The sequence below is a fragment of the Passer domesticus genome, chromosome 14 (genome assembly GCF_036417665.1).
Source record: "Passer domesticus isolate bPasDom1 chromosome 14, bPasDom1.hap1, whole genome shotgun sequence".
Taxonomy (NCBI): domain Eukaryota; kingdom Metazoa; phylum Chordata; class Aves; order Passeriformes; family Passeridae; genus Passer; species Passer domesticus.
Genome location: NC_087487.1, coordinates 12,622,278 through 12,683,225, shown reverse-complemented (window position 1 = coordinate 12,683,225; position 60,948 = coordinate 12,622,278). Strand labels below are relative to the sequence as shown.

General features: G+C 51.3%; 5 protein-coding genes across 12 annotated transcripts; 2 read left to right on the top strand and 3 right to left on the bottom strand.

Annotated features, from left to right (window-relative positions):
- Positions 1 to 347: 347 nt before the first annotated feature.
- Positions 348 to 11,315, bottom strand: KIF7 (kinesin family member 7). 4 transcript variants are annotated; one of them, XM_064389733.1, is made up of 18 exons: positions 11,007 to 11,315; positions 9,260 to 9,460; positions 8,238 to 8,649; positions 7,190 to 7,721; positions 6,774 to 6,914; positions 6,404 to 6,628; positions 5,788 to 5,990; positions 5,401 to 5,507; positions 4,942 to 5,097; positions 4,436 to 4,638; positions 4,129 to 4,326; positions 3,824 to 3,949; positions 3,173 to 3,349; positions 2,693 to 2,908; positions 2,283 to 2,489; positions 1,621 to 1,819; positions 1,380 to 1,529; positions 348 to 1,189 (listed from the first exon to the last, which is right to left on the bottom strand). In XM_064389733.1, exons 1-18 carry the CDS (start codon positions 11,305 to 11,307, stop codon positions 816 to 818), a joined length of 4,128 nt encoding a protein of 1,375 aa, XP_064245803.1. In that variant the 5' UTR covers positions 11,308 to 11,315; the 3' UTR covers positions 348 to 815. The 4 variants fall into 4 exon arrangements, with proteins under 4 accessions (XP_064245803.1, XP_064245804.1, XP_064245805.1 ...); XM_064389734.1 differs by having other exon boundaries at positions 348 to 1,186; XM_064389735.1 differs by having other exon boundaries at positions 6,774 to 6,911.
- Positions 11,316 to 12,026: 711 nt separating this feature from the next.
- On the top strand, positions 12,027 to 15,197 carry LOC135281123 (ras-related and estrogen-regulated growth inhibitor-like protein). Its single transcript, XM_064389745.1, has 4 exons — positions 12,027 to 12,445; positions 12,856 to 12,909; positions 13,174 to 13,250; positions 13,795 to 15,197. Exons 1-4 carry the CDS (start codon positions 12,304 to 12,306, stop codon positions 14,218 to 14,220), a joined length of 699 nt encoding a protein of 232 aa, XP_064245815.1. The 5' UTR covers positions 12,027 to 12,303; the 3' UTR covers positions 14,221 to 15,197.
- Positions 15,198 to 15,312: 115 nt separating this feature from the next.
- PLIN1 (perilipin 1) lies at positions 15,313 to 24,551 on the bottom strand. 3 transcript variants are annotated; one of them, XM_064389739.1, is made up of 8 exons: positions 20,711 to 24,551; positions 19,897 to 20,095; positions 19,682 to 19,764; positions 19,064 to 19,316; positions 18,510 to 18,880; positions 17,870 to 18,016; positions 16,979 to 17,212; positions 15,313 to 16,488 (listed from the first exon to the last, which is right to left on the bottom strand). In XM_064389739.1, exons 1-8 carry the CDS (start codon positions 20,753 to 20,755, stop codon positions 16,096 to 16,098), a joined length of 1,725 nt encoding a protein of 574 aa, XP_064245809.1. In that variant the 5' UTR covers positions 20,756 to 24,551; the 3' UTR covers positions 15,313 to 16,095. The 3 variants fall into 3 exon arrangements, with proteins under 3 accessions (XP_064245809.1, XP_064245810.1, XP_064245811.1); XM_064389740.1 differs by lacking the exon at positions 19,897 to 20,095; XM_064389741.1 differs by lacking the exons at positions 19,682 to 19,764; positions 19,897 to 20,095.
- Positions 24,552 to 24,694: 143 nt separating this feature from the next.
- PEX11A (peroxisomal biogenesis factor 11 alpha) lies at positions 24,695 to 29,945 on the bottom strand. 2 transcript variants are annotated; one of them, XM_064389744.1, is made up of 3 exons: positions 29,835 to 29,945; positions 29,278 to 29,393; positions 24,695 to 27,773 (listed from the first exon to the last, which is right to left on the bottom strand). In XM_064389744.1, the coding sequence occupies exons 1-3, from the start codon at positions 29,888 to 29,890 to the stop codon at positions 27,208 to 27,210; spliced, it is 738 nt and encodes a 245-aa protein (XP_064245814.1). In that variant the 5' UTR covers positions 29,891 to 29,945; the 3' UTR covers positions 24,695 to 27,207. The 2 variants fall into 2 exon arrangements, with proteins under 2 accessions (XP_064245814.1, XP_064245812.1); XM_064389742.1 differs by lacking the exon at positions 29,835 to 29,945 and having other exon boundaries at positions 29,278 to 29,828.
- Positions 29,874 to 41,297, top strand: WDR93 (WD repeat domain 93). 2 transcript variants are annotated; one of them, XM_064389737.1, is made up of 16 exons: positions 29,874 to 30,212; positions 30,669 to 30,980; positions 31,669 to 31,864; positions 32,489 to 32,553; positions 32,793 to 32,871; positions 33,715 to 33,842; positions 35,314 to 35,401; positions 35,935 to 36,112; positions 36,314 to 36,381; positions 36,873 to 36,959; positions 37,265 to 37,396; positions 37,908 to 38,118; positions 38,760 to 38,820; positions 39,476 to 39,632; positions 39,757 to 39,958; positions 41,007 to 41,297. In XM_064389737.1, exons 1-16 carry the CDS (start codon positions 29,889 to 29,891, stop codon positions 41,116 to 41,118), a joined length of 2,400 nt encoding a protein of 799 aa, XP_064245807.1. In that variant the 5' UTR covers positions 29,874 to 29,888; the 3' UTR covers positions 41,119 to 41,297. The 2 variants fall into 2 exon arrangements, with proteins under 2 accessions (XP_064245807.1, XP_064245808.1); XM_064389738.1 differs by lacking the exon at positions 29,874 to 30,212 and adding an exon at positions 30,219 to 30,353.
- The last annotated feature ends 19,651 nt before the right edge of the window (positions 41,298 to 60,948 follow it).

The following is a 60,948-nucleotide window of genomic DNA, read 5'->3' as shown; positions in this document are numbered from 1 at the left end:
CTGTCAGTGTAAAGCTGCAGGATTGTATTCAGCCTCTCTTAAATCCAGACTGGAAGTTCTCTCAAGAATATGAAAACCCTGCTTAAAGCAGCTTAGAGGCTGCAAGAAAAAAACAACCAGAGGTGCTTTTATCATGGACACTTCAGACAATTCTGCTGCGGGCTGGAGATGTTCTTCCTGTGGCAATTTAATGTAGGAAGCTTACTAGATGTGGCTGGGACTACTTAAAACAGGTATTTAAACATCAGGCCAACAGTGTGACATCAGCTGTCTTCCCATGCAGTGAGATTTAAATACAACTCCTTTCCTACACACCCAGAGTAAGTGGCCCTTCTGACAAGTCACCATTTCATAAAACTCACTCTGCTTTATTAGAAAAGTTATAGTAGAAATGTAAAAAACCCGAAGTTACTACAAAAATCTATGTACAAATTCTGCAGGACTGCAGAGCATTTCCCTCTGAAGCTGCCAGGGCTAAGCAAGCTCTTCAGCTGAGAATTCCACATTGTAAACAAGTCTTTAGTGTTAAGAGGCCTGGAAGCAAAGTGTCTCCTGCTTCACAGTGTTCAAGCTGCTGAGGGAGCAGAGGAAAAGCTTCCTGTCAGTGCTGCCTCGACTGGCAGCAACGTGGAGAACGTAGGCTGGTGCTCCCACACCTTGCACACTCTACTCCCTCACCACGACAAGTCACATCTTTCTCTTGCTCAGGCCTCTGAAATGTAACAGGGCTGCAGCCAGGCTGCCTTGTGAGGCAGCAGGGCTCTCAAGCTCAGCTCAGCAACACTTGCTGCTCCCCGCCCAGCGCTGAGCCTGGCTTAGAGCGGGTTTTTCCTCACGTCTATCATGGCTGGGTGGTGCGGCACCGGGCTGACGGTGAGGCTGGCTCTGCGCAGCTCCCGCCGGGCTTTGGGAGCCGCAGCCAGGCTCCGCGGGGCCAGCAGCTCGTGGGGCTGCCCCGCTCTGTGCTCGCTGTCCCTCGGCCGGGGCTCGCCGGGGCTGTCGCTGGGCAGCGAGGAACGCCTCCACGTCGAGGGCAAAGGGGCGTGCACCAGGTCCCTGCTCTCATCCCTGGCCCGAGGGCTCTCTTCAGCTGGAGGCACGGGCTGCTCCCTGGCGCTGAATTCCTCACAGGTGCCAAGCTCAGGGGCAGCTCTGTCCCCAGCCCCATGAATGCTTCTCTCCATCCCTGCTGGGAAAAATTGAGGGTATGGTGATTTGGGTATCAGGATCTCTACTTTCCTCATCAAAATTGGCATAGCAGTTGCTGAAGGAGCTATACATGCACTGCTCTGGATGCTCCAAGCTCTCACTGCCAAGGAACTGAACCTCCCTTTTAACTTGGCAGGAACAGCAAAGCCCTGGCCTGGGTTTCCTCTCACCTTTGTTCTGTCCAGGATGGAGGTTCATGTTACTCAGTCTCTGGTTCAGCTCCTGGTTTGCCCACATGTAGCGGCTCAGCTCCTTTTCCAGCACTTGAATCCTCGCCTCATACTGCAGCTTGCTGCTGGCCAGCCCCTCGTCCATGTGCTCTACAAGCAAACACAAGGCTATTTCAGCCTGGGAGCCCTGTGACAGACAAAAGCAGTAGCACTGCTGCCCCTCTGGAGGGCGGGGGGTTACCGCGGCTCTGCTGCAGCAGTAACTGCATGTTCTGCTCGTGCTCCTTCTGCTGCAGGGTGAGCTGCCGGTCCATCTCCAGGCGCTGCCGCTCCACGGCCGCCTCCAGCCAGTACACCAGCTGCTGCTGCTCCTCCAGCTGCATCTCCAGCTCTGAGAAGGCAATGTGCTGCCTGTGCTGATCCTCCCGCAGTGTCACCACCTGGCCAGGGCACAAGAGCAAGGAACACTTCAGCTCCTTCATGCCTGGGAAGATTTCCTGCCCCAACGAGCCCCAGTCATGTTAGTTTTTTGGTACAGCTTACAAAGGTTAGTAGTGCTGGGATGTCAGAGCTGCCTTGTGGAGGGAAGGTGTGGCTGCACAGATGTGGCAGAGCCACTGCAGGGATCCATGCATCCCATGACTAGGTGAGCCCTTCTCCCAGCTAGAGGTCATGGAGCTGTGGCTTTGTGGCCTTGCTTGACAGGACAAAACTACAACATGATGCAAGGAGAAAGCTTGAAACTGAGGAAAAAAGGAGTGTGGTCAGGTCATCATTTCTGTTAACAAGTGTGTTCAAGCTGTGTTATATTTATTATGTGCTCTGGCTGGCTATTAATGCAATCACTAACAGCCAGTAAATGAAATACAGCTCCCACCAGCACAGAGGGCAGTTGTCTCCCACCTTGTCAAAGTACTTGCAGAGCAGAGCTCGTGTCTCAGAGGAGGAGAGGTAGCTGAGCTTGGCCATGAGGTTCATCTCACACTGTGACAGCAGGCTGGCCGAGGCCCGCAGGACTCGCTGCCTGCACGTGATGGACTCGTTCTTGTACTCAATGGCTGCATCCAGAGCCTCAATTGCCTCATCCAGCTGGAACAAGATCCGTTCTTCCTGCCAGGCAGAGCTGTAGTTACTGGGGTGCAAAGGGTTTGCTCTGTCTCACCCTGCCCTAGCCTTGCTTGTCATGTCAGCAGTGCTGGTGAGATGCTGGGACATGCAGAGTTGGGGATGTGGGGGAGAATCTGCCAACAACCTCATGCTCAGTCTTTACTTGTCTCCTACAAGCTCCTGCTCCCCAGCCCCAGCAGAAGTACCTCTGGGGACAGCAGCGTGCCCTGACGCAGCTTGTTGTCGAGCTCCAGCCTCTGCTTGAGCAGCTGGTCCTTCTCCTGGCGCAGGCTGTTGATCTCCTGGCGGATCTGCTGCTGGTCGTGGGCGCTGCCGTGGCGCAGCTGCCCGTTCTTCTCGCTCAGCTCCTTCTCCAGGTGCTCCAGGCGGCTGGACACGCGCACTATGTCATCTGTCAGGGCCTGCAGCAGAGCATGCTCAAGGGGATCTGCTCCTCAGCCCCGTTCTACTCCCTCTCTAGGTCAAGTGATCCCCCCAGGCAGACATAAGCCAAGGGCTACCAAACCAACAAGCTCAGACTCTTTCAAAGAGACAAGATTTCCTACCCACCTCCCAGCACCACCTCATCCTGGCCTGCAGCCAGACCCAGGATGGCACCCAGATCTTCCAGGTCCACCTCTACTGGAAATCAAACAAAGGGCTGAGGTGTCACACCCTTGTCTTACCTGGCTCGAGCGCAGCCTTTTGCTCTCCAGGCCATTCTTCTCCTGCAGCAGGGCTTCCTTTTTGGCCACAATAGCTTCCCGCTTCCTCAGCTCATCTTCCAGCTCATCCAGGGCCTGGCGCTGCTCGAGAACTTTATCCATCTCCATGTCCAGCCACTTCTTCTGCTCCTCAATTTTCTGATGGAGGGAGAAGCAAAAGGCATCTGTGTGTGCAGACAGCAGCAGCAGTGCCCAGGACTGCTGGACTAAAGAGCAGCAGGGTTGAGATCAGAACAAGGGTCATTATTCCATCTCTGCTAACCCACATAGCCCAGACCTCACTGTTTTATCCTTCCAGCTCCTCCAAGAGGCAGAGCTAAACTAAATTCCCAGCTGTCAAGGAGTTCTTGGAGGGCACATCTCTCACCACCCTTCTGCTAACAGACAAAACTTCAAAATTTCTTTACCAATGCTAGAATTTAGATGAGATCCTGCTTCTGGGGTAAGAAAATGTCTGAAGTCCTCTGCTACTAGATGCCAAAGACATTACAGACTGTCCTTCTCAAGGGTGGGATGGGCTCAAGTCCCTGTTTTCAGATGTCTCCCATCAGCCTGCAGTCTGCCAAGCATCCCCTCTGAACAGGGAAGCAGAGGCAGGCTTGCTGTCTGTACCTGCTGCTGCTCCAGGCTGATCACAGAACCATTGCTGCCACTCCGCCGCTTCCTCTGGAAAGCCGCAATTTCCTCTGTTTTGATGCGCAGGATTTTCTGGTGCTGCTCATGCTTCAGCTCCAGCTCCTGCATGTGAAAGAGCAGGATGAGAGTGGGATGTGTTTGCCCTGTGGCCAGGGGCTGAGGGACAGGTTATGTTCTCCTCTAGCTCTCTGGATAGAGCTGTCTCCATGCTCACATCAGAGCCCACCCACCATCATCCTCACTAACCCCACAGCAGCACAGCTGCTCCTGCCCTCTCCTACCTTGACTCGGTGCTGTCCCTTGTTCACCTCTGTCTCCAGCCGCCGTTTCTGCTCGCTCTCCTCGCGCAGCCGCCGCTGCAGCTGCCCCTGCTGCCGCCGCATCAGCTGGATGTTCCTCTCCAGCTCCTGCACGCGCTTCTCGCTCTGCGCCGACAGCGACACCAGCCTCTCCGTCGCCTGCTTCTTCCTGCACAGAACCTGCCAGGGGGTGAAACCACCCTTGGCCTCGGCATCTCCCCTCTCCGCAGAGATGCCCCCAGCTCTGCCCCTGCTCAGCAGCGGGGCGGGCAGAGCCCTTTCCCCTCACCTGTGCCTTGCTCCGCACGGCCGCCAGGCGTGTGCGGTACTCCTGCAGCTTGCGCTTCTCCCCAGGGTCCCACGGCTCTTTGCCCTCCAGCTCCTGGAGCTGCTTCTGGCTGTCGCTCAGCTCTGCCCGCACCTGCTCTGCTTCCTGCTCCAGCTCGCTGATCTTCTGGCTGTACTGCTTGTTCAGAGCCTGGGCATCCTTGCCTGCAACACAGCCCCCTCTCTCACAGCCAGGATCCTGACCCTTCCTCCCTCTCCCCAAGTATTTTTGGCTGCAGAGACTGAATGTTCCCTTTCCCTCAGCTACTCCAGGGAAGGAACAAACCAGTGGGATGGGTTTCTGTCAGCTGGAGGGATAGAGAAACAAGGCCCTGCTGCTTATAGGGGAAGAGACTGAGCACAAGCAACACAGGGCGAGAAGATGAGGATGGAAGAAGAGACTAAGCACCACACCTAGGAGGAGGTTTCATGGGAAATGGGTGCATATTCCTGCCAGTAGCTCTGCACCTGTCTTAATGAGCTCCGTGATCAGCTCCTCCTTCATGCGGATGTTGATCGCCAGCTCTCGGATCTTCTGCTGTGCTTGCACCAGCCTCCACTCAGAGTCCTTCCCTGGCAAGCGCTTCCAGGAACCAAGCAGTGACTCCCGCTTCCCACAGACCTCTGGAACACAGATCCCCAGGTCAGGAAAGTCCATCCATCAGCACATGGGTGACAGAAGGACAATCTGATCTTGGATCTGTAGCCTGAGTCGGCACAGCATTGCCCAGAGTCACCTCAAGCTTCTACCATAACATACACCCTTGCCAGACCCTAAGAGTTCAAGTTTCTCCCTAAAAAAGCAGCTGTGTTCCATTTTTGCTCCATTTTTTTCCTCTGGGCACATCCAGGTGGGACATCAAGATCCCCCAGGGAAGCACCACCAGCCCATGGAAGATTGTCTAACAACCTACGGATGCTACTTGCCTTTTGACAGCTCCAGCTGCTCCTCCTGAATTGAGTGGGCATTGCCTCCATTTGGCTCCTCACCCAACTTGAAAATCTCTTTCTTGCTCAAATTTTGGATCCCATTTCTAGAAGGAGAAGCAAATGAATCAATTTGGTCTGGACACTACTAAAGCTGTTCCCAGTAAGGACCCTCATGATTCACAGGCTTCAGAAGGAGATGGAAACAATAGTTATGGTCAGGAATGATGGTAATGAGCTCCCCAGGGAGCAGTAAGGTGTATCAGCAGCATCACTGACCCCACAGGCAGCTTTTGCCCTGCATCAGACATGAGAGCTGAGCTGCAGTGGGGCAGCCAGGGTCACAGCCAGGGACAGGGACATGGCACAGGGACAGCCCCAACTCACCGGCACTGGGACAGAGACTGCTTCTGTTCCCATTCCTCCATCTCCTCTCCTGAGGACAGTTCTGATGGCTTCTCTGAGTCCTGGCTGAGCTCCCTCCTCAGCACCACCTCTCTGACCTCGGGATCACCAGTGGGGTGCTGTGCATGGTTCAGGTGCCAGCCTGCCAGATCCTCCTTCTGCAAGGAGGAGTTGCTGCTGAGCTTCTGGGCACAGAAAGAGAGGAATGGGAAAGTGAGGAAACAAGCTGTGTGAGAGCCAGTGTTAGAAAAAGCAGCTCCCAGCTGAGCATCAGTGCTACACATAAAAGCGACAAAATTGACTGAGTGTATTTTCAGGAGAACCGGTGTGTTGCCAGACCCAGCTGACTGTGCTTCTGCTGCTCAAATACTGAACAATTCTGGGACTCACCCACACCATGAAAGAAAAAGCCTCAGTTTTGAAGCTGAGCTGTTTTTGCCAGAGTTGTAAAACTCTGGATTTGAACACTGAGCACAATCCTCTGGACTACACTTCTGACAAGGATCACATTAAACAGCAGGGCAAAGGCTCTCCTACAGTGGAGAGCAGCCAAGAGAAGAGGCAGCAGTTCTTCAATGGCACGGCCTTATGCTCTCACCTTCTTGCAAAGAGCTCTTCCACCCTGCTCAGGAAGCAGCCCCGAGGGAGCCCCACCAAAGCCACGGGACGGGGCAGCATCCAGCGGGGCTGTGTGAGGTCTCTGGCTGGCTGTCACCAGGTGAAGATTCTCCAGCAGTCCTGGCACACACAGGTTTGGCATTGCCATCTCCAAGCGCACGTGCAGCTCTGAGATCTTATCCTGCTGCTCCTGCAGTTTGTCACTCTAGGAAACAATGAGAAAAAAGTAGTTATATACATGTTGATCTGAGACCCACTGCAGAGGAACCTGAAAGCTGGGCTGAGCACCCCTGGGCAGGAAGGAGAGGAGAGGGGCAGGTCCCTAGAAAGAGAGCAGAGCCCAGAAATACCTGCAGCTTATACTGTTCCATAGCATCCTCCAGGGCAGCCAGGAAATCACGGTTCTCCTCCTCCAGACGTTCCACTTGCCTCTGTAGCTTGGCCACCTGCTCATCTTTGATGGACTCACACTTCTTCTCAGTGCTCACCTGCTCCCCAAAGTAAAAGAGAGGCAGCATCAGCATTTGTCCTTCCCTTCCCATCTCTGCAAGGACACAGATTCTTCCTATGCAATAAATCTCTCAGTTGCAGCTGAATCCAATTTCTCCCTGCCTCCTGTGAAAACCATGTACTTCTGCCTTCCTAGGGCCTCCTGGACAGGTTACTTCTCCTCCCCACCCTTTCCTGACCCTTCCATCGTGCTGTGCTGGGGCTGCTGTGGCCATGAGACAAACCCAACCTCAGAGCTGTAACACCCCACCATTACCTGGCCTTTCGCCCCTTTTGAACCTTGCGCCTCCAGTCCCTGCTCCTCCATGGAGGTGCTCTCAATGCCGCTATCCAGCCCGGCCGAGGTCAGCTCGCTCCTCTCGCTCTCCACGGCGCACAGCCACTCCTTGACGCGCAGGATCTGCTCCACGGTCAGGTTGCTGTCCTCCTGGAGCTCGGAGAGCAGCCGGTGCGCGGCGTCGGTGCAGGTGCGGTAATGGGCGCACTCGGCCAGCAGCCGGGCCGTGGCGTCCGGCGCGCCGCGCTTGGCGCTGCCCGAGCGGCGGATGGTGCGCGTCTCGGAGCGCTGCCGCTGCTCCAGCGCCTTCTGCAGGCTCTTGATCTGCAGCTGCAGCTCCTCGATGTGCTCCGTCTCCTTGCGGCAGTTCACCACCGCCCTGTTCTGGATGTTCTGAGCCCGGTTGGCGTAGTTCAGCGTGTTGAGGCTCTCGTCGAAGTCCGAGGAAGAGGGGCTGACGCAGGCTATCATCACGGTCTGGGCATTCCCCCCCAGGGAGTCTTTCAGGATCCTAAGGAAGAGCACAGGGATTCAAATAGTGGAAACACAAAATAAGACAGGAAACAGAACGTTTTCAGAGGTTAAGCCCAAGGAATATGATGTCCTTGCTCTGTGGTTGGTCTGGCATCAGTGAGGTGAATGGAATCATTAAGCAGAGGATTAACAGTTTGCACCAAGTCTCTATCCAAATAACTCCTGAGGCTGGGAGCTCCCTGACTCTGATCACTGCTAGGTATGGTCCTGCTGGAGATTGCAAAGGCTGCCTGTTCAAGCTAATGTCTATGGACCATTAAACAAGTCTACCGGGAGTATTTTTTATTCCCTGATGGGCAGGAAGGGCAGGATAACCCACAGCAACACCTCGTCTCAGCTTTAGCAACAGGAGTTATGCAAGCCTCACTGTTTCCAGCACTGCATTCCTATCCTGGCCTCATTGCTCCTCGAGATGCCCTACATGAGAACCTGCAGAGAGGGCAGACCTGTAAGCTGAGCCCGTGAGACTTGGGGGGTCCTGCTCCCAGTGTACCTGGTGATTTTGGAGTCCCTGTACGGGATGTGGGTGGTCTTTCTCCGAGGATCTCCCAAGGCACTGATGACGTTGCCCAAGGCCAGGAGGCCGCAGTTGATCTGGATACTCTCCTTCAGCCTCTCCCCCGTGTTTCCCGTCTTCACAATTCGCTCTGAGCCCGCCAGGTCCACGAAATGGAACTTGGACACCAGGACCTGTCCGGCGGCGGGCACAGTGGGGGGGTGGTGGTGCAGGGGCAGCCGGCCAGCGCCACGCCGCTGCTCCATGGTCACCGTGAAGATGGTGTGCGAGCGGCTCGACTGCCTGTTGATGTGGGTGGCTCCCGTGTGCTTGGCTGTGTTCCCCATCTCCAGCAGGCTCAGCACCTCGTCCAGCCCTTCCACTTCTGACTCCTTCACCCCGCAGAGCACTGCAAAGCAAAGGCAGCTGTGGCTGGGTGTTGCAAAAGCAGGCGACCCCCACTGAAGGAAGAATGATGTATCTGACTCCACTGATATCAGAAGGCTAATTAATTATTATACTGTATTATTCTATATTACATTACACTATATCGCACTACATCTAAACTGAAACTGCACAAGCACTCAACTCAACTGAACAAAATCTTGCGACTGTCTCCTGACCGACAGTCTGGACACACGCTTGGCCCTGCAGGCCAAGGAAACAAAACACCATCACTGGGGGTAAACAATCTCCATATTGCATTCTACTTTGGCACAACACAAGAGCAGCAAATGAGATAAGAATTGTTTTGATTGTTCTTTTCTCTGCTTCTCTCAGGTTCAGAGATGTGAACCCCACAGCTGGGAGGGATGGGCTGCCCAAGGATGCAGCTCCTTGGCACAGCCTGGTGCTGTCACCCTGCCTTGCCCAGACCAGCCTTCCAAATTCAGCACAGCAAACTGCTGCAGGAAACAAAGAGATGGAGGGAGAAGAGCTGGCTCTGCCTTCATGGATATATAACCCAGCTCTGGCCTACAACATGGGGAAAAAAGGAGCCTGTGCACAGCCACACATACCAATGTTCCCCTTGTCATCCTCCCGGATCTGGATGTCTTTGCTGGCTGTATCCACCTGCAGCAAGTCCCGAAACTCCTCCTTGTACACTTCCAGGTAGGACACTCGGACCGTGTAGTCGATCAGGTCATTCTCATCGATGAGCCTGAAGGTCTCAGCCATGGCTCGTGGGATGATGCCCTGCTCATCTTCATTGATGGAAGCTGGCAAAGAGAGGCACACACCCATGGGGCATCCAGGGAGCCCAGCCCATGCTGGCTGGGGACAGAGCTGAGGTCAGAAGCCTGCCTGCAACACACATCAGCTGGAAAGAGCAGCCTCACTCTCCCACAGCTCAGCCCTAGCAGCCTGGGTTAAACATCCCACAAGAGCTCTGGGCAAATCCTATCCCACTGCTCCACTGCTGTGCTGGATTCCAGCAAAGCTGCTTGTTTCCAGTCCTTCCTCAAGAAGGAAAATGCACCTCAGCATTTCAGTGAGTATCCAACACCATGCTGCAGCTGCAGTGTGCTGTCCTTTGAAGCCAGCATGACTCCACAACTTTTCCCAACTATGTGAAGCTTTTTTTTTTTTTTGTGCTTCTAGCTTGCTTGTATCTGGCCACAGCACTCTACTGTCTGAATTTTAAATGTTTTTTCTTTTGTCTCCAACAGCCATGTAAAATGGCAATTCTCTAATTTGGTGCAATGATAGCCTGAGCTGGGAGACTGAAAACAGACGTACATTAAACGTATGAAACAATTCAGTGTTTACAAATGATGCAATTAACTAAAGATGATTGAAAAGTTTACAGTACATCCTCTGTAAGAAATCACAATACCATTAAACCAGAATGAAAAAGTTGTCTCTTTCCTCATTTCCTTCATATAAAGAAACAAACAGGATTAACACTTGCAAACCTCCCTCTCCTTCAGGTTTATTTCAGGACCTAGGACTATCACCACCAGCTCTAGAGCTGGCGGAGGACCAGGTCCTGTCACTTGTCCTGCAGTGAAAGAGGAGAAGCCCAGACACTGTGATCTTAAGGATGTGGAGACACACCTTTGGGGGGTGGCTACAGCAACACATGTGGGGGGAAAGGAAAGATGCTGGGGGTGGGTGGTGGAGGGAGGTTGGCTTGATCTGGAGGGGCTGGCAGGGTGGAAGGGTTGTTTGGGAGTGAAACTGGAAGTGATGGAGACTGTGACGATGCAGTTGGGTTTGGGTAAAGACAGCAAAGGTGCTGAAATGGGTGTGGACAGCAGCACCGGTGAGGCTGGTGGGCTGGGAAAGATGGCTGGGATAATGGTGGTGTGGGTGGCTTGGCTGGGGATGGAAGGAGATGGAAGGAGGTGGCCATGTGGGGCTGGTGGGGAGAGCAGGGAGGTAGTGGGGATGCTGGTGAGGCAGGCATGCTGGTGGAGCAGGGATGCTGAAGAATCAGGGATGCTGGTGGAGCAGGGATGCTGGCAGGACAGGGATGCTGGTGGAGCAGGGATGCTGGCAGAGCACGGATGCTGGCGGGACAGGGATGCTGGAGGAACAGGGATGCTGGCAGAGCACGGATGCTGGCGGGACAGGGATGCTGGAGGAACAGGGATGCTGGAGAAGCAGGGATGCTGGAGGAACAGGTATGTTGGTGGACCAGAGATGCTGGAGGAACAGGGATGCTGGCGGAGCAGGGATGCTGGCAGAGCACGGATACTGGCGGGACAGTTGCCGGGATAGGGATGCTGGCGGGCAGGAGCCGCCGGTCCCGGCGAGACTCACCGACGCTGGCCTCCCCGATGGTGTAGGTCTTGCCGGAGCCGGTCTGTCCGTAGGCGAACACGGTGGCGTTGAAGCCGCGGAAGAAGGCGCGCAGCAGCGGCTGGACGCAGGCCCGGTACACGGCCGCCTGCCCCGCCGCCTCGGGCAGCACGGCGGCGAAGCGGAACCGGCGGCGGCCCAGCGCCACCTCGCCGGTGGCGGCATCGCTCCGCAGGCAGGGCCGGTGTCCCCGCAGCGCCTCGCGGGGCAGCAGCGGCCGCACCCGCACCGCCACCCGCACCACCGCCGCCTCCGCCGCCATGGCCGCGCCCGGCGCGCCGCGATGGCGTCAGCGGCTCCTCCCGGCCGGCCGGGGCGGAGGAGGATGCGGAGGGCCGGGAGGAGGATGCGGAGGGCCGGGAGGAGGATGCGGAGGGCCGGGAGGATGCGGCCGGTCCTCGCTGCGCCCCGCGGAGAGCGGCCGGGGGGAGCGGGGGGACGCCCGCGGCTGCGGGAGCTGCGCGGCCGCTCCCCGGTGCTCCAGGGAAACTGCATCACTCTTGGGGTGCTCCATCACTCTTGGGATGCTCCATCACTCTTGGGCTACTCCGTCACTCTTGGGGTGCTCCATCACTCTTGGGCTGCTCCGTCACTCTTGGGGTGCTCCATCGCTCTTGGGGTGCTCCGTCACTCTTGGGATGCTCCATCACTCTTGGGGTGCTCCGTCACTCACTCGCAGGGGATTCCGTCCCTCGGGGGATGCTTCGTCACGTGCGAGGCAGCGCTCCGTTAACCGCGGTGCTCCATCGCTGGTGAAACAGTTCCCCCAGCCGTGAGAGGCTCCGTCAGTCACGGGGGACTCGCGTCTCTCATCCCTGCTTCATCCCTGAGGAGACAGCCCAGCGCCGGTGGCACTGCTCCACTCCCGGCTGACATTCCCACTGTCACCCCGGGGCAGGGACAAGGGGCTGCGTGGCCCTGGCAGGGCACAGAGCGCTTTGGGCGGGGGGCGTGGGCAGCTCCTGGGATGCCGCTCGCGGAGCAGCCGGTGCTGGCAGCTGGTGCTTGCCGGCCGCCCGCCGCGCCGGGGGCTGGCAGGGCCGGCTCAGCCGCTGACGTATGTCCAGGACAATCTGAGCGATGACAAAGTTTTTCATCCGGCTGCCTGCAGCTCCCTCCGCACCGCCCCTGCGGCTGCGGGGAGGGGTATGGGCCTCGTGGGTCCCCTGGGTGCCGTGGGAAGCGCTGGGCTGCCGGCTGTGCCGAGCCGGGTCGCGCACGGGGCTGGGAGCGGGCTCGGGGCTCGGCCGCGCTCGGCATGGGGCTCCGGCTCCCGCTGCGCCGCAGCACCAGCTTCACCCCCGACCACCCTGCCCTCATGGAGGTGCCGGGCCCCGCTGCCCCGCTGAAGATGGAAGCAAACGTCCTTGTCATGGGAGCAGACAACGTGGGGAAATCAGGTGAGAGCTGGCCGTGAGCTGGAACAGGGGGTTCGCAGGCTGAAAACTGCAGCGGTGTTTGGAGAGAGCCGGTGGTGGGGAGCAAATTGGTGAGATGGGGCTGAGCCCTGGGGTGCTGCTGTGGTTCAAGGTGGGGAAGCTGAGCACAACCTTGTAGCCAGCTGGGGAATGAGAGGGGAAGGTATTTTCCACTGAGCTGCAGTTTGCTGATGCTCCGGATCGTGCAGATGCTTTGGTTCATGCTGTGCCTCTGCTGCACTCACAGACCTGCTGGTGGCTGGGGAAACTCAGAGGTCATTGCTGCTTGTAGGAGTTTGCAAGGGCATGGTGCCTGACTCTGCTATGGATTTAGAAAGGAGAATCCTCCAGGTTTTGGGTTATTCTGATGACTCCTGTCCTTCCGTCTGCAGCTCTGACCGTGCGTTTCCTGACCCGGCGCTTTATTGGAGAGTACGGAGACATGGGTGAGTGCCAGGCCAGGGCCAGGCAGCTCCCAGAAGGGATGGGGTCGAGAGACAACCCTGCTTCTTCTGCCCGTGGGATTTCATTGCAGCCCATCCTCTCCTGCCTTTCTCCAGAGCACTTGCCTGCTCTCAGGGGCTTAGTGTTGTATTTGTTCACTGACACATCTCTTTGCACTAGAGCTGCTTCTCTGGGGTGCAAAAGATCCAGGGTGGGAGCTGGTGACACCATGAAGATGACTAATTTTTTTCTTTTGGGGGGCACAGAATTCATCTACAGCCACAACCTGACTGTGGATGGCCGAGAGATTCTCTTACACATCTGGGACGTCCCCAATTCCCAGGTGAGAGGGCTCCACTCCTATCACCCATTTCTACCCCAAGGACAAAAAACTCCTTTACTGGAAGTTACCTATGGGGAGCCACAGACTGGGAGGTCCAGTTGAGCAAGGCTTTCAAATCAGAGGGTTCATAAGTGGCTGAACTCTTCTAATCTGCCAAGCACAGGACAGCAGTGCTGCTGACAGGGCAGCAATAGTTACCATAGCCCATGGCCTTCTGGAGCTGAAACTCTGATGCTAATAGAGGGTGTGCTACAGAGGTAGAGGTGCTGCTCTGAGCACCCCGCACTGTTATCACCTACAGCCTGCAGTGCTTGGCAGCTGGGTGAGGGTTAGGATTAGGGTGTGATGCTGAAAGCTGAATCATCCCCCCTTGGTTAGTTCTGCCAGGTGCTGCTCTGCCCTCCTTGGTACTCCTCTTTCTCTCTGCCCTTTTGTTGTTCTCTAGCTGTCCCTGCCCCGACAGGCTCAGGATTGCCCTCTTCAATCAGGCAGGCCTGGAGGGAGGGAGCCCAGTAAAACAACCCTTCCTTTCCTCTTTCCCCAGGAGCAGGCAGAGGATGGCTCCTCAGAGGAGAAGCGAATCCAGTGGGCAGACAGCTTTGTCCTGGTCTACAGCATCTGTGACCGTGCCAGCTTCAACATCCTGCCCCTCAAAATCCAGTTCATCAAGGCTGCCAAGGAGGGGCAGAGCCAGGAGAAGGTGCCCATTGTCATTGTGGGCAACAAACGGGACCTGCACCACCAACGGGTGGTGTCCAGCGAGGAGGGGCGGCTGCTGGCCCTCTCTTTAGACTGTGGTTTCTATGAGGTCTCTGCAGCTGAGGCTTATCACGGGGCCCTCATGGTCTTCCATGGACTGGCCAAGCTCATCCCAGACACCAAGCTGGCCCTGAAGAAGGGCACAGGGATCCGTGGCATCGTCAAGACCATGTCGGCTGTGTTTGGCCGAAAGCGAACAGACTCCCTCTGAGCTCCTGCACGGGTGTGGCTGCTCTCTCTGCTGCCCAGCTGGGCCAGGCCTCCTCGCTGGGTGCCCGTGGAGACGGTGTGTGTCTTTCCATAAGTATGACAGGTTCCTTGCTGTCCTCCTAGTGCCAGGGTCTGGGTGTCCTGCCATGCACAGCCACTGCAGCTGAGGACTGTGGTGGGTTGGTCTTGGCTCTGCCGTGGGACAGTCTCATCTCTTTGCTGTACCAGCTCTTTAGGTGCCTCCTGCTTTCTCCTTCCATCCTCCAACACTGGAAACCACGGGGGGGTTTTGCCAAAGCTCCAGGCAGCAGCATCCCTAGCTCCTGCAGCAGGAGCTGCCCAGGCTGTCAGCGATTAGGGAGGATATCCTGCTCTTGTACACTACTCCCTGTCTCTCCACTCCTACTCTGGGATCCTTATTCCTGTTTAACCCTCATCAGGATTATCTTCAGTAACCCTGGAGCACCCATGAGCTGGAGAGGTGGGGCTTTCTCCGCCGGGGAGGCACTGGTAGCTCCCGCCTGTGTTTCACTCTCCAGAGCCCAGGCACCGGCCATCCTGGGGCACTTTGGTGAGGGCTGGTGCCTCCCATCCCCCCGCCGTGCTCAGGGCCCTCTCCCCCACAGCCTTTCAGCCATCACAGCCGCTTCCCTTGTGCTGTACAGCGCTGTACAGGCTGTGCCTGGGAAAAGCCAGGCGCGGGGCTGGTTCCCAGGATGGGAATTGCACCACGCGCCTTCCCAAGCCACTCCTTCTGTCGGGCTGCCTGTCCCCCGGGAGGAAAGGAGGTGGGGAAAGGGGTCGCTGGGCTCCTCGCTGAATCCTCTGCTGCTGGGAGGCTTTTCCCTGCCTCTCCCGAGCCCTTCTCTTTGTGCCCTGGGAAAGCAGTGTATTGGAAGAGGGTTTGTGCGTGCTGTAGGGACACTGATTTCTCTGCTGTGTTCTTCTGGAAATGCAATAAATTGTCTTTGGCAGGAAGCCCCGGCTCCTTGGAGCTGTGAGTTTGTACTTGGGGCATGGGAAGAGACACGTACAGTGCTGGGCATGAGCACCCACTCTCCCAGGGGCAGCTACCCACAGGGAATGTAACAGGATGCTTCCTGCACCCACTCCCTTGGCCCTGAGCTGGGGTCTCACCCCACTGTGTTCCCCTGGTTTGGTGTCTCACTGCCACAAAGAAGCTGAGCAGATGGGGTGAGAGGCAGGTGGTTTATTATTGCAGGTTTATTATTGCAGCAGATACAACAAGGTGTTGTGGGAAGCCAGGTGATCCTGTGGGAGAGGGGCTCCAGGAGCTCCACCTGTTCTTTTTCCTGACCCCACCATCCATCCCACTACCAGCTGGGAGAGAAGTGCCCAGGGCTTTCCCACTCATGAATCCTGCTGGTTGGTGGGGGTCTTCAGCCCCTCCATGGAAGAGCCATCTGTGCCTAGCGATGGGGCCTGCAAGGGGGGATGGAGGGAGGAAGGATGGGGAAATAGGCTTGCTATGGTGATGTTTGACAGCTTTGCCATCCTCCCCTCTCACTCTCAATGTGTAGCCCATCTAAGTTCACCCTGTCTGCTGAGCAGGGTCCAAGATAGCCCAGTGCCAGCCCTGGCTGGTCCCTTCTGGTCTCACCGCTCTTTCCACATCTCCTTCACCTTCCTAGTCCCACCTTCCCCTACCTTCTCCTTCGGGCAGCAGGGCTTTTTCTTGCCTTTATTCCCCCATCCTGGCCTTGATGCACTCCAGAACAAGCTATCCCATGGCCTGTCTACCACTTTAAGCTCCCGTCCTGGAACAGGGGTGTGTGTGGGAAGCTGGCAGGGGCCCAGGCAAAGCGTGCTGAGGGGGTTTGAGAGGGGCTGGGATGTGCTTGTCCCGCCCGCTGGCTCAGTCCTTCTTGAAGACAGGAGTGTACAGGTTGCCGTAGTAGGCCCGGCCGTACATGGACTCGGGGCTGAAGCGGTAGGAGCCCTCGCTCACCCGCCGGTTGTAGGGGGAGAAGGCGGATTTCCGCGGGAAGGGGTAGTCGGGGTCGAAGGCAGGGCTGCGGTAGTAGCTGTGCCGCAGGAAGAGGGGGTCCTCGAGCCCCAGGAAGGAGAGGGGGTGATGGCCGCGGTACAGCCGCCAGTCACTCCTCAGCTGGGATTTCTCCTCACTGGAGGGGGCAGCAGGCTTGGTCTCCTCCTCCTCCTCCTCCTTCTTCTCCTTCTTCTCTTTTTTCTCTGCATTGGTCTTGGTGCCTCTGGATGCTTCTTCTTCCTTCACCGACTGCCTGCGGAGCTGAGAGATGGGGTGAGCACCCAGCCAGCTGCCAGCCCTGCTCCACCGGTGCTACACAGCCCCCCTTAAACTGGGAGAACCTCAGGAGAAGCCAGTTTTCCCCCAGAGTGGAGAGGAGTGGGTGGCTTGCAGTCCTTGAGCAGCTGTGGTGCAGAAATGCTCCCAGGGGAACAACAGGCTGAGGTAAAGGAGAGAGAACAGGGTCTGAGCCTGAACTTTCATCTTCCCAGGAATGTGGTCACACCTTGGCTTGGGCATGAACTGTGTGAAGGTGTCACTGCTGTCTGACCCATTTGTTCTATTGGGGGATTCACTGTCGTGGCTTCGGGGATGCTCAAGAGGAGGGTGGGACTGAGGTGTCTTCATGGCACCCATCTCCCCAGTCTGTTCCCCCCTGATATTGCCTGCAGCTGTGGGGTGCTCACGGCAGGAGATTTAGCAAAATGGGGTTTGCTGGAGTTGAACAGGGCCTGGCTGGGGGCAAACTCACCGGCACGTAGCTGTACAGGGTGCCCAGCAGATGCTTAGGGGCACTGACGAGGGTCCCCCCGAGAGCATCCACAGTCTCCATGGCCCTGGACAGCCTGCGGGGGGTGAAGAGGATCAAGCCCTCTGCCGCATCCCAGGCCACGGCTGGGACCTTCTTCACGCTGGAGATGCCCGAGGCGCAGGCGGTTTGCAGGTTGTGAGCCACGCTGCCCACGAGCCCGGGGTCCTGTGCCGCCTGCCCAGAGAAACCAGATCAGCTCCTGGAGCTGCCCCACCTCCAGGCAGGACAGGGGTGGCCCTGGTTTCCCCAGCTCTAAGCCTGAGAGGTTTCAGCTCGCTGCTCTGCAAAAGCCACCGCAGCCCTTTGCAGCAGGGTCTGTCCCTGTCCCTGCCAGCTCCCCCCACTGCGGGCCCCGGGGGACCCTCGCTCGAGGCTGTGCTTCCGCTGCAGGCAGAGGCAAAGGACACTGACCCCAACCTGCTGCTTCCCGTCCCCAGGTCCCAGCGGAGCCCATGCAGGAGACTGTTCCCAGCCCCACCGGCTCAGAGCACCCCTCCCTGCTGGGACCACGGCTGGGGATTTTTCAGGGTCGTTCAGAGCTTCAATAGGGAGTTCAGTGCTGACATCCCACAGCTCCAAAGGAGTTTTGAACATACAAGCCAGGGTGATTTTGCCAGGCACAGAGGCTGCCCACAGCTCCCAGCTTTGGGAAAAAGGCGACTCCTGGGGCTGCTCCACTGCCAACCCCCTCTTGCATCCTCCAAGCTGCATTTCAGGATTGAGCAGGGATAGGGGCCTGGTCCCCAAAGGTATGGGGGACAGCCTCCACGGTCCATGTGTAGGAGGATGCTTTGGAGCATTCCTAGCTCCCTGCTCTGCTTGTCTCCATACCTTGGCGGGGTTGGTGTCTTTCTTGCCTGCCTTCTCCTGCTTCTGCTCCGGTGCCTTGCTGGCTCTCCGGGTCAGCCAGCCCGTGCTGCCCTGCCCATCGCTGCGGGCCTGAGGGGCCGCAGGGGCACTCGGCTTGGCCAGGCTTCCCTGCAAGGGGAGCAGAAAGGCACCACTCAGAGGGGGCTGGCTGGTCCCATCCACTCCGTCCTCTTTAGCCTGAGGTACACAGGGAGTTTGTTTGTACATCTTGGGAGAAATCCTGAGGGCAGATGGGAGCTCTGGGATTGTGGCACAGGCCAGGGAAGTTGTTCCCACTGCAGCATAGGGCAGGAAAAGTACTTCCTTCTCCCCATCCCCTCTGGGTCTCTGCAGGGGCTTTTTGCTTTAGGAAGGATGTTATGGCAAGGCCATAAATCAACAATTACATGCTGGGAACCTGCTAAAAATAACTTGTCCCACTAATGTGATACATGGTTATGTGTGAACATCACGCAGGAACTGCTAGCTCCAGCTTGTCCTGCTGAGCAGGGGAAGTGAACTCTGCTCAGATTTGCTCCAAGGAGCCTGAAATGTCCTGTCTGAAAGCAAAATCAGCCCAAAATAGGATATGGGGGAGCAGCAGGTGGGTTCTGGCACTCACCAGGATGGGGATCCAGGAGGCCAGCTCCTGCCCTTTGGTTTTGGCACGCTGGAGGCTTTGGGTGGTTTGCTGGTAAGCGCGGTGGGACACAGTGCTGACCAAAGCACCAATCCGGCCCAGGGTGCTGGGAGCACTGGGAGCACTGGGAGCACTGGGAGCACTGGGAGCGCTGGCAGTGCTGGCAGTGCTGGTTGTGCTGTACGCCCTGGGAGCACTGGGAGCCCTGGGAACACTGGGAGCCCTGGTAGCACTGGTACCACTGGGAGCACTGGGAGCCCTGGTAGCACTGGGAGTGCTGGGAGTGGTGGTAGTGCTGGGCTGCTGCTGGGACACCTTTGGTGTTGACAGATGTTTCTTTTTGGGCTTCTTATCTAAAGGTGGAAGAGTACAGGCAGAAGAATGGTGTGAAGGTTACATTCTGGTGGGACCACCCTCCTAGGCAGCCTCATGCCAAAATCCAGGGGCTGCCTGCTGCCCCATGCACCCCAAACTGAGGAGCCACCCAGCCAGTTATCACCAGACTCCCTCAGAGGGGATTCGGGCATCAGGACTACCTGCTTCTTCATCCTCCTCTGGCAGCAGGTATTCCATCAGCTTCTCCAGCCCTCCCAGGGCTGTGTCGACCCCTGCAGCTGCCATCTGGGTCACTGAGTTCTTCCTTGTGTACTTGGCTGTCGTTTCTACCGTGCTCTTGGTGGCCTCATAGCCCTCCGCCGCCAGCTCGATGATCTTATCCATGGAGCTGCCAATAGTGCTTTTGGCACTTTGGATGGGGCAGGAGATGGTGTCCTTCAGTTCAGATGCGAGCTGTGGGCAGAGAGATGGAGAACAGCCCCCCTGGTGTGCTTGGGATGGCATAGGACAGCCAGAGGAACCGCAGGGACCCCAGCCACGTCCATGCCAGTAAACAGCTCCAAGAGGGGCATAACAGCTCTCTCCAACCTGGTCTGGAGGTAGCTGGCAGGGATGGGACACAGGACATTGCTGACTTGTATTTGGGAGCCCCAACCATCGTTTAGGCTGCAGAGGCCCTTGGAGGAGCCCTCACTTGGAGATGCTGCCTTGTTTCCCAGCCAGCAGCCTGTCACCATCCAGAAACAAGACTAGAGGAGATGTACTGTGGGCTTTTCAGAGGGTCTGGGGGGTCCCACATCATCCTGCCTGTGACTTACCTTGTCAACAGGGTACTGGAGAGCAGGGATCTTCTCCTCTAGGTGGTCCAAGCCCCGGCAAGCCAGGTTGTTGGCCACAGCGACTGCCTCGGGCAAAAGCACGGGGTAAGAAAAACCCCTGGGCCGTGCCAGGCACGTGCTTGTGCCAGCGCTGCCCCACCAGGGGAAGCTCTGCTGGGCCCCCCTGGCACGTCCCCCCCGGCACACGGACTCACACTGCGGCTCCAGCCGGCGCACCACGGGCTCCATGCCCCACATGGCCAGGGCGCCGGCGCCCTGCACGCCGCGCTCGTACACCTCGCACACCGAGGCCATCAGCGGGTGCGACTCCTTGGTGCTGCTGTACTTGCGCTGCAGCGTCTGGCACGTGGAGCTCACCACGGGCAGCTGCAGCACCCTCTGCAGCACGTTCTCCTGCAGGGTGAGGAGATGGACACGGCTGAGCCCTTCCCTGGGAGAGCCCCATTGCCTGCACACCGCTGGCTCTCGGTGGGTCGCAGTGGCCAGAGGAGCTTGGCTTGCACGGGAAGAGGAGGAGGCTGTTTCTCCAGCCCCACTGAGGGTCTGCCAGGTGTGCTGAGTAGGGACAGGCAGGCTGGCTGCTGCCACTGAGGGAGCAGGGACACTGCAGGCAGTGTCTGAGGGGGTCGGTCTCCACTCCTCCAATATCCCAAGCCCAACTGTTCAGATGCTCCCTCTGGCTTTCCACCCTGTGGAAACCTCCATGCTGGAGGTCTGGGGACTAAATGGGGCACAGATGAAGGACAGGCACAGCTGGCAGCCATCACTTAGTGCTTGTAGATTAATTTTTTTGAATCCGAACTATTTAATTTCGAGCAAGCATAAAGGTTTGTCCTTTCCCTTTGATGATGCTCCATACTACTGCAGGTAAAGATCCATATAAAGAGAGCATGGGACATGTGAGACAGCACGAGGTGTGGCTGGTATTCATCCAGCACAGTCAATACACACTACCTGGTCCCCTTGGCACATCTCTGCCCTTTTTTCTCTCCCTTTCCCTGCACCCACCTTGGCACTTCCATCCTGCAGAGCCTGGGTCTTCTTCACCGTCATTGTGGCGCATGCACCTGCAAAGCAAAGTTGGGAACCGCAGACTCTGCCTGAAAGCAGGGCTGGGCTTGGGCTCCCCCCTCACTCCTGCACCCCCAAGCACAGCAGCTGGGCTGACACACACCTCCCGTGGCTGCAATGGAGGTGGCATTGCCCAACATTTGACTTTTTACCAGTTAAACTGTAAAAACAAAGCCTCCACGCAGCCCTGCCCTGCTCGTGTGCCTTAACACGCAAAGATCAAAAAAAATTAGTTGAGAGGCATTTGGTTTGGAGAAGTTATGGTAAGGGCAGGATAAAGTATGCTGGCAAAGCAAACTCAGAGCAACCAGGATGCTAACAGATGTGCATGAGAACAGACTCTGGCTGAGAAGGGGTAAGAAGGCAGGACAGGAGCAGATAGAAGAGTGGGGGACAGGGATATGGTGAGATGTCCAGCTGAGTTCAGCATCCCCCTTGCACATATCTGCTGCTCATAATGCCAACACTCATCCTTATGAAAACACAGCTTCAGCCCCAGCACAGACCCCTTTTTCTTAGCAGCAGATGAAATTCTAGAAATCTAGAGAGAATGGGTGATCCCTGCTCTTACTCCCTGGTCCCACTGAAGCAGCCAGTGGGCACAGACTACTCACCAAGGGCCAGCCTGTCCCCAGCAGAGCAGGAGCAGAGAGTGGTGTCTGCACTGTCCCTTCACCCTGGTCCTGTGAGGGTGATGCACCGTGCTCTGGCCACTACCACCACCACGAGGCCCCACCTCCCAGTTGCGTGGGCTCGGGAGCTGAGGGATTGTGGTGGAAACGGGCCAAGGAGCTCCCTGAAACCACCGTAATTGGGAACAGATGACGGCAGAAAATCCCCTTTGCCGCCCTCCCTGCAGAGCCCAGAAGCCGCAGCACGTCTGAAACGTTCCAGGGTCTAACACCACACTGCCACAGAAGATGAGAGGAAGCTGCCCTGGGACCTCACCACCTCGAAAGAGCAGGTGGTGCTCAGGTGGTCCCTGAGCAGACAGGGAGAAGGTGAAGAGTCAGGGTTTTCTAAGAGATTAAAACCTTCTTGTATCTCTGTAAGCCCTGCTATGCCTCCTCATGGACCAGGGTATGATCCTGCTGGGAAATCTAACAGACCAAGAACATGGCTTCTCCTCAGGAGAGTTCACTGGGCACAAGGAGCAGAAGGCAGATGTGGGGGACATATTCTGCTTGAAGCATCTGGTTTGGCCAGGTCTGCAATTTCTAAAATGATTCATGAGGCTTTTGGTGAGGAGGCTTTAGCTGAGGGTCAAGGGCAGACACTACATTAGGAAAGCTTTAGACAGTTGGGGTAGATGGACAAAAAGATCAGTTGGGAAGTGATCTCTGAAGAACACCTCATTCAACTCCTGCTCAAAGCAGGGCTACCCTCAAAGCCAGATCAGGCTGCTCTAAGTCTTGTCCAGTCTTAAAAACTTCCAGTGAGAGGATTCCCCTCTCTCTGGGGCCCATTTCCTGTGCTAACCATATTAATGGTTAAACTATTTTTTCCTAATGTCCAGCTGGAATTTTCTTTGTTGTACCTGACATCTCCTATTTGCTTTGTGCACCTCTGAGCAGAGTTTGTGCCCTACTTGGTGCTGGTGCAGTCTGTGTTCCGTGCCCCTGAATGTCCTACCCTCTCACTGATCTTCCGGCAGACTATTCAAGATGTCTCTGTGATGGTGGAACCAAAGCAAGAAGTGGTTCCCCCAAATGTGGATTCACAAATTCCGCTTTGTAGAGGAACAACTGCCCTCCTTGACCAGCCAGCAGTACCCTCACTAAAATGCTGCTCTTCCATGGCCTCAGTGCACAGGAGGCACACTGAGGACTCACCATCATTAACAAATCCATTTGTGGTACTGATTGAAAAGAAGACCACACCACCTGTGTGGGGCTATGCCAAGTCTTGTTTATTGACTACAGATGAGCCACACTGATGAGACCAGGACAGTGTGGTGGAAAGAGGACAAATGCCAGAGGACAAGGCAATAATCAGGGAGATCAGTGCAGATGAGAAGTCCAGGGCTGCCGTGTGTCCTGGATCGGTTGGTGAGGCAGGGAGCCCCGTGGCATGTGGCTCACCATGCCCACAGCTGCCCAGCACTCCCATTCAGCACAGGGAGGAGAGCACCCAACACGGCTCCATGCTCCCTGTTTGTGGCTGCACTGCTCCTGCATGGGGGTGGGATGCTTCTCTGGGGCATGGGAAAGCCACAGATGGAAAGAAAATCCTCCTTTGCTTCCCAAAGAGCCCAGAGTTTGCTCGCAGCCCGGGGCTGTGCCTGCCTTGCTGGCTGGGTACAGAGGCACATGAATGTGCTGGGCTGCCTCCAGCTGGTGCTGGGGGCAGCCAATGCCCTTGAGACAGAGGGACAAAGGGCACCAGCCTGCTTGAAAGTTTGCTCTCTTGGCACCGAGATTTTTTCCAGCTTTGCTGGCCTGGCTGAAAGTGCAGAGGGCACAGCAACCTCCTCCCTGCCTTGGCTGGAGTCAGGAGCCAACACAGCCCTTGCCCTACTAACGCCTGTGCTCATCCCCTCCCCTTCCTCTGGGGCAAAGGCTGTGCCAGCCCCAGCTCTGCAGGGCAAAGGTACCACAGCCTCCCTGCCCCACACTCCAGCTTCCACCAGAACATCCCCTGTGCTCCTGCAGGCAATGTTTAGAGCTCACAGATCCACGGGGTGTAGGGAAGCATTTCACACCCCTGACTCTGCAGTCTGCTCAGTACTCATTAATATACCATGGTGAGGGGATGAGCCAGATCCCCAAAGCCCTGCAAGGCACCTTTATACTTTGGTCTGGGAAGGGGCTGGAGAAGTATCTGATTCATTTCCATGCAGGATCAGCTACCCCATAACCACTGCTGATAGATGTCTGCCCAGTCTCTTTTTAAGGATGCCCTCCTAGGCATGCTATTTAGATTTTTATTTTACTTTCAGTTAAAAAAAAAGAAGAAGTTGTGATTTAATTCTTTGTGGTAATATGATCTCCTGGATCTGGAGACTGATTTGTTGCCTTGCTCTAGGCAGAAAAGCTTTTAGACACTTGGAAAACTACTCACACCCTCCCCTAGTGACACTTCCTCTACAGAACTGCTTTATTTGGTTTCTCCCTGGAGATGTTGGTTTTTAACCTTTGCCTGCTCTTGATGCTCACCTGGGAATCCCCAATGGCTCACAAATTCCTTGCAATGTCATGGCAAGCAATGTTAATGTTAGGAAGGCCTTGTCTGTAAGCAGAAGAGAAGATGACCACTCTCCTACTGTTTCCATTACAAAATGTGCATGAGGCCACTAATCCAGAAGGAAACTCTTGCTAAAGCTCTCCTGAATACCATGCTTTATACATTGTACAGGAACTGACATTTTGGAGCTTCCAAGTTTGCAAAACTCTCCCTGCAGGGGGTAGGAGCTAACAGGGAGCTCAGTTTAATGATTATCCTGGCTCCATCACTCACCACCTCTGCCCGAGATGTCACCCTTTGTTCCCTGCCTGAACTGGCATTTGTCATTAAGCCATGACCATCCAAATGAAAAGCTGTTTATAAGATACTGAAATGCAGGTGCCCCTGTCCCTTTCACCCAGCTGTGCCTACAGTGGCCATAAGGCTCCAGCCCTCACTGCTGGTACTCAAAGGCAGCTGATGGCAATTCCCAAAACACCTCCTTGTTTCAGGGCATTCTAAGGATGCTGTTTCACCGGATACATATTTCCCAATGTTTTTTTCAGCTGAAATTGTGATTCTAAATTAACTGGATGAATCTAGCTGCCAATTTGGTACTGCAAAAGGAAAGTTCTAGAACCCACTCACAGGCAATGTCTCTTTAAGAGTGTCACCCTTCATAAAATCCAGAGATGAGAAGAATTCTCCCTCCTTCAGCACCTCTTTATACCACCTTGCAAGTTATACACAGACACAGTGTCACACTCATCACAGTTTATTGCTTATGTTCAAACATCTTGCTCTTACTCCAAGTGCTGTATTAGAAACAGATACAAAAAAAGGCACTAAACAGATTTTCTCCATATGATCACAATCCTATGGCTTCAGTCACATTTTGCTAAGGTACCTTAAATCACCAGCCTCCAGCTGGGGGCAGAAGGCAAATATTAGTATATTAGTGCTTAGCATCCAGTAAACAGAGATACTCCTGTGTGTTCCAGCCTACATCATGGAGAATGGGACAGGTAGGGCTGAGGCAGGCTGAAAACTCACTCCCATGTCCCTCAATAAGGCTGTACAAGCTAATCCACACCAGGCCCTACCAGAAACATCAAAGCCTGGCTCAGAGCTTTACACAGTGTTTGCCTGCAGGACACAGGGAGGTGGAGATGGGGCTGTATCAATGGCTTTCCCTGAAAAGTGTAAGAGAGAAAGCAGCTGGCAAACCAATGAAAGTATTTTGTGAAGTATTTTGCATCTGAGAGCTCCCCTGAGTGGGACTGAAAACACATTTTTAGCAATAAGATGGAACTCTCTAGGCAAAAGCTGGTCAAACCTCCACGGTCAGATGATCGAGACTCCTCTTCCTTTCTTGCAGGGGTTGCTACACACTGGGATAATGATCAACTCTGACGAAGGTAGGGATGGCTTACACATTGCCAGGAGATGAAACACAAAGGGAGAAACAAACAAACAATCAAACAAAAAATCCATTGTTTATAAAGGAGAGGAAGCCTAGAATATAGCCTATAACATATATCCCACACACAATGCTCCATTTTGGCCTGAGCTGCCAGACTGCTTCTACTTTTTGTGCTACTCTTTTCTATATTGAAAAGAAGAGCTGCTGAAGGCCACATCTGGTCTTCAAACACACTTAATTATCCTGCCCAGCAACCTCTTTCTTTTCAAACACTTCATTGGCAGGCTATCACTTCATATTCAAACTGGAAGTAATTCCAAGCCCAACCACAACTTCAGGTAAACTGGAGCACTGCCTCACCTGCTTACTTAATTCCACTTCCTTTGCCTTTTAATAAAGGAGACCCACACCTTTTAATTTTCTGGTTTTAGATAGCATCAGAAATAATAAGTGAGAACTTTGGTCCAGGTTAGTCTGTTCACATCTCCTTGACAGATTAAACAAGGACTTCTTGCACCAGGAAGCAGCAGAACACACAGGCCTAACTCTGATGAAGAAAAATGTTACATTTATCTCCTGTAAAATGTGCAATTTTGTCTCAGATGGTGTCAAACTGGTACTCTGCAAAGTCAGGAGCAGCAAAACCTGCATGCCATGCTAGAGAGCTGGACACAGCATTTCTCTTTTAACCCAGTTACACTGCCAGCCACCACTGCCAGTGAGGTCAGTGATGAACAATAACACAGCAGCAGGGCAACAAAATGAGCCATTTTCAAATGGCTGAACCCATTCAGCCAGCGAGGGAACACACAAGCAATCATGTGCTCATGAGCAGGGAGGACAGGGAGCACCAGATAGGAAAGTCTAAACCATGAATGCCCAAATCCAGTAAAAAGCTTTCTTCCACACAAGATTCTGATGTTATCATGACAAACTCCATTCTCTTCCCTCCTGGAGCTTAGACAACTAGAAACACGTCCTTGCAGTTTTTGTGACTCAACAAGCTCTGAGCCAGGCTTCTCTCCTCAACTGCATGTTCCAAACTCTTTATTAAACTGGAATTTTTCATGTAAAATTAAAAGAGAAAAACAAGCTCCTTATCACAATATCATTAATGGAAAATAGTTGTGCTTGCAATTACAGGGGTTTGGGAGTTAATGTGCTGTCCTGCACCAAAGCCCTCAGCTGTGGCCTGCTGGAGCAGTCAGAGTCACTGGCCAACAGTCCCTGGCTCACAGTATCAAAGAAAACAAAGAAAGTGCAGATTTTTTGGGACAGGAGTTGGCACTCACTAGACTGCAGCTCCAGCACCACAGAGACCCTTTCCAGGTACCACCACAGTGTGCTCAGTGCCTGCAGGGCACAGGATCCAGCAACCCAAACCCATCAGAACACTCATCCCTGACTTCAGGCTGCTCTAACTGCAGCTCTGAACCCACCTTAGCCCATTTGAGGCAATCTGACTGCAGGGGCCTTGGATTAGTGAATTGAAACGTTCCAGTGTAAACATGATTAGTGTAGTCATGAATCATATACCTATTACAGTTGCTTATGCAGTTATTTCACAACCCTGTATTAAAATAAAGGAATATTTTCTTATCTAGCAGCCAAGTTCCAAGTCCTCTTTTTGTTTGTGAAATATTGCTCGGCCTTTTCCTCTCTCCACCCCATCAGTGAGTGTGTCATGGCACTAAACTCATCTGCAAAGGCACAGGGAAGGAAAAGTGGCAGAATTCACTTCTTCAGAGGACAAAATTAATCTTGAGATTATTTTAAGACATGTTCATTCGAAAGTGCTATATGAAGATAAAAATCTATCAGAGGATCAAAGCTGCAGCCTTATACTATGTCACTGTTTCAGCTTCAGGTGTGGGCTTGCCAATGTGAGGATCCCCACCAGGGAGGAGAGGATGCCGCAGAAACCAATCACTCCTGGGTTGGTCTTGTAGATTCCCAGCGTATCCAAAGGGCCTGAGAGATCACAGAGGTTCTTCACCAAGTCCAGCAGCAACGGAGGATTCCTTTTCAGTATCTGAAAGAGCTGGCAGAGAAAATTGTGCAAACCATCGCTTTTCACACCGTTTAGCTCCTCGCTGTGCTTCTGCCAGACGGAATTCTCCTTTGTCTTTTCTTCCAGTGCAGCTTCTTCCAGCCTCCAGGAGATCTCGTACCAGTCCCTGGCCAGGTTCATCAGGAGGGAGCAGTAGTAGCACTTGGTAGCCCAGGTGTGCCACTTGGGTTTGTCGACGTGCGGCTGGAGGCCGACGCTCCGGAGCCAGAGCACGGCGTCGCACACCAAGTACAGGGCCCGGCTCACGTGGGAGGCTGTGAGGCACAGGCAAGGAACCACCTCTGGCACCTCTGCAGCCCTCCTGGCTGCCACCAAGGCGTGCACCATATTGCCCAGCCTGAGCACTGCAAGAAACCCCAGACAGGTTAGCACAGCCCGGCCTCACGCCTGCCGCAGTCCGCGTGTGCTTTTACAAAACCTGGAGGGCTCCAGGCATTTGAATGCTTGAGCACTTGCTAGGATTAGTGAGGAAAGGGGTGTAAACATCTCAGTTCTGTGTAAACATCGCCAGCCCAGTCACACACACAGGTTTGGTCAATAGCCAGGACTTGCAGCCTCTCCTGCCACTCCGTTCTTGCACATGGGGCCCCTCTGGACCAATATCACCCTCAGTGCCAGCAAATAAAGAACACAAACAGAGCCTCTAATTTCAGCTGTACATTTCACTGCATTTCACCTCACTTTGTGGACAGAAGATGTTACTGCATTAATCCTGCTGCAGCCATGAGTTGCCTCTGTGCCTGTGAAAGCCGGGGATTCACGTGCTGAGCACAGAGACCAAAGTCCCTCCTCAGCCACGAGTCTGCCAGAGGCACACGTGGCTCCCTGCAAACCCCGTGGAACACTGTATTCCATTTCAAGCTGCAACATAGGGCAAACCTGATTTCACCCGCTGCACAGTTTGGGTTTTGCCCCCTGAATGTTAGTGCAATATTATTGAAAACACCTCTTACACCCTGCTGCCTTGTCACAGTGACAGATGTTGACAGCAGCCAAGCCTGGTGGAACTACAAGAGCCCTGAATTCAGGCCTGGTGTCTATTAGTGATTTATTTAGCAGAAGCACAAGAATTATGGCTATGCTGATAAACCAACTGGCCTCCCCACTAGAAATTACCATAACTCTAAAGCTAATGGAATAATAAACAAATCCATGGCAATACCATAGACTAGAATATTTGTCTCATGGGTTGCAGTTGTTCCAGGATTGAGCAATTGACAAGTGGGTGGAAGATCAAGCTGCAAACAAGTGATACACACATAGTAACAGTGTAATCATCGTGAATGCAACCGTGACACAGAAGAGAGCGATGCAAATGGTCAGGCTGTAAGCATGGAAGGGTGTGTCATTTAGCAGGGTGTAAATGCTAAAGAGATTAATATGGTAAGTAGGATATAAGAGCCACATTGGTCCTTCAGAGGTGATTTTGTGGGATGATGATCTTTCAGCACTGGGCTGTCCCAACCCATCAGCTGGAAGGACTAATGTGCACACAGTGACTAATGAGCCAGCCTTGCCTCATAACCCTGGTGTGTCCTTGAAGAGAGGTGACAGTTTGGCCTCTACAGCAACAGCTGACTGCTGACTTATTCCTCTCATCCTTCCAGCAGTAATTCTGATTGTCTAACTGAAGAGGAGGCTGAAGAAGTAAAAAAAAGAAAAATCTATTTAGCCCTACCTAGCCTGGCAAGCCATGGCAGGGATAAGTCTATTGGCAGTTTTGTAAATATATTAAAAGAGGTTTTGTGGCTCAAGGTAGGTTAACTACAGGAAACACAAGGGCAGGAGCTGTTGTATTGGAAGGAGCAAGTGAAGAAGGTCTTATCCCTCTAGACACTGGGTACTTACTTTTCCGGCCAGAGCTCATGCTAGATTCCAACTGCTTGAGTTTCATTACCAGCTTCTTTTTATCGGCTTTATTCTTTATTAAATAGCTAAGCAACATGCATGTGTACTGAGTGGCTCTGGAAGGGAAAAAACGAGGAGAGGGGGACACGGGTGAGACACAGACAATCGCAGCACGGCAGCAGCAGCAGCACAGGCTCATTCCACAGGCTCAGGGCTGCCAGGGCTGGAAGGAGAGCGGGCAGTACAACCCCGCTGTCCAGGCGGGATCACCGGGGCGGGTTTGGAATGTCCCCGAGGGAGACTCCAGGCCCTCAGGGACACCCCCTGGGCCGCTGCTCCCGCAATGCACACAGGTTCCCCCTCAGCTGAGGGGAAACTTGTGTTTTAGTTTACGGCCACTGCTCCTCGTCCTGTGGCTGGCCCCTTTGAGCGGATTTGATCCGCTCCGCTCTCGGGCAGAGCGGGCGGCGTCCCCGGCGGGGCCTGGCGGGCTGAGGGGCCGCTGGCCCGAGAGCGGAGCGGGGGTCGCGGGGAGGACGCCTGCCCCCCACACTCACCGGAAGAGCTGGTCGCGGCCCTGGCAGCGGTTGGTGAAGCTCACGAAGCCCTCCATGGCCCGGCGGGAGCAGCGCGGGGGCCGCGGCCGCTCCGCCCCGCCGCGCCCGGGCCCCGCCCCGCCGCGGAACGCTCCGCTGCGCGCCGCGCTCCCGGCCGGGCCGCGGCACCGAGGGGCCGTTACCACGGCAACCGTCAACAACGGAGCAGCGGCGGTGTCACCCCGAAAGGCTTCCCCCGCCCCGGAGCCGCCGGCTGAGCTGCGGCGGATCCTCCCGGGAAAGCCAGAGGAGCCCGGCACGGCCCCTCGGCCCCGGCACGGCCCCTCGGCCCCGGCACGGCCCCCGGCACGGCCCCTCGGCCCCCGGCCTCGCTCCGAGGTCAGGCCGCTGTGAGGGGTGGCGGCGGTGGGTGCGCCCGAAACCAGCCGGTGTCTTGGAAATGGAGTATAAAGCTTCCAGCGAGAGCACCTGCTCTCAGAGTTAATCGTTGGGGTTTTACCCAGGAAGAATAAGGCCTGGGTAATCAACGAAGAACAAGATAATATTTTTTAATACTTTTGAATGCTTTGCCGTAATTATTATACATGCTTGCCACAAAGTTTTTGGGCTCTCTTTACCCATGGGCAGCCTGCAAATCCCTGTGTGGCTGAGATCCCCAGAGCAGGACAAAACCCCCAGGAGACAGAGGTGATACAAGGAGAATTGGGCTGTGCAGAGCAGGGTTGCTCTGGCTATCAGTACTGAAAGGAAACCCCCTTAGACATCATTAATCAAGTTTCCCCCATTACCTCATGAGGGAAAGTATTGAAGGACTCTTTATTCTTCTGCATCCAGGGTGATTCCTGCATCCGTGGTGCGTTTTGCATCTGCAAAGGGAGAACCATGGCAGTGAATACCCAGAAGCAGCTCCTGGAGATTCCCCCACCATCTGAAAAGGACTGGCCAAAGGAAGAGGAGGAAAATTTCTTCCTGCTGGATCCCGATCGGAAGCGCGATGTGCTGCCGCAGCCCCTCAGGATGATCCACAAACTGGTGATGCAGGTCTTTGAGAGTGCTGTGGAAATCATTGAAAAAAGGGAGATGCTCCGAGAAGCACAAAGACGAAAGGTCCAGCCCGTAAAATGCTTTCCTACAGCTGAATTCCAGGTACAGAGCCTCTCCCAGCAGAGACTGCATTAACCAGCAGAGCAGATCTTGTCATTCTGCTGTTCGTGACCTTCCTCAGAATGCACAACCATCTCACTGGTTCAGTTTAAAAGCCTGCAGCTTCTCAGCTTGTCTGACAGGCTCTGCTTCCCACCCAGTTATCACACCTCTCTAGGTATTAGGCACTAAATTCACCTTCCCAGGCTGGCTCCACCCTTGCTGGCTGGGGAGAAGGGGATTAGTCAGTGGCACACGAGTGGGCAAGCTCAGCTCTGTGCTCTGCTGGATCCTCCAGTGGGAGCAGGATGTCAGTGCTGGGCTATGTGGGGGTGTCCAGGAGGACACTCTGGTGTCTGCTGGTGTTCTCTGACTGCCTGGAGGAGTTCAGCATCCCGGCACAGCTCTGCACTGGAAGGGAAGGGAGGAATGCTCCTGAGTTCTTGGCCTTTAAAGCCCCTTCTGTTTGTGGGAAGGGGAAAGATGGGAGAAAACTTTCTCATTCCTAACACAGACCAATCTCTGTGACAGAGATGAGAGACCCTGCCCTGCTCTGGTGAGGAAAGAATATGTCAAAAGGTTTCCCTTGTGGAATAAATCAGCATTTTCTGGTGAAAAGGCCAGGAATATATCAGTGATATGGCTGATGAGAATGCAGTTGGGTACACTCATCTTTTCCCTTTCTTGGTAGGTAACTGAAAGAGCCAATTGCCTTGCAGTGTCTGGAGAATACATCTTTGTGGGTCTGTCTGTGGGTCTGGCTGCCTTCAGCAGGTGTGACTTCAAGGATGTCTGTGCCTGGGATGCAGCCAGGACAGAGATCTGTGCCATCCATGCCTCGGATCTGGGCAGCGAGTGCCACGTCCTGCTTGCTGAGGATGAAATGGGTCAGTGTGCCGTGCATTTCCTTGCCCTAGCTGGGGATTAGCTGGGCTCTGGAGCTGAGCTGGCAGTGCCACAGAGCACTGCTGGATCAGGAGCAGCGTTAGGGTGGCTGAGAAGTTTCCTAGAAAGCCCTGCAGAGAGAGGGCGTTGGACAGCTGGCAGATTGCAGGGTGGCCCTGGGGCTTGTGATTGGCAGGGGCTGTGGCTTTGGTGCCTTTCTGGCCCAGCAGAGGCAGGTGCAGAGCTGAGGGTGAAGCACAGTAAGGTTTAGCAGCATCTTGGGCTGGGCAGAAAGAGCTCTTGCTCGGAATGGCCTCCTGCCTGTGAGCTGCTCCTGCACCTGTACTAGTGTGTTGGTGAATCTGAAAGTTGTCAGTTCTGGTGGAGACACTTTTCAGACTGGCTTATCCATCTCTGTGCACAACCAGAGGTTTACTGGTGCTTGCATAAGGAAGCCAGCAAAAGTTTAGGGCTGGAAACAGTGGGATACTGATCCTTGGGCCCAGGAGGTAATGGAATCCTGCTCACTCTCCTGCACATGTTGTAACAGCCATCTCCCAGGAGCATGGCTAGCATTCATTCACTTTTCTCTCCCTCCTTCTGCTGCTTCTGTATTTCTGTTTCAGGGCTTGCCTGGCTCTTCTGCTTTCACAAGGAAAGCTTCCTGCTTATTAAAATCCTGAATGAGGTGGTAAGTGCTGAGCTAATTCCATGGACACGGGGCACAGGCTGGGAAGTAATCAATCATGAGCAGTACCAGCTGCCCTCAGAAATTTATTCACAGGCAGTAATGATCCAAGACTGCTGCCCAGTATTTACTTTTGTTCTTCCAACAATCTCGCTGGCCTTCAGCCTGCTGAGAGCTGTGTGAGGGCATGGAGCTCTCTGAGTCAGGGATCTAGCTTTGATCAGCCTGTTTTTCCTTGGCAGGAGGACATCAGCCAGAGAAGCCCTTGTGTGGAGGTGGTGCTGTCCCGAGGAGGTGATTATGCAGGAATCCTGCTGCAAGGCAAGTGCAGGAACACGCTGTGTTTGGAGACTCTTGTGTCCCAACAGAGAGGCAGCAGCAATGTTTTGAGGATGCTGCAAGTGGTCTGGGTACCCAGGGATTCTGTTTTAATCCTCCCAGTTCCTCCTCCAGCTTAAAGAGCAGCCCCTGCCACTCCCTGTCCTTCCCAAAACACTTGGTGTGCACGGGGGCTGATCCCAAAAGCGAGCTGTCTGGAGCTGTCAGTGCAGTCCCCAGCTCCCAGGAGGCTCAGTGGAAGCAGATTTCCCTCTCCAGAAGTACCAAACTCAGTTCTTCCTCTGGTTTGCTGTGGCTCACTTTTACACTGGAAAGATGTAGACCTGAAGAATTTTCTCGGCAGGTATAGGCCAGAGAGCATAGAGAACCTCTGAAAACACTGCAAGAAACTCATTGTTAGAAGGTTCCTCTGTTTCATGGCAGCTGAGTCCATGGCAGGCAGGTTTTCTGGACCTGTGTTTGGTGGGATCTGCCTGGACACATGCTGAGAATGAGACATGTAGCAGAGAACTAATGTGAGACCATGCCTCATTTTCTACTTTCTACTCTGCTACTCAGAGGCTCCAAGTCAGGTTCTTGACTGAGCAGCTTCATGGAATTTCTTTGATGGATGTGGGACCTTGAGGACTGAGCTGGAGGCTGAGGTGTCAGTCTCAATCAAGCATGTCAAGCCTTAGGTGGGAGGAGAGGTGGGCTTCATGGAGTTCACAGAGATTTTATGTTTCAAAAAATACACAGATCTTTTTAAAAAGGATAAAAGAAGCTGCTTGCCTGAAAGACCTTTCGTCCTCATTTCCAATTGCTTAACATGGTTTCCCAATGCAGACAGCACAAAAGCTTGGCTGGAGGTCTACCAATTGCCTAAGGATTCCTGGCTGGCAGAGATGGAAAAGAACGCAGGAGCTGCAGAAGAGCTGGCTTGCAGTGACAGGAGGTCAAGCTGCTCATCCGTGGTACAAAACAATTCCATCTCCCTCTGTGCTGTTTTTCCTTGGGCCTTTTTGCCCACAGCTCTTCCCCCAGGCCCTGCTGCTGCAGTGGCAGCAAGGCACAGCCTGAACCCTGCTGTTGGCCCAGGGGGGTGGTGTGTGTGTCTGCAGCTGCTGCAGCTGCCCATCCCACATTTCATAAGGCCTTTGTGCTCTTGGGACATGTCTGCGCTCCCAAGACTGGCTTTCTGAAGAGATTCCCCTGGTCCCAGGGTTTGTGTGCCTGCTGCCCCTCCCTGAAACTGGCAGCTCCTTTCTCAGCAGTATTGCTCCATCTGAGGGGGCCCTGGGTGAGGGTATTCCCACAGGGCTTCTCCCGTGTGTTACTGGGGCAAGGAGGAGTGGGAATCAGGCAGGATGCCTCTCTTTGGGAGTCTGGCCCTGAAGCAGGGTTTGTGTTTTAGATTACACACAAGGAGAGCCTGGTGGGGTCTCAGCCTCACCCACCTGAGCAGGGCAGAGTCTCTGCCTGTGTGCATTAACCACAGTCTGCTCTGTTCTTTGGCAGAAAACTGAGGGGCTGCATGGAGACAGCTCTGCAGAGGTGGTCTCTGGCCTCAGGGACTGTCCTGAGCTGCCATGGGGAATTTTAAGTGCTGAGTCAGTGCTTAACCCTCCCCTTTATCACTTTCACCCTGTGGGATTTCACCTCTCAGCACACAGACACCGCCTTCCCAGCACCTTGAACCAGCCCTCTGTCATAGCACCCTCCCAGCTCTTTCCTCTTCCTCCAGCAAAGACTTTCCTGGACATTTAAGAGGGAACTGCTCTCAACCTTGTCCTCAGGGCAAACACCCTGCTTAACCTAGCGAAGCCAAAACCAAACACTCAAGCGTTCTCTCTTTGCTGATTTGGTGCAAACTGTCCAAGTTCCTGCCCCTTCCTTCTCAGACTGGCTGATTATTAAGCCAGACCTTTTCTCTTTAGCCCAATGTCAGTGTGTGTGGGGGGTGGTGGTGGGCACACACTGGCGTTGGCCCCCTGTTACAATTTCCTGTTCCCAGCCATGTATATATGTGACCTCCTCCAGTCCTGGGCTCTGTGAAGTAAAATCTGGTTCTTGCTTTCGGGAGACACCCTTCAACCTTTAGTCCTCCTTCTTTGTTTTGTTTTTTTTTTCCCTTTATTTTCTGAGCATTGCTGTGACTCACACAGGCCTGTGCTGCAACAGGAATAATTGAGAGATGGCACAAAGACAAGAGTCTGGGCAGGACACCCTTGTAATGTAGTTGAGAAAGTAGTGATGCCCTCAAGCTTCTGTGTTTTGGCCTGAAAAATGAGCCCAAACCCAGTATCTCCCAGATAGTGCCAGCCATCCTTTGCATACACAAAATTTTCCCTAGATTCTTTAGGAAGCATTTGATTGCCATGAACAGGTGAGAACTCATCAGTGTAGCACACACCACAGTTTCAGGTGGGCACTTTTCTGTTGCAGGAGCTTCCAGTGTCTGCAATCCAGGCTGATGTAAAGCTGGATCCCCCAGAGCTGCTGCTGACTGTGAGGCCACCCAAACCCATTACAGGTCAGGACTGAGTCTGGATGTGCAGCCTGGTTCAGGTGGCAAAGGCAGCACGGCCCCTATAAATACAGAACAGGTCAGAAAGTCTCAGCAACTGATCCCTGGCCCTTTCCTGACCTGTCTGTCTGGTTACATGTGGGAGTTGCTTCCTCCCAGACCATCTCACATGTCACCTTTGCCAGCACAAAGTGCTTTAGAGCGTCTCAGAGTGGGTGTCACTGGGGAGGGAGGAGGCTGCTTCCTAGATCCAGCAGCACCCCTGAGTCCTGGAATTATAGAGAAATGCCAAGGACGAGGAGGGGACAGACTTTATGTTGGAAAATGCCACAGAAAGGCAAGGTGAGTGGGGTCCTCAGAAGTCTTGCCCTAATCCCTGCATTCAAATACTGGAAAATGAACTTGTGATATGGAAAGTCCCACACAAGATAAAGTGTTTTCTGCCTCAAGACCATGCCACCTCCAAATGCCTCCCTGGTGTTTGCTTCATGGGTTCTGCTTCTCCAGGACTGCCTTTTCCCTTGGTGTTCCCAACCCAGGCACCAGTTTTAAAGGCCCTTTGGATGCCTTGAAGGAAGTGGATGATGGCAGCATGCTTGGCTTGGGGTACAACCACCTAATCAAGGACTCCCAGTGGGAGCTGCAGGATGCAATCTTCTCTAGCACTTACCAGGAGTACCTGGAGGCTGAGGGTGTGACCAAGGAGGAGATCCCCAGGTGAGTGGCAGCACCAGCCAGGATTCAGTCCATGAGTCACCCACACAGGACACTGAGCTGTGTTGATGGAAGCCTCTGTCTTTGCTTTGCTTCCTTCATCCCAAGGCTTCAGGGCAGGGGGCTGGAGCCATTCCAGGTCTTGTCATAGTGCTGCCTACTTATCAAAGCATTTCTTTTACATATATTTCTTCCTTTTTTCAGATATGCTACCTTTCATTTCCTCCTTCCTAGCCAGATCCTGATGGGACCAGAAATGAAAGAACAGCCAGGTAATCCAAAGGGACAAAAAGCTGTTAATCTGTGAAGCACAGTCATTGCATGACATTGAGCTCCAGTGAGAGCTCAGTGGGTCTGGCTGGCATCCACTCTAAGTTCCATCTCCAAGGACATTAAAAAAACCCTGTCAGCTCTAAGACTTATAAATCAGTTACTGGAATGGAGTAAAAAAACCAAAAAAACCCACTTATCTTCATATTTTAAAAAAACCTACACAACCTCCCCCCTGAAAAAAACCCAAACAAATCAAAGCAATCCCCCCAAAAAATGAAAAAAGGAGGCATATAGTAAAGATTAATAAAAAAAACCCCAAAACCAACAAAGGGAGAGGTTGTTCTGGTTTAGTTTCTGTGTGAGCAGAATTTCTATCAGGAGTGCCATGAAAGCTCTAATGAGAGCTTTCTAATGGTGTTTTGGTGTCCCAAATGTTCCTTTCTTTGTCCCCAGTCTTCTTCTCTTTTTGCCATCCCCTTCTCTGTACCAGATACTCCAGTTGGCATCGGTGTGCATTGGGATGGAAACCACAATTTCTGCTTCTACTTACTCAACCATTCACTCAAGGACAAAGCGGGTAGGAAAGTTTTGCTCACTCTAGCAGAGCACTCTGTGGGGAGTGGGAGTGTTCTGTGGCCAGGGGCTCTCACTCTGCCAGGTCTTCATGATTCAGGGAAATGAGGAATTGGCAGGAAAGCTGACTTGTATCTTGTGGGTTAGGCTGGCATTTGGGTTGGGGCTCTGTGTGGCACAGACTGGCAGTGTTTTTAGTGAAGCCACTCTGGCAGGTGCATGTTTGATGAGGAAAATGAATGCCAGTACTATGTGAGAGAATGTTCTGCACCTTCTTACAGTTCTCTCTCTTCGTGCCATTCTGTTTAGGTTCTGATCTGAAACCTGATGTTGTGTGGCCGTGTGCAGCTCCAATTGCATGCTCAGCTGTCAGTTCCTGCTCCAGGTACCTGGCACTGGCAGGTGAAGATGCAACAATAACTATTTGGGATAAGCACCTAGGTGAGCTTGCCCTTTGGGACTCTATTGGGATCACTGTGGATAAATTGCACCTCTGCAGTTTGAGTTTGAGGCTCAGACTTACTGTGAATAAAGGGCTGGTGGTGAGTTTACAAGGAAATCTGAAAATAGTTTGGATTCAGTCATCTGTTGGATGCTTGGCCAGAAGTTGCCAGCACAGCATGACTGCCCTGGCCCCTGCAGAACCATCCCCATGCAGGGCAGTGCAGGGGCTGGAGCTGCTGCAGCGAGGACTGATCAGTCTGGCCCCAAGGCTTGGGACAGTGACAGTCACTGCTTTGCCACTGCACTCTAAGGTCACTTTTGACACTGTTGTGGCACCACAGTTCAGGCTGCCATCAGTGCTAGTGTCATCCTGCCATGATGGAGAAACTCTCCTGGCAGAAGAATCTCCTTCTGCCATCTGCTTGTTCTCCCTCTGAGTGGGCCACACGCCAAACTAAGCTGTGCTTGGATAAATGACCAGTTCCTTCTTCCTTCCTTCCTCCCTCAGGATACCCACTGTGTGTGACTGCCATTCTAGAGGAACGTTTCATCCGTAGTATCCACTTCCTGTATGGTTCTGCAGCTGCCAGTGATGAGACATGTGCTGCAGATCCTGTCTGTCCCATCATACAGCTCCTAGTGCTGTGTACAGACAGCTCTTTCTATTTGGTGAAGGCACCCAAGGCTGGGAAGTCCAGCATCACACTCCTGTCAGACAGGTGAGGTAGACTCCAGCCAAAGAAGCCATGGTTTTAATGGTCCAGTCTAACAGGGAGCCCCAGATTTCTGTGGAGTAGAGAACTTCCTGCTGTTTTTACCAGGATGGCTCTGCCATGCTGCTGTCAGCAGCAACTGTGGTTTTGGTAGTGCTAAAATTCAATGGGTTGCCAGAATTAGAGGTGTTTCTGGGTTCTTCTGTGCACCAGAACACAGATACTTCCAGCACAGCTCCAGGGCTGGTGCTGAACTATTTGTGTCTCTGCTGGATACCCAGGGGAATTTTTTTCTTCCCTCCTCTGCCCTAACAAAATACCATCCCCCTAGAAGTCAGAATAAGCATTTATTGCCATATTTCTATCATTTTTGTGTTCACTCCTACCCCTGCTCTGAAGACTCTGGGTTCATGCCTCTGTGGCAGGCAGGGATTTGTATCTCCAGTGTAGCTCCCAGGCAGGTTTGCACAGGGATGGGCCTCGGGGGTTCCTGCCTGGGAGGAGACAGGCTTTGTCTCTATAAGGAAGGAGCCTGGCTGGGACATTTTGCCAGCCAGTGTGCCACAAATTGCCACTGGCATTATCACAGCTTCTCAGTACGTGCCAGGTATGTGAAACAGAAGCATAAACCTGTGTCTCTTTCACAGGCCTGAAAATCCAAATCTTACTGTCAGTGCAGTGATGCCTGTCCTGGCCTTCCCCAGTGCAGTGAGTATTAACAGCTGGGCAGGAACTCATGTCCAGCTGTGCTGGGATCTTGTTTCCAGCAAGGACAGTAACTGGGTGCCTAGAGGTAATGAGCAGGGCAATCAGATCTTCACATCCTTTCCAGCATCCAAATATTTTTGGTGTGAAGATTTCCTGCACCAGTTATGGGTCTGTGTGCAGCTGGTAATGCTCAAAGGATTTCTCTTCCATGATCTTACTCAGTATCCCCTTGCACTTGTGTCCTCTAACTGGCCACTGAGGTGCACATGGACAGGTGAAGGTGGGAGGGCTCAGCCATGAAGCCTCAGGCATCAGGGTCAAATATGAGAGGGCATCCTGGGGAGGAAGGTACAAACACAACCTTGCAAGTGGCCTCAGAAAGTTTGCAGGCATGGGGAGGAGAGGACTAAAAGCCACTCAACATAGCAGCCATGCAGAAGGCTGGATCTGTGCCCTCTTGCCCTTTTCCAATCTAAACCTCCAGCAGTTTCAGTCCAAGTTCTCTGCAAGGGCTGTTCTCCATCTCTGCCACCCTATGACTATAGGGCAGGCAAAGAAAACAGCATCATAGTTGGGGATGTGAAGTCCTGGATGTCATCTCAAGTCCTTTACAGAAAATGTTTTTCACCCGTACTTGTCAATTTTGCTGCTTCAGGTCCTGATCTTCTGCTGGGATGGCACGGTGTCCCTGATGAACACTGACACATCACAGACTGTTTACTGCTTCTGCACTCCACCTTCCCATGCTGTGGCACCTGCCTGGCAGCCAGTGTTCACAGTGGATAGTGTGAATGGCTGCTTGCTGCTCCGAGGTGGGTGACACCTTGGGGTGGGTTAGGTACACCACCGTGGGTGCATTCAGCTCTGCACTGGTCCTTGACTGCTCTTGTTGGGTGACTCCTGGTGCACTAGCTCACTGTTCTTGTCTCTGTCTAGGCGATGAGCACCAGCAGGAAGATGAATTTGTCCAGAGCAAAGCCACTCACAGCACCATCTTCCTTTTTGACTTCAATTCCTACCCACTGAAGGAGGCTTTCCCAAAGAAACCAGATTTATCTCTCAAACCTGTGCAGGAACTGCAGTGGGTTGAGAGATGTAACATTTTTTTACAAGATAGGTTTGGCTTTCTGCCGGAGAGGTAAGTGCACCTGCATTGTTGTCAGCTGTGGTGTCCCTGAGTTCATGCAAGGTCTCACCCTGGGGCTTCTGGGTTGTTCTGTGTGCTGTGAGAGGTTTGTGTCTGAGTAAGGCTGGTGTTCAGGCAGCTGGATTCCTGGCAGCACCCAGAACTCTTCCTCCTCTCCCTAGAGTAGCTTCAGCTGTAAGTCGGGATGCAAGTTCTAATGTGTTTTTGTGCAGCACAGTTTGTGTGAGCTTGTCAGGGAGTATGATCCTCGCTGTTTGCGTCCTCCTTCAGACCCCCCAGCCAGGCAGAGCCGGGATCTTTCTGTGCCTCTCTCGACCCGGCTCCCTGTGGTGTTTAAGTGGTTTGTGTTGGAGGCTCCTCGGTTGGGGCAGGTCCCCGGCAGCCCGGGCTGGTGCATCGCGCCGCTGCCATCGTTAGATGGCACTGTGACATCTCTTTTTGGGGTCCTTTGCCTTGAATTCTGCTGGAGCTAGATCCGTCTCAGTATTTTGTATCTTCTTTTCACTATGCTTTAATTTTCCAGTTTGAAACGAAACAGGTGGGTGCAGGTGTGATCTTATAGCACATATTTATTAGCTGGTAGCCTTCCCTAATTCCTTGTCTCCAGGTGAATCCTGTGGAGTTGTCTGGCTAGTTAAGTGCAGAAAAGTTCCATCCTATGCTACCAGGCAGCAGTTCTGTCCCTCCTTCTCAAAATGCTGGAGAGGAGATTCCTGTTTGCCTTATAGCACAAAACTGGGGAGTCACCAGCTCCAGGGGTATCTTGCTCCCTGGGAACTGAGAGCTGAAGCCAGAGTACAACTGGAGTGGGACCTGTGTCTACAGAGACCTAGAGACAACAGAAATTCAGAGGTCCTTCCTCAGGAGCAGTGAACTTGACTATTGATTGGCATGAGGGAATCACTGGGAATTTTTGGACACAGGAAGTAGAACTGCTTAATTGGTAGTGAGCCCCAGGGGCCCTTGGGGGTGTTGTCTCAGCACTGGGGGAATGTCAGGGACTGTTTTTGTTTTAACCATCCTTTCCCCACCATTTTAGGCAGCAGGTACTGCTGGAAATGGAGAAGCAGGAATACTGGGATTGTCTGCAGGCTCAGGCAGCTGCCATGGACAATGAGAGAGAGAAAGTGAAGGGAGAGAAGAAGCAGTAGCCAGCCTTGCATGCTGAGGGCCAGGCTCATGATCCAGCACTGACATTTTGATAGACCCTCTATTGCAGTTATCTCTCTCCCAGAGACATGGAGCACCAGAGCAATCTGGTATGTTACAATAATAGGGTGGACCTTAATAAAGCCTTTCTTCTATTAAAAGTCTCTTGCTCTTCATAGGATTGGCATTTTGTCAGACTCTGATTTCCTGTCTTGTGTTGCTGGAGCTCACAGTGGGTCTCATTTTCTGTTCCTACCCAGATGGACAGCCATCAGCATCCTTGTGCTTAACCAGAAACCTTGTCCTTTCAAAGGAGGCAGCAAATTGCCTGTGGAGGTGTCTTCCCTCAGAGCATAGCAGTGCTAAGCAGAGTGACACTGCAGGGTGTGACAGGCCTGACATAGGATGTCCTGCAGTTGTTTCTCTTGACTTCAAAGCAGGCAGTTTTGGGATAAGACTGCTTAGGAATTGCAGCCTGGAAGGCCCATGAGAAACCTTCAGTCTCTTTACAACTGATCGTGCTTCTGGGATGACTGCCTAACCCACAAAGAATCTGACAAATCTCCCAGGAACAACTCCAGTCTGTGTGCACGGGGGACATTTTCCCCCCCAGTGCCTCCCCTAGTGCCTCCCACAAAGGTTCAGGGAGCACCAGTGCAGGGTGCCAGGGATTCAGCACAGACTGTGCTGTGTAGATGCTCCCATCCAAGGTCCCATTTCAGTTTTTCATAGCAAGTTGTCTTGCTTTGGGCTGAGTTTTTCTGATAGGTTTCAGCTCATCCTCTGGAAATGAAGCCAGCCAGTCTGCTGGGGAGGTAGGAAAAGGAAGAAGCATTCCATTTGTTTCACAGACTCAGATGCCTGGCTTTACTCTGGAGAAGGACGAGCTATTTGAATTAAACCTTCCTGTTTGCTACCTTTGTGAAGGCTCTGAGGCCTGTAGTAAAAGCTTTTGTGCTGTCATTTTCCATCTGCCACAGATTACAGCTTCACAGCTCATCTGATTGTTACGGATATTGGGACTGGGCTGTGTGAGCTCTTGCCATCTGCCTCGGTGCAGAGCTGGGTGGGTGAGCCCAAACCACCCTCAGTGCCTGTTTAACCCAGCCACTGGGTCAGCACTGAAGTGAACAAGGAGCACTCCTTGATCCTCCTTCTGTTCTTGCTCTGGTGGCCATAGAGCTTAATTATTTTGTTTCTATGGTACTTTCAGAAACAATAGGCCTTCTGCCATAGCCAGGCATTGGGGATTACTCAGGGCAGGAATTCCTATTCCTACATTGCTTCCCATGCTGCAGAAAGCCAGCACAACAAATAAGTGGCCCCTTGAGCAGCACTGTGTCCAGTTCTTGCTATTTGTGCAAATGTAAAGGGCCTGGGGATCTGTGCCATTAATCCTACCCCATCTGCTTTTCATCCAGAAGAGGAGCAGGGCTTGCCTGGCATCAGAAGAGGCAGGACAGGATCTGCTGAACAGTTAGATGTACTGTGCATCCACCGGTTTGTGTATTCCTCTCAAGACATACTTGTTTGTTTGCAGTTAGAATTTGCTCTAAGATTCTAATCATGTGCTTGGCCAAGATAACTAGGAGCTGGCAGGCTCCACAGAGAAAGGAAAACAACAAGCAGCTGCAGGAAGCTGATGAAGAGCCTTTGTTTTAACTCATGATTTCAGCAGGGGACCTTTTGTTCCTGCTTCTTCGAGGGATACAGAAAAATTGGCATGATCAGTGTGTTGACATGTGTGTTAGTGATGGAGCTCTGTGCTGAGCTCCACAGCATGTTCTGGAGACAAGCACAGGCACCTGATTGCTCGTTCAAAGACAATGCCCTTGGCAGCCACGCTTCATTCCTGGTCACTCTGTGAGCCCTAGGCAGCTGTGGGTCTGTTCCAATTTCAGCTCTTCTGCTGCTGGAAGCTATAGAAAGGCCTTGAGTAGTATCATACATGTGCATCTCACCACCAAAAGATGAAATTGTGAGTTCTGGCTGAGCCAGCTCCTAGCTCAGTGCCAAGTGCAGTGAACTCAGAGGTGCTCAGGGTATAATAGGAGCAATTTGGCTCTGTGTTTTAAAAAAGTAAAAGACAGTTAAAAGATCAGTTGATGGCTAGAGAAGGCTGTAAGGGAGGAAGAGGAGCTCAGCTCCACAGGGAGGCGCTCGAGCAGCATCATTCCAGCAGAGACAGGTCCCTGAGACAGGCAGAGATGGCTTTTCTGTGCGAGAAGGGAGACGAGGCTGTCGTTTAATCTCGCTAAATCATCTGCTGTTCTCTGCAAGAAGCCAAATGTCATCTTACTTCTTTGCATACTTGCTTGTGCTGTGAAGGCAGAGGAAATCAGAGGCTGATCTGGTTCCCCTGCTCCTGGGGCCAGCAAAAGTTTGGGCTGTTTGGGTAAGGCACGCCTGTGTCTGTTGGAAGGAGTGTGGTCCTCGGAAGAGCCGAAGTGCTGTGTGCTCTGGGATCTGCACTCCTTGTTGCTTGTGTTCCCAGTTTTAATGCAACCATCCTGTAGTGTCTCACCACATAAAACTGAAGCCATTCTGAGGAGGAAGATGCAAAGACCCCTGTGTCCTACCTGGGGGAAATAAAGTCCCTGCAAAACACTGTGGGACATGCAGTAGTGCCTGGGGCAGGACAGTCCCAGCAATTGCTTGGTTTGCTCTGGAAGTAGCAAGGGAAGGTCAAGCTGCACCCTGCTCTATTAATTTCTATTTAATATCTATTTCTAGATATAGGTAGACTATGTCCTGCATCCCATTCCTAATTTCTGAAATAGCTCTCATTGTCCAAACTAGTGTCGCCTCATTACCTTTAATGCCAGTTCCCTGTACCAGGGAGCAGTTTCTCATCATCCTCTGAGCCCAGGCTATCGCTGGTGGATTGTGCTGCTCAGCCAAGCCATGCAGATCAACTCTTTTAATCTTCCCTAATGCACTGTGCCAGCCATCTCAGTCTGGTTTAATTCTGGGCTTCTGAAAACCCTTCCAGCTTGTCCCTGTTTCCGTTCCAGTTTGATGGTGTGCAGTGCCTCTTGTGCTGATCTGTCTAGGACCCTGTGTGTGTGGTCTCACACGGGGAGCCAGGTTCTGCTGGCCTTGACACCAGGTTTTGCAAGAGCAGGACAATTGGCTGGGATGAGAAATGAGCCACGTTTTCAAGGCCAAGATTCAGGATGAGGCTGGCTGAGCTTAGCTGAGGGTGCTGGGGAGAGAAGAGATTTGCACGGTGACGAGGGTGATGCTGTGTTTTGGCTCTTGGCCCGTGGATTTGCAGGCACTCCATGCAGCTCAGGACAGACAGTGCTTGTGCTCTGAGGAACTCACACCCTGCACAAGGCAGGTGCTGGGGTGTGGAGGAGCAGCCTGGCTGTGCTGCAGGGGGGACTTGTCCTGGCAGGAGCTGGGTGTTCACGTGGCACACCTCTGTGCAGGGCCCTGTGCTGGCCCGGCCCCAGGAAAGTCCATGGCCTAAGAGAAGGGGAAGGAGAATGACTCATGTCACTGCAGGGCTGCAGATCAGACAGGAGGGAAATGCACAGTGTCTGAGCAGTGAATTGCCTGTGCTGCCAAGTTTGAAACACTTCCACTGCCTCGAGCTCGTCAGGCTAAGCAGCTCGTGGTGTTAGGAGCTTCGGGTCAGCCTGCTGGGGCAAACAGCAGCTCTTCTGCACATGAAGGGCTGGACTGTCAGAAGGAGACAGAATAAATTTGTGTTGTTGTGAGGGTGTTCATAGGAAAAGCAGATGTGTAGGGGGAAAACAACAAGTCCTGCATGGAGCAATGAGGAATATATGCTAATTAGGCAAGGAAGAGGAACCTGCTAGGTTGCAATCCTGACCTAACAACCAATTACAGGATAATATAGCACAGTAATGCAGGGTAAACACTAAATGCAGGATGCTTCTGAATTAATTCCTTTTTGAAACACAGCCATCATTTAAAAACTTCCGGCATCCTAATTTTAAACTGACGCCAGCACAGCCTGTGGTCAGTTATCACAGCTGTTAAACTACCTGTGCTGTTTAAATCTGCACCCTGTTTCTGATCTGAGCAGCTCACGCTCCAGCCTCCAGCCTGCTGGGTCTCTGGGAGATGGGAGGGCCCAGCAGGAAAAGGTGTGGGATTTGTGGAGGGACTTTAGAACCAAGTGTGTGTGTAAAGCAGATGTAGGGGGCCTGAAGAGGCTCCAGTGTCCATGGAGGAATTTAGCAGGTTCAGGTTCGAGGGGAGGGGAAATCTGCACTGGCTGTGGAGGCAGGAAAAGTATAAATTTCTGGGGAGTCATGTAGCATCCATCAGTGGAGGGATTCTCCTCGCCAGGGAGATTCAGGAGGACAGAGGGTACTCTTGAATTCTTTCTAGCCCTGATTCCCAGTGATTCTCAGTTTCTAGAAATGAAATGGACTGTGTTCCTGAAGTGTTTCCCACACATTCTGCATTTGGGTCCTTTCTCTCTTTGAAAGCTATAAGATACAGAAGGAAATGAGAAAAACATTTCACACAATCCCTGGGACAGTGCAGAGAGGCACCAGGAGCAGGGCTACAAACCAGGAAAAAATATTTGGAATTGTCCAAATGGGAATGGAATGTTCAGTTCCATCACTAGTAGCTTTTGCTCTTTATGGATCTCCCCTGTGACAGAGTCCTGGCAGAGACTGGGGCAGTGATGGTGAATGAGACAGGACTAAAGAGATCTGCCAGGTTGTACTTCCCTCCTGGTTCAATAACTTGTATCCTTCATGCTTCCCAGTGAGCAGGCACTGCCTATTATGGTTTTGTCATTTTTTCTCCTGGTCCTGTCTCTGTGGAAGTTCATATTTTAGCAATTCATTTTCTTAAAATTATTTCTGCTAAAAGCATTGCCAGAAGGTCCCTTGGCACTGGCAAATGTTTGCAAAGGCTGAATTGTGTTGATCAGCATTGCAGACAAGCCCCCTTCCAGCAGATTAAATCAGAGTCAGTGCTGCTGAGTGGAGTAACAAGGGGTAAGGCAGGTATGAGTGATACAAGGAGGAGGCCGTGAGTTATTTGGCTTTGCTATGATCACTTTAATCAGTGGTTTTCAGAAACAAGTTGTATTTTTCTTCAGTGCACATTACCCGTTGTAAATCATCATTCCTCAGGGATCAGAGAGGCTGAAGTTATTTACTTGTTGGAACCAGAATGAACAGAGAGAGACTTACACATTTCCTTTACAAAATGAATCTGAATCAGAAGCCTTCCTCTGTATATTCTCCACCTCTTGAGGCAAAACCTGAAATCCAGATCTGGATTTTACACTTGCATCTCACTATGATCACACTAATCCTAATCTTCCAGACTGGGGAAGAAACTATAAAGCCTAGCTGCCATTTAGGCTACCTGTTCTGCTTTTGTACTTCCATTTAGTCAGCCTTAACAGCAGTTTTTCTTTCTGAATGCATTAAGACAGTCTCATTACAGCATAATTATTTTGTGGAAAGACATGCATCTTGTTGCCTCATACCAGAGCTTCTGCAGGAAAAATACTAATGCAGCCTGCAGTTTGATTATCATTGTGGTGACAGTTGTTTTCCCATTTAATTTCGACTTTGCTTTCATTCTCTGGGAACAGAGTGATGGCTGGAGCCCCTCTCCCTCTTTCAAAGATGCCATGCTGCAGCTAGGAAATATTTAGCAAGGCACTGGGGCAACACAACAGAAACATAAAAGGCACGTAATGAAATACAATGAATTGTTGGTGAAAATATCAGCCAATTAATGCTTTCAGCTGTTGCAGCACAAAACCCCCCATATTCCCTCTCCCAAAGGTAGATCAAGTGCTGTTATGAATTCCTAAAGCCTCTTTAGAGAATTTAAATGCATCCTCCAGCTCTGAGCTGTGGACTCACGTAGCATTCCAGCAATAATGTTTTCCCAAGGATGAACTGTTCCTGAGCAGAATGGCCACTGAAGTGCATTTCATAGGTAAGGGATTTGAAGTTAGCATGAGCTTATGGTTCTATAAGTAAGGTTTGTATCATCTATCAGAAAGCTAAACATTTCCCCAAGAAGTTTGTAAAGAACCCTGTGGGTTTCAAATTTTGAATCCAACTCCTGTGCTTTTTCACTTGTCTTTATTATCTAATTACACACACAGGGTGAAAAAGGAATAAGAACTGTAAGGAAGAAGGTTTATTTTTTTTTATTTTTCTCAAAGGAGAAACACTGCTGCATTTTGTTTCATTAGTTTAAAAAATGACAATCCTTTTCACTGAAATGGTCTTTTGTGCAAAACTTGTTTCAGTGTTTTCATGCACATCCTCAGCACTGTAGGAAAGAAGAGACGTGGTTTGCAAAAGAAATTAATGATTTTGGATGCCTTTACCTCATGTACTCAACTAGAGTTTCCTCAAATGGACTGTTTTCACTGTCCCCCAAAGGCCTCCTTCACATCAAATCAGAATGTCTTGAGATTTTCAGCTGAACCTCAGATATCTCTCTAGAAAATGCACTGAAGGTTTGGCTGTCATGCATGTGAAGAAACAATTAAATTTCCCTCTGCCTGTTAAAGTAGCACTGGGCTGAAGCTGCACGGGCCATTGGGCAGCTTCAATGGACACCTGGGTCTGTGACATGAACTGCCCTGGGCCAAATTCACTCCTCTGGCCTCCTTGAATGTGCTGACCTCAGTGCATTTACACTGAAAAAAAAGGAAAAGAAAAAAAGGAAAAAAAAAAAAAAAGGAAAAAAAAATTTCCTATGCAGATCAACAGGAGGGAACTTCAGTTGATTGCAGCCATGCTGAGGGTTTGTGGGTGAGCAGAAGGCAGGTGCCTCCATACATGGCATTGCATCAGGGCTGCATCTGCAGAGCCATTTGGCATCACGGCTTCAGAGCAAGGCTGTGATAACCTGCCCTCCCCTCTGCACCCCAGCCCAGGGCACAGCCTCATGGCCTTCCACCCAAATCCCCTTTGCTGCATGTCACAGCCCCCCAGCTCTGAAATGCAGCAGAGCAGGGATTCTGTTTGCCAGCCTGCTCAGACATCACAGAGCTCTGGAGCTGAGCCCTGATTGCTGCAGCCCTTGGGCAGAGCCCAGGGCCTGGATCAGAAAAGCTGAATGGGGCTGAAATGTGAGCACATCTGAGCCCACAGCCCTCCCTGCTGCAGCTCTGGGCTGGGCTGTGTGAATGAGCCTGGCAGACACAATGCAGCCAGGGCAGGAACCTGGACACGGCCTCCCACTGCTGCTGAGATGGTCTGGGGGGATTGAACTCAATCTGCTGGAAATTCAGGGGCCTTCTGGGAAGGATGCTGATGAGGGCAGGGAGCTGCAGGGTGTCTCTTTTTCAGGAGTAAATCTGTTTCATGCAATCATTTTCGACCCCCTCTTGGCTTCAGTGCCCTCCCCACAACAGTGAGGCTGATTATTTGTGCTAATGTCCTCATCTCTGGTGAACAATATTGCTGCTATATTTAATATGAGAGAGGGTTATTACAGTATTATCTAGAATGAGCCATAACCATTATAGGTTGCTCTGTGTCTCAAAGCTAGTTTTAATTAAAACTGCCAATAACTTTTGAGGTGTTTGACGCTTCTGGAGTTGAGACAAAGGAAGATGCTCAGGTGGTTTCCTTTGGTTGTGAATGAATTATTAGAAGGGTGGAGTCAGGTTCACTGGCAGCTGAGCCCTGCACTTTCTGTGATGCCTGTGAGAGTCCATAGAGCCTGGCTGGTCTTCCCAACACGTGTACATATTTGGGAGCAGGTTACCATTTCCTACAGGCCCATGGAAGTAGATGTTATCCTCCCTCACACCACTCAAATTGATTTTATTATGAGACAGACTGTCAAGTGGGACTTCATGTTGCTTGGGATGCCATTTGATCAAACTCCCTGCTAGCCAGAAATAGAGAAGTGGGTCCTCAGAAGCTGCTTGGTTTGAAGCAAATTCAGAATTTTTCCACCTCCCTCCCAAGCTTCAGCAGGTCTGGACATCCCATCTGCTCCATCAGCAGGCGCAATGGAATACGAGGTCATGTCTCCCTTTACCTGCAGCAAGTAGAAAAGCACCTCACAAGTGTGCTATTAAAAGACTGAAATGAACATGCAATTAGAGATCAGAGAAGCTTTCTGCAGGAAAGTGCTAATTACTCCAATCAGAGATTCCTGTGTCTCTCTTTACCTGTGCACATCAGAGTTCAAGATTTGATAGTCACAGCAAACTTAGAAAATCCATTTATAGCCACCCCTGATGGCTGGTGTAAGTGACATAATCGATCTGCTTTGCTTAGACCTTTGCCCATGTCCTACACAACATCAATATGCAAACACAGCAGAGGTGAGCTGGGGCTGAATTCAGGCAGTTTGCAGTGGGATGCTTTCTATGGTTTGGAACAATTCCCCCTTTACCTTGTGTCTCCACCACCCTCTCACCCTGTGAGACTGTGGCTGTGCCTGATACAGGGCACATTCCTAGCAGGGAAAGGGAAAAGGGTCTGGAATTTCGAGCACTTTAATGTAATTTTGTGAGGAGGGGACCCCTTCAACCCTAGAATCAAAAGGAAATGATGAAGAATTGAATAACCTTTCCCTCCCACTTCTTCTGCCTGTGCTTTTTCTCCCCAGTATCACACAGTATGTGACAAGTTTTCTTCCCTGATGGAAGTCACTGGGCAATTTCCCCACCTCAAGTACTGATGGGTGCCCTTCCATGTACTAATACTGTAATCATTACCTCCAGGATGAAAATCATCTCAGGTTTACCCTTACAGAAGTTTTACACTCAGGTTTACAGCCTTTCCTTGGAGTGCAGGGAAAATACTCCACCATTACCTGGTTTGAATAATCTGGCATCCTACCAAGTCATCCATCCCATTCCTGAAATAATATCATTAGAGTCCTTTGTAAGAAAGTGTATGAACTTTGTCTTTATTTTGGTATCTAATCAGTACACATTGAATCAGAATTAGCACCATAATATGAGGAAAAGAACAGCATATTTGTTTGGGAAAATGCAGGCAGGCAATGATGGTAGGTGTGAGGGATATTCTTTCTTAGCTGTGCCATGGAACAATTTTTTCTGAGCCTGAAACTTCAGTCTCAATTTCCTTAATAGCCAATTCTTTCATTTTGTTCTCCTTGTTCAGCCTTAAAAGTTATTTACAAGGTACTTCTAAAAGCATGTGATTTAGGCTGCTCTAATGCTTCGTTTGTTTTTGTCTCATCAAATTGCCTGCTGACCTGCAAGTAGTGGCCAAATCAGACTGAAATTAAAAAGGTGGTGGAATATGCCCCAGTCTCTCCTCAATCAATACCAGCCTAAATTACTGCAAACCTGGAGCCATGGTGCATGTAATACATCATTTTGTAACCCCATAAATTGCTTTTAGCCAGTCTCTTCTGATTCCTCTGTAATGGCCTTTCAGCTGAGATCAAGAGTAGCATCAGTTCTGCATGGGCTGTGCACCCTGCCCTGGGACTGGCTCACACTGGCACAGGGGTGAGCTCAGCCACATGGTGAGAACCCCTGGTGTTGGTCATTTGGAAGCTGCTCTGAGATGCCTCCCCTCTGAGAATCAGAGAGCCCAGACCTGCCTGCCCCTGGCTGTGAAGTCCTGCCCAGGGCTGGGCTCTTATCTTTTTTTCCAAGAAAGTGAGGAAGAGAGGTGGAGAGATGATACTGGAGTTTGTTATTTAACCCTGGATTACGTGGCCCCACAGCACTAGCCCTTGCCACGATTTCTTCTGACTAAAGGAGCAGTTCCAAACCCCAGTGGGGACCTCCAAAAGCCATGGCCCTGCAGAGCTCTTGCCATGGCCTCAGCAGCCACAGCTGCCAGGAAGCACCCTGGGAAGAGCCTGTCCTGCCCATGGATCATCCCTTTGCTTGCACAGAGCCGTGTGTGACTGGAAGAGCAGGTGTCCAGCCTCCCCTCCTCCTGAGAGAGCCCTGCAGCTTCTGCTGAGATGGAAGATCCTCACCATCTGCCAGAGCTGCTGGCCTGGCCACGCCACTCCCTTCCCAGCAGGACTGTGCCTGTGTCACAAATCCTGCTGCAAGAGAGGCCCTGCCCTGCCTGCAGCTCAGCTGAGAACACGATGGGCTCTGGGACAGCAGCTTGGTCCTTCCCAGAGCCTGTGTCCACAGAGTCATTTTCAAATAAATTCAGAGAGAGACAAATTAAACCCAACCCAACCAGAAGCAGGACCACCATTGCATCTCTTCAAACAGCATTCTTGCTTGTGATGCTTTTCCCATCCTCAGCCCTTTTTCTGTGGTTGCTCACACAATGATCCAGTTTCAGGGGAGGAGACACTTTCTCCTTTCCCATGAGCTGTGTCATAGAGAGACATTTGCTCTGGGTGCAGCCCCTGCACCCACCCATGCTCCTTCCCCGGGACACCCACAAGCTTTGATCAGGACCAGGCCTAGAGGGATTTTTTTGTCTGACCAATATGTGAAGATGGTTAACTAACATTCTATATGGAGTTTAGAGTTATACCCTAAAGCAGTACAGGATTTGAAAAAAAAAAAAAGCTAAAATCCTAAGGCATCAGCTTCTGGGGTGACCCTCTGTTTTCTGGTTCCTTGTTTCAGAAAACACAGTATAAGGAAATTGGACAGATTTTACAGAGCTCCACTGAAAAGAAATATTTTTACAAGAAAACTTTAAGAAGAAAAGGTTTAACTTTTGGCAAAGAAAAAACGTGTCTGTGTGTGTCTGCTGAACTGCTGAATATGCTTGGCACTGGGAGCAGTTCCTCTTCTCTTGGCTCTTCTGTTCCACTTTCACTGGCAATTGTCTTAAAGAGTTATTAGGAACACTTAGAGGAACTGTGGAAGATGCTGTAACTAAAGTACAGCCTTGGTCTGTGTTGGTGCAACATGCAAGTGAAGTGATTCCCTGGGCTGGGAAAGATTCCCTGGGCTGGGAAAGATTCTATGAACTGAATCACTCATAAGATGCCTGAAATTTGTTGACTTGATCTGTGCAACTTTCAACACTCTGAAATGTCGATGTAGGCTGCAAAGAGCTCAAAACACTTTCAGATGTTCAGAGATGGTCAGAGATCAGCTTTCCCTATCAGAAGTATCAAACACCCCCTCCTTCTACCAAAACACAATCTTTTTATAATCATCTTAATAGGAACAACATGCCTGCTATTGGAGGGCAGAAATGCAAATATCCTATTTCAAGCTGGCATTTTAAAATGAAATGAAAATTTCCATTTTGGTTTGTTTTCAGTTTTCCCAAGAGGAACACCATCATTTTCCCACTGGAATAACAGCCTTCCTTTCAAATTATTTTTACTTTGGAAGAAAGCTAATTTTTCTCTTGGGACAGTAGTTACTGGGTCAGTCTCAAAGGAAACAAAACATTTCTGCAGCTGGGAGAAAATGCCACGTTCCCCTCTGTGTTCCAGTGCCCCCTTTGCTGCATAAGCCACGTGTACACAAAGAAAGGCACAAAGGGCAGTGCTTGTCTTGGGGCAGGATTCATGCAAGCAGTGGCAGAGCAAGCCACGAGCAACTGACCTTTATTTTTCTAGGAACTCAAAAGCAGATGCAAACCAAATCAAGTCAGGGTGGGATTTCCCAGCTCTGGCTGCTGAGGAGGAGAGCAGTGTAAACACTTAGAGGCTGCTTTGAGGTTTGCTGTGCTTCTGCTGCCTTTCATCAGGAGTTGGTGGAGGCTTCAAGGTGACATGGAGAGGCCATTCTTGTGGCCTTTTTCTCTTGATGGACTTCAAGTGGATTAAAAGCTGCCCAGAAGTCACTGCACTTTACAAGCAGCACAGTCCTGCATGCAGGGATGTTGCTGGTGGCTTCAGGGGAAGGTGCTACTTGTCACTGTTAGTCACTGCAGGGAGTCCAAAAGCTCCTCAGATCTCCTGTGCCTGAATAAAATACACTTCCAGCTACAAAACTAATTAATTTTCCTTTCTCTCTGAATTTCAGGAGCAGCATGCTATAAGGTGGGCAAGCCCTATTGCTTTTTTACATATCTTTATTTGAGGCTGCAGAATTTAAAATTTTCTGTTAGTAAGAATAAAAAGGCCTCTTAATTAATAGAGCTTGTAATAGCCACAGTGGCTTACAGAGCAAAATTTGACAAGAGAAATTACTTCTGCAGAAACATTATAATGAACTTGTGTGCAGATCACAGTACTGATAGACATAATGTACTGCATCTGGTTTCAATTTGCAGCTTTGACCTGTCACCGAAAATGAATTTTAATAGGCAATTGACTTAAATAATTCGTCTGTGTTCAAATCAATACTGGAACGTGATGGTTAAGTGGTTAAAATAATTGAGGTGCACGAAGGGGGTTTTTAGAGGGTTTCAGACTCTGATCAGAAGGCTGCTGTTTGTGAGGGTCAGAGCTCAGGTCTGTGGCTGTGTGTGGCTGTGACTTCAGCAAAACTGCTGTGGTACCTCTGGAGCCTGCCCAGCCCTCACTGCTCCCTCCTCCTGCTCTTGAACCAGGGGTCATGGAGCTGAGCAGGGTGCTGTGCTCCCTGGATTGCTGTGGGAGGGAGAGTCCAGGTGCACATCCACGCTGAGCACACATCCCACCCCATCCCATCCCATCCCATCCCATCCCATCCCATCCCATCCCATCCCATCCCATCCCATCCCATCCCATCCCATCCCATCCCATCCCATCCCATCCCACCCCACCCCACCCCATCCCATCCCATCCCATCCCATCCCATCCCATCCCATCCCATCCCATCCCATCCCATCCCATCCCATCCCATCCCATCCCATCCCATCCCATCCCATCCCATCCCATCTTGCTGGCCACACACCAGGGTTTTGAGGCTCCAGCGCCTGTGTGGTCTGAGTGAGCTCATCTTCTGCATGTGCAAACAAAAAACATGTTTTGCAGAGAATCGTTTCTGCAGTGGTCCAGGAGAAGGTTCCCTGTGGCGGTACAGCACAGCTGACACTCTGAATTTCATCCATGATGTGTGGATAAGAGTAGGGGATAAATTTTTTTATGGTGTAAAGTGAAGTCCTGACTCTGGTAGTTGGCAAATATATCCTGGCACAATTTCCCTTCTGTTATACATTTATATCAGGAAGAGGAGGCTGAGTGGTAGAGCTGGTTAATGTGCTTGACTCAGGTTGAGGGATAGGAGGGAAAGGGCTGTGGGCTCTGGCATTTGCATTTTCAACTTTACCTTTTTGTGTTTTACCTGTCTGGCTCTTTTTGGCAACAGAGAGTTGGAACATATGCATGTATGTTTCAGCTTTTAAAAAATTGCAAACCCCAAAATCTAGGGGCTTTACTGTTGCCTAAGGATTTCTGATAATGCTGCCTGGCACTTCAAGTTGGGTGAGTGCTTCTTGTCTGTCTGGTGAGGCTGTGCCTGGTGGGACTGCCCAGGGTGAGCTGGGCACCACGGGCTGTGCACGATGCTGGAGTGTCCCAGGGCAGCACAGAGAAATCCCACATGTCCAGGGAAGAGCTGAGCGTGCTGGGTGGGGGATCCATGCCAGGAGGCATCTCAGTCCCAGCACACCAGCCTCAATCAAGCAGAGTTGTGCTGCAAATTCTGAAGCTAAATTTAAGAGTTCATTTGCAAGGAGTTGCCTCTTTTTTTAGCCCAGATCAGCTCCTCAGTCTGCTTTTGCTGTGCCAGCTGCATGTACAGCTGAGGTTGGGTGATGGAGGGAGCAGCACAGGGTGAGGGCAGGGGAGGGATCAGCAGGGCTGTGTGTTGACTGCTCTACTCATGTGGGGGCACTGAATTCTCCTTACATTTTAAATGGAAGGGTAAGAAAGTTGGTGTCTGATGCTGGTTTGCTGCTGTTCTGACATGGCCCTGGGGGTCTGCTGCTGTCCCTGTAGCTGGCACCAGTGTCTGCTCACCCCAGCCTGGGCAAGGCTCAGACACAGCTGGGAAACCAACAAGTGCAAGGTGACTGGGTGATGGAGTGAAAACTTGGCTGGACACACAGCAGGCTGGGGCTGAGCATCATCTGACTCCAAATGAGATTTCTCTGCTCTTTCATCTGCTCTTGGTCTCAGAGCTGGACTCTCGTAAGTAGACTGAATAGTGACAGCAACATCATTGTCTGCATTTTAGCAAATGCTTCATACTTAGGAGACCCTTCATCAAAAGGGGTGGGCAGGAGCTGGATGATAGTGAGGAGAGATGTGTTTTGAACATGCAGGTTTTTTAAAAAAAGGGTTAGAAATTCTGTAAAATAGAAAACCTTTTTAGCTATATTTGCTCTCACAATGGAACAGCTGCCAGCTCAAATATTTTTGTGGTGCTGCTGTAAATAAGGTTTGCAGGTATGACTGATACAGCAATCTGTCATTGTGCCAAGTGGCTGTTCCACTCTGCAACTGCAATTTGATCCCTATGCAGAATAACCCCTTTAATGTATAGGGGAATAATCAAAGATTGTTTTCCCAGGATATCCCGTCTTTGGGAAGATAAAGAAATAAAATCTTTCCATCAAACTACGTTTCATCCTAATTAATGCATGTGCAGACCCTTTGGTGGAGTAGTTGTTCCCAGGAGTGACGAAGATGAACCCAGCAGTGGATGGCAGATGGGTCTGACACAGACAGAAAAGGAGCAGGGGGAGAAATTTTCCCTTTTCTCTCTGAGTAAGCGGGCATCTTCAGCAGTGCATCTGTCGTAACACTGCCCAGATAATCTATCTTCTGCAGCCTGAAATCTGATAGGATTTGAGATTGACAGTCTGGAAAATGGAAACTGTCTTGGCACTGAGCAGGCTGGCAGGGAAACCTCTTCCTGGGGCTGGGATTGACAGTGTGGCAAAACCAATTACCCCGGACCCTGGTCTCGGCTCGCTGGGGCTGTGCTGTGCAGACAGCACTCCTGATTGTGATGGCTCTGCTGGTGCTCAGGTGAGCAGTTGCCATATGCTGAGGGCTGCAGCTTTCAGGGGTTTTGTGGTTCCTGAACTGCTCCATGGAGCTCGTGCTTAAAAACTGCTTTTTGCAGCTATGCATTATGTACTCCAACTGTGCTCCAGTGCTCAAGAAATGCCTGGAGGAACACTGCCTTCTGGAAACATCACTTCACTCCTATATCTTCTGGAAAGTTCATTGCTGCCTTGACAAAATTCAGTTTTTATTTAAAATGATGAATGTCTATGAATTTAATCAAGGCGTGTTCACACAGCGGTGGCTCTGCTATAATAGCTCGAATTTAAACAGCTTGTGTCCTGATGCGTGAGGTGTGTTATATTATTTGACAGCAGTGACATTTATATTTGTAATTACTAAATGGTGGCAATCCACTGGAAAGCCTGCCCCACTTGAGGGAAGGAAATGGATGGAAATGCAGGGCGCTGAAAAGCACAAAGTGTCACAATACATCAGTGCATCCCAAGATTAAAAAAGCCATGGATGACATCCTCCTACTAACAAAAGCACATATGTGTTCCCAAATAAATTGCTGAGTTTTAATTATTTCTCTTGTATTCTTGAAATATTCTCTTCCTGCTTATTGCCTGGCACAGTTACCTCTTTATTTCATGCCAGAGGAGTATCTTGAAAAGCAGAAGATGTCATGCCCAAGAGTCATGGGCCTCTCGGGGTTTGATTACAGAATGCTGAAATATTGGGCAAGTCAAGCTGGAGCAGAGAACCCAAATCTGATATAAATCTTGATAAATTGGTCAGGGAGAAGTGTTTGGAGCTGCTGTTTGTGAAGTGCTGAGATGTAGGATAAACATATCAGCAGGTAGAGGCCACTTTGAAAGCAGCTTTAGACCATTAACACTTTGCAGATAGGATCCCTCCCCCTGCAAGAGGAAACTCAGTATTTATCAAAGCACTTGGGAGTGGGTTGGCAGTGAAAGGAGATCTCCTTGGGCCTGCAGGTAATTAATGGTACTTATCTCCTAGTTAAGGGACGCTGTTGGACAGAGCAGTATCTGGATTTTGCAGGTGCAGTAAGAACAAGGAGCTCTAAATGAAATTCATAACTTAGATGGTCTGTGTGACCTGCTGGGGTGCCTGCTGACACCGGGCTGTGCTTGTCCTTGACACCAATTTCCTTCTCTCATCTCCTTGGTCTATTAAAGCTTCTCCTGCCCACTCTAGGTCTCTGTCCTGGCTGCACAGCAAAGCATGGGAGAAAATAGACTTTATTGTTCCTACAGGACATACAAGTGACCTCTTGCAGAACTGTTTCTCTGGCACATCCTACACTTCTCCCTGTCCAGCCAGCCCTCCACCACCTCCCAGCTGGGGGCTGAGCATTTCCAGGAGTTCTGGCATGTTAACTAACATGACCTGGGAAGGATGGTGCCCTGGTGGGTGTACACCCATCTTCAGGGTGTCTCAGATCTTAACAGCTTTGGGTTTGGCTGGGTTTGTTGGTTTTGTTTTTTTTTTTTTTTTTTTTTTTTTCTTTGCACAATTCCAGTCACTGAAGAGGTCTGGCTGTAAACAACAACCTTGTGACTGCCTCAAGTTCATGTTGCACCTGGAATTTTTCTGCTAGTCATAATAGATATTTTCTTTCCTTGTGCATTGGATTTAGCCTTTGCAGGTGCCAATTTGTACTGATTGCAGCTCATCAGTCTTGCATCTTCTCTGCCACGGGGTTTCTTAGGCTTCCTGATTTCCTGAAGGAAATGTGTATTGACAGCTCTCAATGAATCCCACAGTACAAGGAGGTGCATGTGGTGCCAAAACCTTGCAGAGTGCTGAGCCCCAGATACTCTCTGGCAATGCCTAATGGTTTTAGACTCAAGCAAAGGTTTTGTTATATTAATCCAACAATTAAGTAAGTAGCACAAGACTTCTGATAACTCTTTTTTTTTGCCAAAATAAAAACTCTATGAAAAACAAGTGACCTATCATCTTACAGGCTCTTCAGTGGGTGGCAAAAAACTGTCCTTCAGATGAGACTCAAGTCCTCTTCCTCAAGTGATTTTCTAGTTTTTTAATCAAACTTTCCTTTTGGGAATGATCTATAAACTCTATCAGTACTTATAAAAAAGATGTTCATAATTCAAAATGAAGAAATGAAATATTTAGGCAAGATTAATCCTGAAAACATCACTGCTTTAGCTGCATAGTCATTCATCTTATGACATGGACATATTTGCTTGGCTACAAACTTTTCCTTTGAAAAAAAATCTAGTTCCAGTGCAGCTTAAAATATTCAAGTGGGGAGAAAGGACAACTTTTGGAAAGGAACAATATGGGAATAGAAGCTAGGACAAGTTTTGGAAAGGAACAATATGGGAATAGAAGCTGATGGCATTTAAACTGAAGGTAAAATGCCATGTGTCTGGCACAGGAGCAAGAATAATTAAAGCTGCTGTGTTTGAAGGTGGTCCCTGACCATATGTACCCACTCAGTGCAGCTCCACAGGTTGCTGTCCAAGGTATCCCTGCAGAGGACAAAGTAGTTGTGTTGTTTTTCTCAGCTTGGGGAAGATGCTCCAATGGTCTTTTTTGTCCTGGGATAATTTAAAAGTTGTAATAATTGCCTGAAGGGCATCTTTGCAGCAAAGAAATTTTTATTTCTTTATATTGCTGATGTCTCCAGGGTGCCTTTGGTGCCTTCCTCCCCAGGGGCACTAAAGCCCAATGTTCCTGTGTCATTTTGGGCTGAGGCCACTGCAGAGCTCCCCCAGATCCCATCCCCACCTCCAGTGCACCTCTGCTCTGTAAGATGGAATTGGATCTCCAGCACCTTGAGGCTGGGAACTTTTTTGCTTCCTTGTTTATAGCATTATAGCCTGAACTAAAGCCTGATTGCTGTTGTGGCAACCTTGAACTTGTGCAGTTTCTCATCTTCCAGCTGAAATGATTCAGTCTGGCAGGAGTCTGGTGAGGCTCTGAGCTGCTTATGAATGCATAGCTTGTACCAATAAGGGAAATTAATGATTCCTCAAAACCATGCAACAGTTTAGTCAGCTGTTCATTTTCTTGTTGGCTTTTTAAAGTTGAAACTGTCTTAAAAGGCACTGTGGAAATTTTACCCTGCCTGTTTTGGGGGGAATGGCACACAGACTGAGCCTGAGGGGGGTGGGTGGCTGGCAGGAATCACTGCTCCTTCAAGTGCAAGGTCCTGTGAATCCTGCTGGGAAATAGATGTGGAGTAGGAAGGTTTCACTGAGCAACTTTTTGTGAAATCAAAATCCACCCAGCTGGAGCCACACAGATCTTCCAGAACTTGCTGAGTTCCCATCTTGGGACAATCAGCTCAGAGCAGGGCTTCAAATGAGTGTGGGGGCAAGGGGCTAATGTGGAGCAGCTGGCACATTCAGCTCAGGCAACTCTGCAATAAATCGCTAACAAAGAAGATGCACAAAATCTCTGTCACAGATCCCTATAGGCCTAAGGACAAAAGTACAGCATGTTTTTCAGGCCACGCAAGGACCAGCACTATCTGCTCTGCCTGCTGGGGTCAGCTGTGGCAACTGCTTGGTACAGAGCCCTGCCTTTTTACAAATAATTTGGGACTGGTCTGAGGAAGCTGCCTAAATCCTGAGGATGGATCATGGCTTTGGAGAAAGGAAAGCTGTTCTCCTCTCCTCCTGATGAGCAACAACCACAGAAGCTTTGAATTATCCTTCTGGGGGACACTGCTGGAGGCCAAGCCCAGCTGAGACTCCCCAGCCTTGTTTTACATAGTTTTATGGCCACTTTTGAGAGTGAAGCAGTTGTACAGAACATGAAAGCAAGAGAGCTCTCAGGTGCTGTGCTTATCTCTGATTTATCCTTAGAAAAGAGCATCCTGGTGTCATTCCTATGGGGGAAGAAGCTGAAGGCAGTTGCTGTATTTACAGCTTGTGTTGCTGCTCAGCCTGACCTCTGCTCTGTGGCAAAACCCTTTCCTGGTGCAGGATGGTGCTAGAGGGGAGATAAAGGTCTGAGAGCTTTTATTAGACTAAGTATGAATGATAAAATTGCACTGGCATCCCTGCAGTGGTATAATTTAACACAAGATTCAATTAGTTTTATCCTGCCCTTAAATTTTTAATTTTTCAGTATATTAAACTTACTTCCCCATATCCCTCTTCTGAAAAACCTGCTCCATGGAAATATTCAGTGATGGGGAGACTGAAAAACAGGAACAGCTTTGGAGATGCTACTGGGGCTGTTGGTATCTACTCAAATTGCTTTGTGGGGTCAGGCAAGAAGGGAAGGGGCTGAAAATTCAACTCAGTGTCTTGGCTCAAGGAAGGATCCCAGTCCTGCTCAGAGAACTTGCAAGCAGGTGGGATCCTTTCTGTAAGGGGTGCTTATTTCTTCCTCTGCTATGGGAAAGCTTTTCCAGCTATGCCCTCATCTGGCACTTAGACATTTAAGTAGCCAATGTATTTGTGCTGGAAATTAAATGTAGAAATTCCTCTTGTGCCCATATTGTTTCTTGTCTTGCACATTGTTGGTAGAGCCAAGGGTCACTCCAGCTCTTAGTGTAAAAATAGGCAGGGTCTGATGCTTGTAATCTCCCTGATCTATTCAAAGACTGCAATTGTACCACTAGACTTTCATTTGCAAACTGAAATGAGTTATTTTTAATCTTCTTTTGTGAGATTAACTAAACATGTATGGTTCTTTGTACCTTTTTCAGTCTGAATGAGATCTTTCCTAAATTGGGATTCCTGGGCCTGAGCAATAACACTGATCTTCAGCTTCTCCTGAGCAGACCTTCTGTAATAACTGCAGAAACTCATTAGCCTCTCTTGTGGCTCAGTCACATCATCAGCTTGTTCTATCAACAGATACACAAAGGTTGTCATCTTCCCAGGACATCTATTACACTCAAACAGAAACTATTTTTTCCCGCGGATTATTTTTTCCTATTCTTGTTTCAACATTTTCCCTGAAATGAGTACCTGGTT

Coding starts and splice junctions, on each gene's coding strand:
- KIF7 (XM_064389733.1), bottom strand. CDS start 11,307: ATGGCGGCGGAGGCGGCGGTGGTGCGGGTGGCGGTGCGGGTGCGGCCG. Junction 4,327..4,435: donor CCGTGCGGAGCAAGGCACAG/GTGAGGGGAAAG, acceptor ACCCCCTGGCAG/GTTCTGTGCAGGAAGAAGCA. Junction 2,490..2,692: donor GCACGCTGCTGTCCCCAGAG/GTACTTCTGCTG, acceptor TCTGCCTGGCAG/GAAGAACGGATCTTGTTCCA.
- LOC135281123 (XM_064389745.1), top strand. CDS start 12,304: ATGGGGCTCCGGCTCCCGCTGCGCCGCAGCACCAGCTTCACCCCCGAC. Junction 12,446..12,855: donor AGACAACGTGGGGAAATCAG/GTGAGAGCTGGC, acceptor TTCCGTCTGCAG/CTCTGACCGTGCGTTTCCTG. Junction 12,910..13,173: donor TGGAGAGTACGGAGACATGG/GTGAGTGCCAGG, acceptor TGGGGGGCACAG/AATTCATCTACAGCCACAAC.
- PLIN1 (XM_064389739.1), bottom strand. CDS start 20,755: ATGACGGTGAAGAAGACCCAGGCTCTGCAGGATGGAAGTGCCAAG. Junction 20,096..20,710: donor TGCAGGATGGAAGTGCCAAG/GTGGGTGCAGGG, acceptor CTCACCCTGCAG/GAGAACGTGCTGCAGAGGGT. Junction 18,881..19,063: donor AGAGGAGGATGAAGAAGCAG/GTAGTCCTGATG, acceptor TTCCACCTTTAG/ATAAGAAGCCCAAAAAGAAA.
- PEX11A (XM_064389742.1), bottom strand. CDS start 29,476: ATGAGCCTGTGCTGCTGCTGCTGCCGTGCTGCGATTGTCTGTGTCTCA. Junction 27,774..29,277: donor CATGAGCTCTGGCCGGAAAA/GTAAGTACCCAG, acceptor GGTTTCTTGCAG/TGCTCAGGCTGGGCAATATG.
- WDR93 (XM_064389737.1), top strand. CDS start 29,889: ATGGCCCGGCGGGAGCAGCGCGGGGGCCGCGGCCGCTCCGCCCCGCCG. Junction 30,213..30,668: donor GCCCCCGGCCTCGCTCCGAG/GTCAGGCCGCTG, acceptor TTCTGCATCCAG/GGTGATTCCTGCATCCGTGG. Junction 36,960..37,264: donor TTCACTCAAGGACAAAGCGG/GTAGGAAAGTTT, acceptor CATTCTGTTTAG/GTTCTGATCTGAAACCTGAT.